Source organism: Pan paniscus, chromosome 13, assembly GCF_029289425.2.
Source record: "Pan paniscus chromosome 13, NHGRI_mPanPan1-v2.0_pri, whole genome shotgun sequence".
In the NCBI taxonomy this organism is placed as follows: Eukaryota; Metazoa; Chordata; class Mammalia; order Primates; family Hominidae; genus Pan; species Pan paniscus.
In genome coordinates, this window is record NC_073262.2 from 91486171 (window position 1) to 91558259 (window position 72089).

The window sequence follows — 72089 nt, forward strand, 5'->3', positions numbered from 1 at the left end:
CTTGTAAAATTATCATCAGAGATGTAAATACCACCTCTACAATAGGTAGACCAAAATTAGTAAAGATATAAAATAATTTAACAACACAATAAACTTGAACTAATTAAAATACAAAGAACTATAAAATAAATATCCTTTTGAAGTAGAAAAAAATTCACTAAAAATATATATTTCAAGCCATAAGACAAGTCTGAATAAATTTCAACAACATAAATCATTCATGGTACAATCCCTGACTACAAAGGAAGAAAGTTAGAAATCTCCCAATTATTTGTAAACAATGCACTCCTAATCAACCCAAGAGTCAAAGAAGAAATCAGAATTTGCAGAAAACAGCTGAAAGAATTCTATCACTTATCTACTGATGTGTAGTGATCCACCCCAAAATTTAGTTGTTTAAAATAAAAACCATATTCTTTGCTCATAATTCTATGGCTCCACAGTTGGAGTTGGGGAAAAGGGAGTGTTGTCTGAGCAATTCACCTGTTGGTCTCACATGTAGGAAGTTTATACAGAATGTGGATGACTGATTTCTTCTCCACATGGTCTTATTTACTAGTTAGCTGGTTCAGGTGTCTTTACTTAGCAGTTGTGCATGCCATTTAAAGTGGAATTATTTTAGTTTAATATGACCAATTATTTGGTGCTTGTATATGGAAATAAAATTCAATTTAATACCATAGTATCCTGAAAACTTGTCAAATTCACTTATTAGTTAGGTAGGTTTTTTTCTTGGTAGATATCTCAGGAAACAGGTCAATTATCAGTAAATAAAATTTGGCTCCATGATTTTCAATATTTACACATTTTATTTTTTTTGTCTTGCTTCATTACACTGTGTAGGACCTCTATTACAAAGTTAAATAGTAGTGGCATGTGCCAGGTTATTGATTTATTGCCTCTCAGCTCCAAATCCACACTTCTTTGTCCTATTCTGTGATACTGTAGCTGGACCATAAAAACCTTTCTCCTTTGGCAGCTGACAGAATGGTTTACAACCTACTTCCGAAGTTTTAAATATTCAGAGAGATCCCTTGGCTGGGAGCAGTGGCTCACGCCTGTAATCCCAGCACTTTGAGAGGCCGAGGCAGGTGGATCACCTGAGGTCGGGAGTTTGAGACCAGCCTGACCAACATAGAGAAACCCCGTCTCTACTAAAAATACAAAATTAGCCAGGTATGGTGGCACATGCCTGCAATCCCAGCTACTCAGGAGGCTGAGGTAGGAGAATCGCTTGAACCCAGGAGGCGGAGGTTGCAGTGAGCTGAGATCATGCCATTGCACTCCAGCCTGAGCAACAAGAGCGAAACTCCGTCTCAAAAAAAAAAAAAAATCCAAGAGATGTTACCTATACACTAAACACTGCAAAAGTTTGCTGAGAGAAAATAAAGAAGATATAAACAGATTGAGAGGCCCACCACGGTCATGGATTTTAAAAGTTCTATATTTTTAACATGTAAAATCTCCCCAAATTGAAATATAGATTCAGTTTATGCTACCCAGAATTTCAGCAAGGCTTTTCTACTGGAAGTTGAAACTGTGATTATATTTATATGTGAAATCAAAGGAAGTGTACTAATTAAACAATCTTAAAACACAAGAATAAAGGTGTTGGTCTTACATTCTAGACTGGGGAAAAAATCCATTCAATAAATGGTGCCATAACTATTGTCTATCCATATGCAACCTCAATGAATGTCAAACCTTACCTTATAAAAATTATTCTGAATATATAGTGGAATTAAACACTGAACTGAAAACCAAAGAAGAAAACATTATAAAATCTTTTTTTTTTCTTGGATAGGTAAAGATGTATTACAAAGGATACAATAAGAATTAGCAATAAAAAAAGATTGATTAGACTTCATAAAAATTAAATGCATGTGTTAATCAAAGATACACTTAAGAAAAGGGACAAGAAGGACAGACAACAATAGAAAATAATATCTATGCATATATTGGACAATTCAAATCCAAAATGTATAAATAATTTATACAGCTCAATAATAAAATACAGACAATTAAAAAATTATAAAGCACTTGAACTGGCACATTGTAAGAGATGATAGAAGAATAGCCAGTATGTTCTTTCTGTATCCCAGCAGAAGGTTTTGAACCACCTTAGACATGTATGCCACATTCATTCAGGGATTAGTACAATTCAATTTTTCTTAATCTTATCATTTGGAAAGATACATCTGATTTTATCAGAGTAATTGTTGGGATATACATATAATTTCTATGTGTTCGTTTATTTTATGTGGAAGTTGTATTTTTATATTTTGAAAGATCCTAAATAATTATTGAAGTGGAGTATGGATAGATAGATGATAGATAGATGGATGTAGATGGAGCTAGTTCAATGACCACAAGAATTATCTTGGTTTTATAAAAGGACTAAAAACAAGTTTAATATTTCCTACCTCCTTTTAATTAAATTTATTATGTAATATAATTCAATAATATATTTTTGCATAAATTTTTCTTCTAGTTAATGTTATTGAAAGGGAATATCAGTAAATGAAAAGATATCCCTAAAAATTGAGAAGAAAAATTAATATGCTTTATCTTCCTTAGCATTCATTACAATGATTTTTATTTTTAAAATCATTTCTCAAGAAGTAAGTTGTTATATACATGTTTAGTGATAATGATCTAGGATATACCATTTAACAAATGCTTGGGCCGGGCGCAGTGGCTCATGCCTGTAATCCCAGCACTTTGGGATGCCAAGGCAGGTGGATCACGAGTCAGGAGTTCGAGACAAGACTGGCCAACATAGTGAAACCCTATCTCTACTAAAAATAAAAAAAAAAAAAATAGGCTGGCGTGGTGGCCCGTGCCAGTAGTCCTAGCTACTCGGGAGGCTGAGGCTGGAGAATCGCTTGAACCCGGGAGGCGGAGGTTGCAGTGAGCTGAGTTTGCACCACTGTATTCCAGCTTGGCTGACAGAGTGAGACTCCATCTGAAAAAAACAAAACAAAACAAAAAACAAACAAAGAAACAAATGCTTGCAGCCTTGGTTCTTTGTTTTTAGGGTATTAGTAATATTTAAGTTTAGATTGCCTAAGCTTATGACAAAAGCAAAACAAAACAAAACAAAAATCTAGCATACTCATTTAATATACCTGCCATTTTTTATTTATTTATTTATTTATTTATTTATTTATTTATTTATTTTTTTTTTGAGACAGAGTTTCACTCTTGTCACCCAGGCTGGAGTGCAATGGCGCGATCTCTGCTCACTGCAATCTCCATCTCCCGGGTTCAAGCTATTCTCCTGCCTCAGCTTCCAGAGTAGCTGGGATTGCAGGTGTGTGCCACCACACCCAGCTAATTTTTCATATTTTTAGTTGAGACAGGGTTTCACCATGTTGGCCAGGCTGGTCTCAAACTCCTGACCTCAGATGATCCGCCCGCCTCAGCCTCCCAAAGTACTGGGATTACAGTCGTGACCTGCCATATTTTAAGACAAAATATTTGCACTTCCTAACCATGTTCTCTTCAGCTTTAACATTCTCATTCGTTTGTGCTCATTGAGAGTTCACTGATATTCATAACTAACTGTTATTAAAGGTGGGCAGAAAATTGGTACTGCAAAGTCAAATAGTATCCATTAGCCTACCTCTTGTTTCAACTTCCTCTACATCATTCACAGGTCAGTAAGGAAATGAAACATTATTTTTGGCTTTCTGACCTTTCTCCCCTCCTTCTATTTGTAGTTCTTGTCTGGTCCATCCACTTTGTTCATGAGTGCAGTACTTTTCATGAGGTGGTGCTTCTGAACATTTTTGAAGAAATATATTTCGCCAGGTAGTTATTGTGGCTTCAAATTCACCAAATTATGCCAGTTAATACTCCACCATTAAGAAATTTAACATACTCATATTGATGTTTTAATAAAAATTTAATATATTTTTTCTATTGATTAAAAATTAAGACTCTCATTCCATCTATTTTATAAAAAATGATATTAAAATGTCACCTTGAACATGATAATTAAAAATATATATGTTTTGGGCTTGTAAGTCATTATTGTATGCCGTTCCGTAATTCATCCATTTAACAAAAGTTTATTTAATACAAAGAAAGCAATTCATCATATGGCAGGTGCACGCTGGAAGATTTTCATTACTAGGCTGGCTAGAGAGACATTCTGTTGACATAGATTATACTCCCACAATGACTACCCAAAGATAATATCATACATCTCATTATTATAAGAACATGCTAGATTGGAAATTATTTTGTCACAAATGAAAAGTTGTACTTAGACCTATTTATTTTCATCATAGGAGTGTAAAATCTTCAACATGTAAAAATCTGCTACAGGAAAAGATGAAACCAAGCATTAAACTGTCCATATGGTTAATACATATGGATAACTGAACTCACTGTGCTCTTCTATGACGTGTGTTTCTGTAAGATGAATGAAAATGTGTGCAGTTGGGGAATTGGGAGTGATGTCAGTAAAATACAGAATTCATGTAGGTCCATATGGATTTTTTTCTAATGCATCAATCTGTGTGTCATAAAGAAATAGCAGTTGAAAGCAAAGTAGAAGAATTAAATGCATTAGGCCACAGAAGAATACAGTACTGTCCAGAAGCCCCTTCACACCTGATTTTTTATCTTGGCTCAGTTTGATCATGTGTTCATGTTTTGAAGTGCTTATTGTACAGTTTTCTCTGGTTATTTACATTGTACCTTTATCTTACATCAGAAGGCTCAAGCCTTTTTCACACCGTCTTTTATCTATCCATGACCATCTTTTTAAAAGGCAAAACTTTATATTTGCAATAACTTCTCTTTACTTATTAGAATGTAAAGTCTTTAAAGCTGTACTAATATTTTAAATAAGATAGCTATATTTTTGTTGGTGCTCTGGATTCAAACAAATTTTGTTTGCACAACTCTATTTTTTCCATAAGCCCACTTATATATACTATTCAATATTGCGTATTTCAAACTTTTTTAAATTGCATACACTGTGTTACATTTGAAATATCTCTACTGTATAACATTGGAAAAAAAGACCATTAAGTAAGTAAAATCCAAACATTTCTGAGAACAATTGGCAGTGACAGAAACGTTAGTTAAGTAATGCTGTCAGTTTAGATGCCAGGCAACTTGTGAATAAAGCAAAATTCCAATGAAAAAGTAGAGGGATTTTAAAAGACATTTACATCAAAGTGAGATAAAAATTAATGGGAAACTTTATTTCAAATGCTTCCAAATAAGTGAAAAAAATGGCTGCTAACAATACACAATCAGGAATCAAGCTGCAAGCTTTTAAAAAATAAAATACTGCATTCACAGTAGCTAGACTTGAGCACATATGGAGACTTTAGGTATCAATGTGACATATGAAAAATTATTTGAATGCAAAGGTCATGTTTAGGCAAAAGTAACATTGTGAAATACATTGGATTTGTGCCAGAGAAGACAGAGATAATAAAGAAGAGCCTTTTGATTTATTTTCTTGTTCATCTATTTATCAACTTATCTACCTATCTACTTACCTTCTCACATGTGCTCATATGCATGGCCCATAAATGTTGCCAAGCATGTTTTGATCTTATTTTATTATTTTTTTTCTCAGGCCTAAGTACCTATATTATTGCCTGGTGCAGGTAGAGGCTCAATAAATATTTGTTGAATAATTTAAAAACCAGTACATATATCAGTTGATTTCCTCTTTTGGAAAGATCTACTAGATTACAAGTCTTATGAGGACATGAGCAATGTCTGTCTTATTCACCATCCCAGCCCCAGGTGCCTAACATACAGAAGATACTCAATGAATATACAGTGAGTTAATAAATTCAGGCATTGCCTACCACATAAATCCTGAAAAAGATAGATTTTAACTTCTAAAACCAGTTTCTGTGTTGCCTTATGAGATTCCTAGACATTAGCTGAGTTCCTTGACTAATAGGACCTACATCTCTTCAGTTATATTCTGGTTCTCTATAGTAAGTTTGTCCAACAAACACTCATGAAATAGATTGTGTCTTTTGATATCTTAAGAACTCTGCTGCCATATTCCAATAATTCGTCATGGGTGTCCTTGAAGATAGCTGTAGCATAATGAATACACATTGTGGAATTTGAATATCTGAATTTGAATCCTATCTCTGTTCCTTGCTAGTTGTGCAAAATGCTCAAATTCTCTGCAACTCACTTTCCTTACCTATAAAATATGAATAAAGTCATACCCATCCCAGAGGATTTCATGAGAAAAATATGAGTTAATTAACACACAAGAACTTCTCAGTAGTAAATCTAACACATATTAAGTGATGAATAAATATGCCCTATGACTGCTACTTTTTGTGATACCATTTCCCTTTTTATTGTTATCCAAGGTAACTCCCTAGATATCTCTTCCACATCCACTTCTCAATCTCAGATACCTTAATCCCTTAAATCCTGCAAACTATTACTGGAAATAAACATATTAACTAATATAATATGTGACTAATCTTACGTTTAATTTAAAACTTAACTTTAGAAGATGTAATCCTCCAGATATTCCCATATATACTCACATTTAAAGAATAAATAAAAGAAGATAGTGGAAAGCAATCCCTGAAAAGTTGCTAATTTCCTTCAAATATTAAACTGTAGAGCACCACCAATTTTATTCGTATTCAGAAATGTTTCCTCTTCTCCCACGCATTGTATTTAAATGATGTATCTCTCTTTAATTTTATTACTTTTCATGCACGTGGTGACCCACATTTGTTACTGGCAATAAATTATTAATAAACAATGAGTCAGGATATAGCAGCTTTTTAGTAGTTGTTTCATCCATGTGTTTGCAATATGCTAGGTCACGCCATTTGCAGGATGTTTGTATATTCACTAGGGAGCCATGAACAATGGAACTGTTGGAAATATCTGGCTTCGTGGTGTACTATAGAAAATGAAAAATTCTAGAGACAGCTGTGTAACATAAGCAACAGTTGGAGAAACTGCGTCTAGAAAAATGCAAGCCTTGAGCTTCTGTGTTATAAATGAACTAGAATAAATATCATGCCCTTTCCTTGTTGACTATCTAAAGTTTATTTTTATAAGATTTGGAGTAAATGTTGCGGTACTGCAATATTTGTAAAATAATTTAGCAATGAATTCTATTTCTTAAATTATACATACATGAACACATATGTATGTATAGATACACATGCACACACATATATTTGTATGTATAGATACACACACAACACATCTCTACTTACTTTTATTATTTTTACATACCCACTATATTTACAGAAAAAAATGTAAAGGCTAATATTACAACATGCCAAAGGAAACTAACTTTTATATTGTGTTCTTTAAATACAGTTTTCTATGAAAACAAACCAGGATTCTTTGGAAAAAGTCAGATTACAAATATGCGGTAAAAAAAATGCACAAGTTTAGCCTAATATGTCTTGTTAATGGATGGAAATAAAATATCAAAAATCTATATGCTCATACATGGACATTTCTAGAGGTTGCTATGGTTGGAACTCATTGTTAGAAAGGAAAAAGCTCAAATATCTAGTCTATCCTTCCTTTGTGGTTTATATTTCAGACAAATCAAATAGTGTGAGAAAGTTTTTTTTTTCCCCCACATGGAAGAGCCTCAGTTAATGGAGTTGGAAGAAATGATAGCATTAGAAGATTATCATTTTAAAATACCAAAATAAATGATGGGCTATACTCCTAATGACTGCTAAACCACTGGGAGACAAATTCATGGCAAACTCTTCAAAAAGTCAGGCTGACTACACCTGAACCCAGATAAATCTTAGAATCACTAAAAGCGAATATTCAAACATTAAACACTTCCTAATGTGAAGCAATAAGAAATAAACAGTATCCATGTAAAGTTATTTTTGCTAAAATTGTGTACCTAAATATAAACAAGTTTTTAGCACTTTACAGTAAATACAAGGGAAAGAGGATCTAAATGACTTCATGAAGATACAATCAATGAAATTACAAATCAGAGGCACTGTTGGAAACATATCTCAGTTTCAACTCAAATGGCACAAAAAATGGAAGAAAGGATGTTACAAATTTAAAACAAGAGACATGTCAATCAAAGCACATATGTATGTCCTGTTGAGATATGCAACTAGGGAAAATATGGTGAGTTTTAGATAAATCAATAAATTATTTGTAATTCTATTGGATGTGATAATGACATTGTGGCTATATTTTATAAATTTCCAGATATATTACAAATGTATACTCAAGTATTTGCAGTTGAAATTCTATGATATCTGCAATTTGTTTTTAAATACTCTGGAAAAATATGAGGGATAGAAGAACTAAATGTGTGGAATAATGATAATTGTTGGACTGATGGGTTATTGATTTAATTATATAATGCTCTATTCTTTCTAAATGTTTGAAAAACATTATAAGATAAAGCTAAAATATACAGGAAAACAAGTAAACAGGACGCCTTTGGCTGAGTATTATAGAGTGCTTACAAATAAATATGAGTATATTTGAAAATTTTAGTGAATATTAAATATGGTAGTTGAGATATGGGTAAAGGATGCTTGTTTAGTATTAGGAACGGCATAAGGATTTTAGCACCAAAAGAAAATATTGAAGTCATTATATAAGAGGATGCACAATGTCAACACAGAAAATAATGACAGCTTTAATAATCACTTTTAAGAATTTGAGGGTTGCCGGGCACGGTGGCTCATGCCTGTAATCCCAGCACTTTGGGAGGCCAAGGCGGGCGGATCACAAGGTCAGGAGATCGAGACCATCCTGGCTAACACGGTGAGACCCCGTCTCTACTAAAAATACAAAAAATTAGCCGGGCATGGTGGCGGGCGCCTGTAGTCCCAGCTACTCGGGAGGCTGAGGCAGGAGAATGGCGTGAACCAGTGAGGCGGAGCTTGCAGTGAGCCGAGATCACACCACTGCACTCCGGCCTGGGAGATAGTGCGAGACTCCGTCTCAAAAAAAAAAAAAAAAAAAAGAATTTGAGGGTACGGTTGACTGATCAGTCTTGTAGCCACATTCTGGCATCGGTTAGGTTCCAATCAGCTGTGACATTTCACCACTTCCCTGAGGGATCTGTTAGATTTCAATGGTTGAAGTGCTTGGTGCAACCAAAGAGAAAGGCATGGACTATGTAACTTTTATTCCCCTGTCAAACCATGGAGCAATAGTAAGCCTGGAAAGTTAAAACGATTCCTTTTCAGTGTTTGTAGAAGAATCTGAATCCCTGGGAGAGATCAAGAGTGCAGTTTAGGGTGGAAAGCCAGATTGGTAGAATTCTCTCCTGGCTAGATACCTTGACAAGTGTGGGGAAAGGAGCAAAAACTTGTAATAGCAAACGACTGGACACAATCTAATTCTCTACAAATAAAAAGGGGGTGTTTGAAGATACATAGATGGATGGATGGATGGATGGATGGATGGATGGATGGATGGATAAATGGATGGATAGATGGATGGATGGAGAGAGAGTGATACATAGATAGATAGATAGATGATAGATAGATAGATTCACACACATATGCTTATATAGCTAAAAAAAGATGGATGAATGGATCAGCCAAACTAATGAAAATATTACACATGAGAGTTTGAATAAAAAAGAGATCAGAAATAAACACTACTATTCTCTGCACCTTGTTTTAAAATTTTGACTTTGGAATCATGTGTAATGTACTATATGACTATAAAACAAAATCAAATAAAAACCAAAAGTTATCTAAAACTGTTAAAACAAAAACACCCATAAATACAGAAAGAGAAAAATTATTTTAGTCACTTTAAAACACAGGAATTAGACTCTGGAATACATTCAAAGGTTTGAAAACCTGAACTGTATCTAACAAATATATTTACAGAAAAATATATAAAAATATATAACATATATTTAATATATAATATATATTATATATTTATATAAAATTTACTTATATTTATTTATATATATTTACATATTTTATAAAATATATAGTATATATAATATATAAAATATATTTCATAAAATATATAGTATATATAATATATAAAATATATTTCATAAAATATATAGTATATATAATATATAAAATATATTTCATATATTTTATATAAATATACATAATATATAAATATATTGCATTACTCTTGCAATGTAAGTGTTATGGTTAATATTGAGTGTCAACTTGATTGGATTGAGGGATACAAAGTATTAATCCTGGGTGTGTCAGTGTGGGTGTTGCCAAAAGAGATGCACATTTGAGTCAGTAGACTGGGGAAGGCAGATCCACCCTTAATCTGGTGGGCACGATCTAATCAGCTTCCAGCCAATATGAAACAGGCAGAAAAACGCAGAAAACCAAGAAGCGCCTAGCCTCCCAGCCTCCATCTTTCTCCCATGCTGGATGCTTCATGCCCTCGAACATCCAAATTCTTCATTTTGGGGACTTAGACTGGCTCTGCACACAGCTTGCACACAGCCTATTGTGGAACCTTGTGATAGTGTAAGTTAATATTTAATAATCATATATCCTATTAGTTCTGTCCCTCTAAGAGAACCCTGACTAATACAGATTTTGGTACCAGGATTGGTTCTAGAGAAACAGAATATGAAGGATGGAGTTCTTCCACTGGTCTTGGGGTTTCTGGAGTTGGCTGCCTAATATGATTAGACTCAAAAATGCTAAGGACTCTACTTCCAATAGTATGGAGAACACTGATAGTCCTTGGCATGAACTGTTTAGAAAGTTGTACAAAATAAATGCATTTGACACTCCTGATTCATCACTCATGAGAGGCAAGGAGTTTAGTGACTCTATACATAATACCTTTGACCATATGTGAAGAACCAGGGAACATAATGAAGCTCATTGCTTGCTCTTAAGTTCAGTGGACAAAAATGATGAAAGAAAATGATGAACTCAGGGATTCTGTCTCCTGGCTTCAGAAGCAGATACTGAGCCTCAAATCTGTTAAGATTGCCCTCTGTGAGAATCTTATCTCCTATAGAGAAAGAGCTGAAATTGTGGAAAAACAGACACAAGCTCTTATCATGAGAATAGCTGATTTGCAACAAAAGATGCATGCACAGCCTCACCAGGTGTTTACTGTTAAAGTGAGGGTATTGATTGGAAAAGAATGGGACAATGCAACTTGGAATAGGGACGTGTGGGAGGACCCTGATGAAGCTGGGACACAGAGTTTGTAAACTCTGATGAACATTTTTTTGCCAGAAGGAACAGCTTTCCCATCCCCAGTAGGGGCAGCATCCTCTCCCACACCCATGTTACCATCAGCCTTTCCACCTTTGTCTGAGGAGATAAACCCTGTGGTGCCTGAGGCAATAGTGATGGCCTTTCCTGAGGCAGTTGGCAGGCAAGGTAATGTCGATTCTCCTCAGGAGCCACCCCCAACACTTCTGTTTGCTTTTAGACCTATAACTAGACTAAAGTCCCAGTGGGCCCCTAGAGGTGAGGCTGAGAGTGTGACCCATGAGGTAGTGTGCTACCCTTAAAAACAACTGTTTGAATTATCTAATTTAGATAAACAGAAATCTGGAGGACAGGCATGGGAATAGATATTAAGAGTATGGGATAATGGTGGAAGGAATGTAGAGTTGGATCAGGCTAAATTTAATGATTTGGGCCTGCTAAGTAGAGACTCTGCTTTTAATGTTGCAGCTTGGGGAGTTAAAAACGTTTCTAATAGTTTGTTGGCTTGGTTAGCCGAAACATGGATTAAAAGATGGCCCACTGTGAGTAAACTGGAAATGCCTGATCTCCCTTGGATTAATGTAGAGGAAGGGATCCAAAGGCTTAAGGAGACTGGGATGGTGGAGTGGATTAGTCACTTGAGACCTACTCATCCCAGCTGGGAGGGTCCAGAAGATATACCCTTGACCAATGCCTGTGAAATAGATTTGTGAAGGCAGCATCTGCGTCTTTGAAGAGCACCTATAATTGCTCTTCTCTGTATGTCAGATTGAAGAATGGGAACCGCAGTCACTCAACTACAAATTTTAAATATGATGGGAATAATTGCATCCCGAGGTGGTAGGGGCCAAGTGATAGCACTCAACTGTCAAAGGCAAGGTGGGTATAGCTACTGTAATTAACAGCAGAGGCAAAACAACAATCAGAATTGTCTGACTCATGTACAACTCTGGCATTGACTAATTAATTATGGTGTTCCTAGAAGTTAAATTGATAGGAAGCCTATGCCACTTGAACATTTTGGACTTGGGGCTCCTCCTACATTTAAGTCAACAGGCTAAGAAGGGACTTACAGTGTTGGCTGGGGTGATTGACCCAGACTATCAAGATGAAATCAGTCTGCTACTCCACAATGGACGTAAGCATCGAATATAGGACATCCATTAGGGCATCTCTCAGTATTAGCATGCCTTGTAATTAAGGTCAATGGAAAACTACAATAGCCCAATCCAGGCAGGACTACAAATGGCCCAGACCCTTCAGGAATGAAGGTTTGGGTCACTTCACCAGGAAAAAACTATGACCTGCTGAGGTGCTTACTGAAGGCAAAGGGAATACAGAATAAGTAGAAGAAGAAAGTAGTCATCAATACCTGCTACGACTATATGACCAGCTGCAGATATGAGGACTGTAATTGTCATTAGTATTTCCTCCTTTGTTTGTTAAAAACATATTTGTACATGTATACCCTTGTACTAAGAAAAATCTTCATTTTATTTCCTTTTCCTTTATTATGTGGCATAAAATTTATTGACTTCATATCAACATTTAAGTATTGTTAACTTTATGTAATAGTATTTGGTTTGGGGATTGGTGCATTTCCAGTTGTAGGAAGGATAGTTGTATTATGTTAGCTATAATTATGACCTTATTACTGTCTTTATTTGAAGATTATGTATGATCTCAGGAGATGTGTATGGGTTCAAGTTGACAAGAGGTGGAGTTGTGATGGTTAATACTGTCAACTTGATTGAATTGAGGGATACAAAGTATTGATCCTGGATGTGTCTGTGAGGATGTTGCCAAAAGAGATTAACATTTGAGTCAGTGGGCTGGGGAAGGCAGATCCACCCTTAATCTAGGGGGCACAATCTAATCATCTTCCATCAAATATAAAGCAGGCAGAAAAACATGAAAAAGTGAGATGGGTCTAGCCTCCCAGCCTCCATCTTTCTCCTTTGCTGGATGCTTCCTGCCCTCAAACATTGGATTCCATGTTCTTCAGTTTGGGGACTCGGACTGGCAGTCCTTGCTCTTCAGCTGGCAGAAAGCCTCCTGTGGGACCTTCTGATCATGTGGGTTAATGTTTAATAAACTCATATATATATATCCTATTAGTTCTGTCCCTGTAAGAGAACCCTAATACAGTATTATATTAAACAGAATATTTTAAACTTCATATGCATGTATGTTTGTATACATATGTACACATATGTACCTATATGTATATAATAGAAAATTAGTAAATTATAATAAAATATTTAGGAATTAAGATTTTCAAAGTAAGAATAAAAAGATCACAATATGAAACTTAAAAAGTTAAGTAAATATAGTAAATAAACTTATGATGTATTTTTCCCTTTTAAAGAAATGTACTTTTTAGCTCATGCCACTGAAAAGGCCTAAAAGCAATGTCTAAATCAGAAGCAGTGATTACCACAAGTCCCCAGGTATGAATCCTCGTGATGGATAAAACCTAAAGTGACCCCCAATGAATCATGCCCTTATATAATCCCCTCCCCCTTGAGTGTGTGCAGAACTTGCCTCTAGCTAACAGAATGAACAAAGATGATGAGGTGCCACTTTCATGATTAACTACAAACTCTCTATGAGCAGGTTTTAGTGAGAAAGATTTTCCTGCTGGCCTTGAAGATGCAAACTGCTGTGACGTGAACTACCTAGGAGAGAGGGTCGTGTGGCAGGAAATTGCATGTGACATCCAAGACTGGACAGTGGCCTCCAGCTGACAGTTGATAATAAGCTGTGCCTTTAGTCTCACAGCCACAAGAGAATGAATTCTGACACCCACCTAACTGAATTTGGAAGCAGATTCTTCTCTAGTCAAGCGTGCAGATAAAAATTCAGTACAGCTAACTGCTTGAGTTCAGCCTTGTGATACCCCGAGAAAAAGACTGAGATAAGTCATGCCTAAATTTCTGACCCACAGAAATTATGGACACGTGTGTGTGTGTGTGTGTGTGTGTGTGTGTGTGTGTGTTTTAAGAGACTAGTTTGTGGAAATTTGTCACACAAAAATAGGAAACTATTATAGACTCGAAATACTTTTTATCACTAAGAGGAACCAAGAACCCTTTAATAATTGACTGGTTTCAGATCTGCATATAGAAATATACTAGAAATATACTAGATAATGCTAAACATGTTTTCATACCAGAAAGCAAATAATCTAAAAAACTATGGTGGTTTTGTTAAAACAGCACATAGGAATCAACTTGAAGGCCGTCTATAGGTTAGATATGAGAAAATTTGATATCAAGAAAAATAGTGAACAGCAAAACACTGAAATGTATTAGATAGGTTACATTCTAGGTATACCAGTGAAACCCCCTTGGTTAATTTTGAAACTTGGTGTGGCATCATATTATTTCACTGGCACCATCTCATTTTCTCAAACTATTATAGAAAAGGAAAGATGGCATCTATGTTATCTTTAATAAATGAACACTATAAGCTAATGTAAATAGTGGATATATAAAAATTATTTGTAGGAGAATCCTAGCTTAGAAATGCAGAAAGTGATAAAATTAGAATATAATTGTTCTCCAATCCCTAATAAACTGATGCACCTAGGCAATTATCAATAGCTACTTTAAACTATTAGGTAAAAAAGCTGATGGCATCTTTACAAGAGGATAAGCCTAACCACCTAACCCTACCTATCAACCTTAACTTCACTTTAAAAGAGGGACAACTAGACATAATGGTTTTTCCTGATGTGATGCAGTAGGAAGCTCAATGAACTTCCTATGAAATGACCTTGCCAAATTGTTGAACATGAATCTCATAAAGTACCAGATGTCATGTTTTTAAACTTTTATTTTGACATAACAGGCTTTCAGAAAAGTTGCAAGAGTAGTACAAATAATTTCCATACACTTTTCATCCAGCTCACCCAAATATTAACATTTTGCCATATTTATCTTTCTTCTTCCTGTTCTTCCTCCTCTTCTTCATTCTTTCTCTTTCTCTCTTTAAGTATGAATACATGCAGTAATGCATAGCTTAATGACAAGGCTATGTTCTGAGAAATGTGTCTTCAAGTAATTTCATCATTGTGTGAACATCATAGAGTGTATTTACACAAACCTAGATAGTACCACCTACTACATACTTTGGCTATATGGTAAAGCTTATTGCTCCTAGGCTACATACCCGTACCTTGTGTTATTGTTTTGAACACTGTAAACAATTGTACCACAACAGTAAGTATTTTTGTGTCTAAACATATCTAAACATAAAAAGGTAATATATTGCTCTATGATGTTATGAAGGCTATGATGTCAATAAGCAATGGGAATTTTTCAGCCCCATTATAATCTTATGGGACCACCATTGCATATCATCATTCACTAAAACATTATTACGTGGTATGTGACTGTGTGTCTATATACACATATAAGTATATATTTATATACGTTCACACATATATGCATTTTTTATAAACCAGTTAATAAGTTATAGATATGACACTTTCCCCCTAAATATTTCAGTGTGTTTTTCTAAAAATAAGGACATTCTGTTACTAAGCCACAGTACAATGATAAAAACCAAGAGGAGATAGTCATATAATAGAATGAACTGTTTACAGACTTTATCAAATTTTGTCATTTGTCTCAATAATGTCCGTTATAGCAAAATGAAATCTCTCATTATGCATTGCTTTTAGTTTTCATGTCTCTTTAGCATCTTTTAATCTGTAACAGTTCCTCAGTCTTCTTTTGTCTTTTTTATGACAGCAACATTTTTTTTAAAGTGCAGTAGAGTTGTGTTTTTTTCTTCTATTGAATATCGTTGTATTTGAGTACCTTCCATTATATGGGAAATACAGGAGAATGAGGAATATATTAAAAAACATTGTAGGCAGCCAGCCATGATGGTTTATGCCTGTGATCTCAGCATTTTGGAGGGCCAAAGCAGAATTATTGCTTGAGGTCAGGAGTTTGAGACCAGCCTGAGCAACATAGTGAGAAAAAAATAAAAATAATAAAAAAATAGCCAGCCATGGGGGGTGCTCCCCTGTAGCCCCAGCTACTTTGGAGGCTGAGAGTGGAGGCTACAATAAGCCTTAGTCATGCCACAGCACTCCAGCCTGGGCAAGAATGTGACCCTGTCTCAAACAAATGGGAAACACTGCAAGGGCAAACAGACAAATCCAGAATATGAGAACTTCCACAGGACAAAAGTCTTGGTTTCTTCAACAAATTAAAGACTATAGAAAAGAAAGTGATTACTATGGATTGAAAATCACAGGGAATATATTCAAATGTACTATGCAGAACTGATTAAGATTCTGATTTTAATGAGCCAACTTTAAAATGTACATGTTTAGCAGTAAGATAAATTTGAAATTTGCTAGATATAAAGAATTATTGTGAATTATTAGATACAATAATGCTATCATTATATAATTTTCAAAAATATTTCTTGTCTTCTAGAGATATATGCTGAATTACTTATGGTTAAACTGATAACATCTAGTTGGTGGTGAAGCGGATAGGCATAGATAAACAAGAATGCTTATATATTAATTAATGAATATCTTGGGACATAGGTACATGAGGAGTTGTTATATCATTCTCTTCCTTTTGTATATAATAGAAAGTGTCATAGTTAAACATTCTAAACAAAGATCTGTGGAGGGGTGAATAGGCAGAGCACACAAGATTTTTAAGGCAGTGAGAAGACTATATGCTATTTTAACGGTGGATACATGCCTTTATACATCTGTCCAAACCCATGCAATGTACAATACTGAATGAACTTTAAGGTAAACGATGAACTGTGGATGATTATAAGTGAGAGCTGAACAATGAGAACACATGGACACAGGGAGGAGAATAACACTTACAGAGGCCTGTTAGGGGAGGGTTGGGGGTAAGAGCATTAGGGAAAAGAGCTAATGCGTGCTGGGCTTAATACTTGGGTGATGGGTTTATAGGTGCAGCAAACCACCATGGCACATTTACCTATGTGACAAACCTGGACATCCTGCACATGTACCCTGGAACTTAAAAAAAAATTAAAAAATAAAGTCTTTGTTTAGGCAGTCAAAAAAATTAACAAATGTAGGTTTATTAATTGTAATAAATGTGTCACTCTGGTGGAGGACGTTGATAATGGATGAGGCTGTGCATAAGGCAGTATACATATGGGAAATGTCTGTACTGTAACTTCCACTCAATTTTGCTGTGAACCTAAAACTGCTCTAACAAAATAAAGTCTATTTTAAAAATCAAACTAACTGAAGGACTGAATGCCTAACCATGAGACTATTAGATGGTCAAACTCCCTTTGCTCATGAAGTATGGGTTATCTGATGCATCTACCCACAAGGCCTGGTATGAACATTAGTGGAAGTCTAATAGATGAAATTTGCTCCAAGACAGTTCTGGAAGCATATATAATTTGCACGAGCTGGTGACTCACATTCCCAATGGGCCAATTCTTATTCCAGTTCTACCATTCTCTCAACTTATTATCACAAATGACCTCCTAGGGAATTTCTTACCATCAGTTGACTAAAGAGAAAAATATTTTAATCTGTTTTAGGGCTCCATGCCATATGCATATAGCAGCTGGAAGTTTAATTCTGTAGTAAAAAACTGTACTTAGATGGGTTCTAAAGGATAATGGAACTAGAAAACATTTGCTTTGGCAAAATTTTGAGTGGCATATCTCAATCTTAGGATCAAACACCTTGCAAAATACTTTTACATTTTGCCTGAGATGAGTTGAGGTTAAGATTTGTATTCATTGACAATTTAGGAATTGTCAATTTATGAATTGTAGCCTTTCAAAGTAGGTTCAGAATATGCAAATATCCATTGTGAAGGATGTTCTTAATATCTAAATGGAAATGAAGAACTGTTATAAGCATGTTGACCAGCCCTCTTTCCCTCACTTCAGTCCTAAATCTATGTGCTCATGGTAGTAAGAGATTTCATTCATGGTTTCAACCATACTGATCTTCCATAGCAAGGCTGACTTGGCTAGCAACTTTCTATAAGAAATGAACAATTCTTAGCCTCTGTGTTGGTACCACCACCTGAAGGTCTATCAGCCTCTTGGTAGATTATATAGAATTTCATTATCATGGAGGAGGTTGTGATTTGTTATCACTAAAATAGATTCTTATACTATATATGGCTGCTTTTTATTTTTCTTTCCCTATTTGCAGATTTCTTCTAGTACCTCCATCAATGTGCTTACTGGTTGTGTTATTCAACTTGGTGGTATTCCACAGAACATATCTGGCTAATAACCAAGGATTTTACTTACCATGCACACTATTACCAAGAAACAGCTAGTCTCGAGGGACAAGGAAATAACAAAAAAAGACTCAATTACTGTGCCACCTGGGAGACAAAACTTGAGGAGATAGAGGTAGAATTTTATGTGGTGTGATATAAATCCTGAACTAAAAATAAATATTGTTGTTTCTCCACTAATCAAAATTCTGGGATGGTTCTGGGTTGAATATGAGGATATCTCTAACTATTACAGCTGCTCTCATAGTATTTTACTTCCTACTCTCATCACTGTATGTTCTAACAGTTTGGAGATATTAAGAACAAGGATATTGTAATTCCATTGGAAACTTCAATTTCAGCCTGCGTCTGCCTCCAACTGACACTGGTTAAAAGAAAAAGATGGGGAGGCCGAGGCGGGCAGATCACGAGGTCAAGAGATCGAGACCATTCTGGCCAACATGGTGAAATCCTGTCTCTACTAAAAGTACAAAAATTAGTTGGGTGTGGTGCACACGCCTGTAGTCCCAGCTACTCGGGGGGCTGAGGCAGGAGAATCACTTGAACCCAGGAGGTGGAGGTTGCAGTGAGCTGAGATCACGCCACTGCACTCCAGCCTGGAGACAGAGTGAGACACTGTCTCAAAGAAAAGAAAAGAAAAGAAAAGAAAAAGAAGAAAGAAAGAAAAGAAAAAGAGGATGTAATTTTGCAAGGTGTTAGATCTTAAAAGATTATTGAACAGATTTCTGTTAATACAATAGGAACAGGAAGAAGAATGACTAAAACTTAGGGTGTTCCCTGGAATACATCCTAGAACTGCCATATGTCACGATAAAAACTGTAGAAAGATTAGAGTAATGCTATACAGATAAGACTGCCAAGTATTTTGTCACCCCCTTAGTAAAATCTCCCAACCAGCTATGATGCTGGTTGACAACAAAAGAATCATGAAATGGAGTGGAAGAGGAAAGTCATAAATACCAACTACAACCTCATAACTTTTTGATGAAACAAGGTCTCTAAAGTCTTTCTTCCTGTGACATATAAACACTTATGTATTCTAATTAAGTTTCATACTCTCCTTTTCTCTCTTTTTTTCTCTGCCATTACATGACCATATGGTAGTAGTAGCTAATTTTACAGTTTATGTATCAGTTAAGACATATCTGAATCATTACCAAACTAGATTAAACATTTTATTTTTGCTTAGCAATCTTGGACCTGTATTTGAAAGCGCTAACTCTGAAGTCTTTGTCTTGTCTGTCATATATGATATAGGCAAAAAATACTTTATGTTGTACCTGAGAAAGGATACATGTTGATGTTTATTAGCCAAATATATGAACTTTAATAGACATTTGCCATTCTTTATTTGAAAAAAATATTGCTATATGTCCTAACTCTCCGTCATGTTTTGGGGGAACTCCTCATTTTATGAGTACTGTTGGCAAGTAGAGTGCTCCTTTTTTCTTTATGAAACCTAAAGATGCCTGCTTGCTTTCCCAGTCTCACTTGGAGCTAAGGTGCAAACCCATGATCTAGGTCCACTAATAAAATGTACACACCTCAGACTTTGAATCAAGAGCTAGCTGTGCTAAGACTGGAACATACATATAATTCTGCAAGAGGCCATGGTGATAACACCAAAATGATGCTCTTCAGTCAGCAGTGGTATTAAGTCTGAAAGAAGCATCCAGACAGCAACATATTCAGAGTGGGTTGGTATGAAAATTAAATGAGATTTTATGAGTCATGGTGTTACACAATGTTCTGATGGTTGTGTTCTTAACAGCTAATTCCAGCCACTGAGATATGGAGGCCACGTTTATAATTGTGGCTCCTTTTCAGGCCACTCAAATCCTGTTCTACTTCATTTGTCTCATACTCAGTTTCTCCAGTTCTGCCTTTTTCTGATGGCTGAGTTGGTTGGAAAAAATGTCTGGACTTGATTTTGCCCCTGAATCACCTTTAATTCCATTCTTTTCACATAAGTAAATGTCTTTCTTGTTCCCTTATTTAGTCAAGCTCTGTAAAAATATTAATTCAGCCCAGGTACACAGTCTGGATTCCCATATATCTACAAAAGGGAAGCTAATATTAAAAGCAAGGTACTATGAAAACCATGCAATAAACTCATTTTCTCCATTAACTTTCTTGTAATTACATTTCATCTTTTCCCATGTTTTTAAAAGCAAAATCTCAAAGACAGTTAAAGTTTGTCTTAGATAACTTTCTGTTATAATGCAACTTCAATAATTTTAAAAGGTATGTTCTAATTATAGAAAAAGTATTAAATAATGTGCTACCAAAGGAGGAAAGTAACAGCAGATACAAAGATAAGTTTTAGAATAACAGAAGTTGAAAATTATTATTTAGGGAATATTTGAAGACCAGAAAATATCAATTGGATCAATGATTAATGTGATAAAGAAAGTAAATCACCCTCCCTCGCTCCCTATTTTAAATTTTCCCTATTCATATTGATGTACAATAAACCAGCAAATCAATAATTATTTCAAACAACTGGTCAGAGATCCACTGCTATTTAGATTGGGGCTGCAGGCTAGAAAACAGGGAAAGTGTAAACACTTTGATGGGAAAGAAGGGCCATTACCAAGGATGAAAATAGTATACTAACAAAAGACAAATGATGCCATCATGAACTGAAGACCATCTTTATAACTGCTTATCTTCCATGCTATTTACCCTTACCTCGTCACAAAGAGCAGCACACAGAGACTAGTCAGTATTGTGTGGCCTTGTACTTCAGCAGCTTGGCAGAAAGTTCTTATTGAGCTGTGTAAGGTAGGTCAAGATGTACTACGGGTTTATAAACTTGGCAACTTCATTCAATAAAATAAAGCAAAACAAAAGTGAGTAAAGTCTTTATATTCACAGAATTTAATTGAAATATTACCGCATTCTTTGCTTTCCAAGTTACTAAAATCCACATATGTTGAAAAAGTTAGTAACATAGTTCTTTTATAATGGCCACGATATCCCCCATGATGCTTAAGGAATTCCTTGGCAGCCTTTACACTGAGGCTATAAGAACCAGCCACATGAGAGAGGCAGTGCTAAACCAAGGTAAGGTTGAACTTTTCAGATGCACCATACTCTAATGGAAGCATCATGAAGACCTACTGAATAGAGAGTATTTAGTGATCCAATAGTGCTGCTGTTGAGGACCTTTCACTGTGGAAAAAGGGCGCCTCTGTTACCTTGTTTATAAATCAAATGTACTGCAATTATCTCAATATTTATTTCTTGCTGAGCACGGGAGATTATTGGGAGCAAGTGCAGATGAAGTACAATATTATTTTTCTCTTTTTGCTTTACAGTAGAAAATTAAATTAAAATGATGTTAAATTGCTGCTTAATAAAAAATGATTGGTATGTTTTTTTTAAGGCATTTTTCATAAGACAGTGCAGAATTCTCATTTGTGCTTTGATGGATTTCTCTGGTACTAGATGATATAGCTCTATGAATGAAGTAAGTTTTTAAAATAGTCTCATGTCGGGTTTAATGAAAAAAATTGAAAACCATATGTATAAAAAATATAGCTGTTACTAGACAATTTTAAACCACATTGATATGTCATAGGCAGAAAAATATTTTGATGACTAACTGTGGTTATCTTAACTAAGGTCTTCTTATTTATTCATTTTCTAACTCATTTCTTCAAAGACATTAAGTTGACTTTGGGATCCTTCCTACCATGGTAAGTAAGTAACCATCGTGTGCTTTTCCAAAACTCTGGGGGGAATCGTAATTTTCTGTGAAGGATTTTCCTAAATGTTGAAATGTCCTTCCTGATTCCCAATGACTAAATTCCTATTTGGCTTGAATTTTTATAACAAGACTTTGGAAACCATTTTTTCCCAGAGAAACATTTCACATTTAACTAATGTTTCTGCAAAACTAGGTAAAACATAGATTGTGTGAAACTGAATGCTCCCTGCATTTAGACCATGTGTCTATGTGGTTCAGGCCCAGGTGACAGAGCACTTATTTCTCACTCTCAGCAGTAAATTTTAGATTGGTTGAACAACCCAGACACCTTCAGCATTTCTAAGTCACAGAATCAGTCTAGGAATGTGTCGGTGAGATGAGGCTTAGTACTGGCCAAAGTCTGGAAATAGTCAGTGTAATACTGTGAGCTTCTGGGGCTGGGCCCAACGTTGACTTAAGACAGGAAATGTGTGCTCCGTGGCTCTCTGTCAGACCTACTTGGGCCTAGGTAAGACGTGCAGAAATCACAAAACGTACTTGGGGTTTTATAGCTCCAACTGGTAAATTCAACATTAAGCCTCCCTTTCCTGCTTTCTGACCTAATAGGAGTTCTCTTCTTAGTTGTGTTTAAATACTACCTAGTGTATTTTGGCTTTTGGTAAGTAGAAAAGCAGAAGTCTACAACATGTGCTATGTCTCTCAATTTCAGACTGCAGTGATATCATAAGTAAAAGGAGCACCATTCATCACATGGGGCAGGCTAGAAAAATTAGGGAAAAAAGAGTTATTTTTCTATAATAAAATCCAGACTGAAATTGAAATGGTGAAGAAAAAATACAGAAAAAAAAGGAGATGACCCTGACTCGTATATTTTAAGACTGGAAAATTATTAAACTGAGCTATTTTAAATTTATTTATGTAATATAAATAATATATATAATTGATACATTGTTTTATTATAATTTAGTACTTAGTATATAGATTAAAACAAAAATATAAACAAATCATTAAGTGTAGGGAAATATATTTTGCTTTGACTTTAAGCAATGCTTATTTTAACAATCCATTTGCCATCAGAGGTACCATTTATAACGTAGGCAACCCTCCCCACTTTAGTTCTTGCTGAGCTTCAGGTTGAAACAGAGACCATATCAAGTAAATTATACAGAAGCCATAATATTGATAAAATTTGGAAGGAAAACTGCTTTGATGGTAAACTTTTCTTTCTTTGAAAGAAAACCTAATGTAAATCATGAAGGTTTATTCTTCCCGTAATCTAAGAGAATGACTTAAGAAGGAAGTAATAAAGTAGAAAAGTTTACTCATGTTTATGAACATATGTTTAACTAAAAATTAAACACTATGTTTTGTGAATGAGATTAGTAAGCCAGACACACATTTTATTTTATTTTATTTTATTTATTCATTTTTAAATTTAGAGACAGGCTCTCACTCTGTCACCCAGGCTGGAGTGCAGTGGTTCAATCAAGGCTCACTTTAGCCTCTACCTCTCCCGGGCTCAAGTGATTCTCTAACAGCTTTCTCAGTAGCTGAGAAATAGGCCCATGCCACCATTTCAAGATAATTTTTTAAAATTGTTTCGTAGAGCTGGGGTTTTGCTATGTTGCTCAGGCTCGTCTCAAACTCCTGGCCACAAGCAATCGTCCCAACTTGGCCTCTCTAAGTGTTGGGATTACAGGTGTCAGCCACCATGCCTGTACAACATATTATAAGAAGTAAACTGTAATTATATAATTATTAAAACCTTTCGATGTTAACAAGGTCTATAACTTTAAGTCAGAAGAGTGAATCGGGCTGAAAATGTAAAGCTAAGAGATTACCATTTAGTTCTTCCACTTAAAAGGAGTAATGCATTACAATATGAAGTATTTGTTGTGTTTTCCATACTACTTTGTTTTCAGAAAGATAATATCTCAGGCTTTCCTTAATGTTCATATCCTAGAATGGTTTAAGCATTATTACTTTTATGAGCATTTAAAATTTCTTACAGAGACCATCATTATTCCATGGTTATTAATTAGACCTCACACTGATAAAATTGATACAGTATTTTCAATTGTTTCCACAAATTCAGTGAAGTCAACTCCAGAATATAGTAAAAACAGTGTCTGACATGCTATATTTCAATTTTTCTATTACATAAGTTCATTAAAAAAGAGGGGTACATGCTTTTTATATCTCATTTAGATGAAGCTTAGCTAGTATTGTTGCAAATGGCCATAAAATACAGTGCCTTTTATTACATTTAAAATGCATTTATCCATATATTCATTTATTTGGCAAAGCATTGTACTAGGAGTTTGTGAGTAATCTGGCTAAAATAAACAAGACTATGTCTCATAAAATCAGAGATGTTGTGTCTTGATAGGCTAAAATAAATTTGAAAGATATCTTGACAAATGAAATAAATTATTAATATTTTGCCTTTATTCATTTCTTTAGATAAAATAACATGTGTCATGGGGATAGAGATGGGATGGTAGAAGGTAAAATGGTGAAGTAGGTGGGATGAAGGGAATCAAAACAGAGGGACTCAGAGATAGAAGGCAACATCACTGCATTTGTCCACTTATGACTTGTCCAGCGTGACAAACCTTTGCTTTAGTATTTCTTTAAATATCTTGTTTTTCATTTTAGATCTGTAAAAACTCATTTAAAAGTTTGTATTTCATTTACCATAAAGGTAGTTATTCTATAAATATCCCCCCAGATTGAAAACTGGTACTCAAATACATGTGCACACATATTCATAGTAACAATATTTCCAATAGCCAAGAGATGAAAACAGTCTAATGTCCACCAACGGATACATGGACAAACAAACGGTGGTACCTTGATACTATGGAATATTGTCTATCCATAAAATGTAATAAAGTACTGTCACATGCTACAATTTGGATAAACCTCAAAAATACTATGCTAAGTGAAAAAAAAACAGACATAAAAGTATGATTTCATTTATTTGAAATATCCAAAATAGGTAAATTCATAGAGAGAGAATGCAGATTGGTGGTTGCCAGGGACTGGGAGGATGTGGAAATTGTGAACAACTGCTAAATGGTATGGATTTTTCCTTTGGAGGTGGTAAAAATGTTTTGGAACTAGCTAGAGGTGGCGGTCGAACAGCATTGTGAAGGCACTGAATGTCATTAGATTGTTTACTTTAAAATGGTTAGTTTTACATTATTTAAATTGTACCACAATTTTAAAAAGTTAATATTTTAATGAGTCCTTCTATTCAGTCAGATGCAAAGTAAATTGGCTATTCAAAATGAAAAGAAACATTATCACTCAAAGAAAATAATTCTAATAAAATATAAAAAATTTATAGAGCACTTTATCCATGTGTTCATCTGAGCGTACTGATTTTCTTACCTCCAGAATTTATATCTTCAAGTAAGTTATGGATTTTTAATAGATTCTGGGAATTTAGAGCCACTAATCCATATTTCATATTTTTAATAATTAAACACCATTCTAATATAAGCATATTGTAATGTAACTTTTTCATATTTATACCTATAACTTTGTCAAATTATTTAATCTCTCTAATAGTCAATGTATCTGACTCTAAAAGGAAGAAATTGCCTTGTCAATGGTGTGAACCAGGAGCATACAACAGGAATACACATGTATATTTCTATCTCAAACCTTATGAATCAAACATGAAGGGACAGTGTCCTAGTGGGCATGTTTTGAAAAATCTTCATCTTCTCATATTCTAATTAATAACTATGAGATCAAATGATCTCTACTTTCCCTTACTTTTCATAAATTATATGAGAGTAACATAATTATGGCCAAATTATGAACCAAACCATTAGTGGACTTTCATACATTAAATATATAATCACAAATATTCACTGAATAATATTTCAGATTATTTCGTTTTGCATAGTTAACAATGGAAACTATTTCCAAATTTTAATTCTGCATGTGTATACAAATTCTAGTTTTTAACTTTTGGATTTTCATTTACTATTTTAAAACATAAAGATATATATATATATGTATATATATATGGAAGTAAAGTACATATTAATTTTTTATATATAAATATAACTTTTACATGTAATATATAAATAATAAAATTTTCAGACATTTGGAAAGTTTTTGAAGAATATTGCTTGCAAGTTATTGTGAAATTTGTATTTTCCCATAGATTATTTACTGAAATATGTGATGACTATTCATAAAATGACACGATGCCATATTTTTGTGGGTAGCCACAAAAGTAGGCAATCAGACAGCCATTTATTGCAACAAACAATTCTTAATGACTTGCACCCTGAAAACTATAGAAACCAACTACAGGAACTCAAAAATTATTCCAAACACTAATATTCAACCCTTATGACATATAACATCTCTCCAATTTAACTGTGTGTGTCTATTTGTCTGGCTGAGTTATCCCTCTGGATGTAAACTGTCAGTTGATTCTGATTTTAGTAGCCATATGATTCTCGATTTATTCACTTTCTAATTGTAGTAATTTCTAGATCACAAGGTAGGAAAAAACCGTTGTCAAAACTCTAGAGGAGTAGCATTTAATGGTTTTTACATGTCAAATTTTGCTAACAAGTTCACTTCAGAAAACTTAAGACAGTGCCAAGAATACAATACGATACATGGTCATTTGCTTTCCAGTCCTTATAGGACACAGGTGTTATGACTTTGATTTTAGTAGCAGAAGCTTTTAATTTGTGCTACAAGTGGGTAATTTGGTGTAGATAGAGCAGCTTAATTTTCTTTTCGGCTGCAATTAACTTTAGATGAAATCGTCAGATTAACTCAAGATATAGGTATCATAAAATTATTTCATTAAAGAAATGTTTATCAAATATCAGGTGCATGATAGGCTGTCTTTTTGATACTGAAATTAAAATGAGACCCCGTCCCAGACTTAAATATATGTACCATTTACTTTCAGAATCTAGAAAAGTAATAATGACCGTAGTAGAATAACATCTATTTATTAAGCCTTAGCTGTATTTCCAGCCCAGGGCTAAGCACCAGGGTTGGATATTAAGAACAATAGCCTTTGTTCCAGAAATTTATTATCTACTTGGAGTGAAAGCCACCAGGTTTGTAACACAATAATGAAGAGAAGCACAGGGTGCTTTGGGAGCTCAGGAGGGACAGCTGACATAACTTGGACTGGGGGTAGAAGGAGGCCAGGAAAGAACATTGAGAAAGATCTCAGGAGGAAGTCATCTCAGGAGGAAGTCATGCTTTCAAAATTAAATCTTAGAGGGTTTGGAACTAGTCAGACAAAAATTATGTTAAGAAATATATGGTGATAATATATGCACAAAGTGCTACAAAATTACCAATTATAGCTTTAAATTATAGTTCATGGGAGATTCAGGAAATATTTATGGGGAAAATGTTATTAAGCCTTGATTTTGAAGAATGAATGGTATCGACCAGGTTGAGATGAGAAGAAAGAGAATTTCAACAAAAGTTAAAAAACACGCGCAAAGAATCCAAGTATGAAAGTAGGTATTTGTTTGATCTTACTATGAACATTCTGTTAGATGCACACACCCTTCCTGAGGGGCCTCCCAGGGATGTGCTTTGTTGTGAAAGTGTTATGTCTTCATCTTACAGAATAGCAGACAATAGATAATGTCTAATCTTCAAAATTATCTTCTGGAGTAGAAAGATAACAGATAATATCTAAAACTTAAAAATCAAAGGACAAGTAGCAAATTTTGCTCCTCCTCCCACTACCCCCCCCCCCCAAAAAAGCAAATAATCAACAAGGAGAGAAAACAACTCACAGAATTCAAACATGAAAATATTGGGTATTTCTGAGCCAAGGAATTTTCTCATATTCCTAAAAGCTTGTTCAGGAGCTATTTAATTCATTATGGGATATGGTGGTTCAGTTTTCTCCTGCTTCCTGTTGTCTTATGAGGGGAAGACTTTTCCTAACTCATGTCTACCTAATTAGAAGAAACTGAGGCAAAAATAAAACAAATAAAGAGCTTATTTAGGCCAAGCTTGAGGATAGCAACCCGGGAGCATAGATTTAAGTTGCTCTGAATATACACTCTGATTAGCAGCAATTACAAGGGGATTTTTAAAGGCAAAAAAAGGGGGAAAGGGAGTGAGCTGATAACAAAGTTTTTTTGTCAGGAATTCTCATTGGCTTGCAGAAATAACATTGATTGGTGGTTAGCTATACACTGTTAAGTTATCCAGCGTGGTTTATCGTGTCCGGTGTGGCATTATTAGGTTAATTTATGGCTACTTGTGGCAACAGAATGTAGTTTTAAGAGATGAGTACACAGCTCAAAGCAGGCAGGAAGGAGGGGTGTCTCTCTGGGCTTGATAATTAAAAGAACTTGCATTCCTCAGATAAAAGTTACTTTCTCTTCTCACTTGAAAAAAGCCTTATCTGTTCTGTCATCTTTTACGCAGTTTCTGGGAAAGATAGTGTTACAGGCAGAAAGGTTGCATGCTTTGTTTCTCAATTGTTCTTGCTGGATTATCATTTTTTCTTTTTTCTTTCTCTGTATAGAAACATCACAAAGGCATATCTCCACTTGTCCTTGTAATATGAATCTTTTCCAGCAATAATTCCTAAAAACTGTAACCTATAAGTCTCCACTTACTTTTAAGCCCCTTCCACACACTATCAAGTCCCAACCTGTGCCCAGTATGTTAAAATTTAGTGTTGGACTTTTCCTTTCTGAGAATTATTTTGTTTGTCTTTCACCTAAGTCCTCTGCACCCTTGGACTCTTTTTTAATGAGTTTCATAAGCCTTGACTTCTCTTATTTCCACATTCATAGGTTTGAGCAGTAGGTGCTGGAAATTATGGTGGAATTTGACTTAACACTTAGAGGCAATAAATTTGTGGAATGAGCTTTGTGTGTTGTTATAAAAGGCACATGGGTAATTCAAATTAGGGGGGAAAAAACTCAGGAAGGAGTGGATCCTTGGATCCAGTACTGAAGGCAGTTGGTTGAGTAGACCCCAGATCATTATGCCAACTCTGTATCTAAGAATAATTTCTACCTCCAACCCCCAACACACACACAGTTAAAGGCAATGCCTGAATATCACTGTGTTAATATCATGGCAACAATATTCCTAACTTTCTTCTAAATAAGGAAGGATATGAAATCAGACACTTCCGGCCCAGCACTCATTCAGACTAAGTTAAGTGGAAACATTGAAGCATACATAATTTGACAGATGCTCAATTATAACCCAATGAGAATATAAATAACTTTTATTTCATACTTCAAGGACAAATGATAAAAATTTTATTTTACTTTTTCTGTATTGCCTAAAATATTTAATATTGACCTTAAGTTTCATTCATCTGCCACGAAATAACTTGGTAAATACTTAGGGATTTCCAACATTTCTAGTTCACCATGCTCTTGAGAAAATATTCGCTTAAAATATATTAATGAGTGAAAAGGTTTTCATCATTACTATTATAAAGGACACTTTATAACATATTTGCCATCTTTTCAATAAATTGCTAGACCTTTTTTTCCAACATGGTAATACTACTTAAAAAACTGTATTTTTTTAAGATTTCAGGGTTACTTTATCTTATTGTACTTTATCTTATTGAGTGTATATCTTATTGTGGTTTTCTTTTGCATTTTCCTGATGACCTGCAAAGTATTGGTTCAAATAGTTTACTCATTTTTACCATTTTTTTCTTTGAATTATTGAATTATAGGTGTCCTTTATTTATACAAAAAGCCAATTCTTTTAAAATATATGCGTGAATGTGTGCGTGTGCATGTATTCACTATATATAAAATACTCACAATATATTCTATATACACTACTTGTATATGTATCTCCATAATACATATACATAAAACTCAAATTATATCTATATATAATGAAAAGGAGAGGGAGAAAGAATATTTTCTCCCAGTCTGTAACTTGCTTATTCATTTTCTTAATGGTATTTTTTGATGAGCAGAAATTTTAATTTTGATGTAGTTAAATTTATCAATTTTACTTCTGTTTACTGCTTTGTAGTTTAATGCTTTTAGAGGCTATAAAAATATAAACTTTTTTTTTTTTTTGAGGTGGAGTCTCGCTCCGTCGCCCAGCTTGGAGTGCGGTGGCGCCAACTCGGCCCACTGCAAGCTCCGCCTACCAGGTTCACGCCATTCTCCTGCCTCAGCCTTCCGAGTAGCTGGGACTACAGGCGCCCGCCACCACGCCTGGCTAATTTTTTTTGTATTTTTAGTAGAGACGGGGTTTCACCATGTTAGCCAGGATGGTCTCGATCTCCTGACCTCGTGATCCACCCGTCTCGGCCTTCCAAAGAAATATAAAGTATTTTTATATTTTCTTCTATGAGCCTTAGAGTTTTAGTTTTTGTATTTAGGTCTCTGATTCATCTTACTTGGAATTTTTTGAGGTAGTGATAGAATTTCTTTATTTTTAAGGTATTTACTTGCCCTAGTACCACTGTTTGAAACTCCTTTAGTTTTTGCACATATTAAAGTATATAGATACATGTATTTTAAAATATTGCTGTTGTGTTTTTCAAAAAATTAGATAATTATATAAGACATGTAAGTCACATAAATGACTGGACATTATATTCTGGAATCTGGGCTCTGTATTGTCTTTCCTCGATCTATTTATTTATTTTTTGTCTTTATACTTGTTCCACACTATAATTATTGAAGCCAATTAAATTCCTCCAACTTTTTTCTTTTTTCAGATTACTTGAGTATTCTAGGTTCTTTGTATTTCTACATAAATTTTAGAGTCAGTTTACCAATTTTTATTTAAAATACCATTAGTGTTATTATGATCATATTCAATCAATAAATCATTTTAAAGATAACTAACATATTAACAAAATTCAGTCTTCCAACCCATGAACCCTGCCACTCTGCTAAATTTATTTATTGTTCTAATAGTTGTTTTATAAATTCCTTAGTATTTTCCATGTAAATGATTACACCACCTTCTAATAGAGATACTTTTAAAAATATATGCATTTTACTTCTACTTTCTTGCCTTCTTGCATTGGCAAGTGCCTCTAATGTAACACTAAATAAAAATGATATAAATCTCCTTGCCTTGTTGCTGATCTTAGAAGAAAAGAGTTCAGTCTTTCATAATTAAATGATGTGTTAGCTCTAGGTTTTCCATAAGTGTTCTTTTTCTTAAATTGAGTAAATGCCCACCTATTTCTAATTTACTGACATTTTAAAAATAATAAATTAGTGTTGATATTTGTCAAATCATTTTGCTGTCTCTATTGAAATCAGTATATCTTTTTTCTTTATTCTGTTATTAAGATAAATGTGAATTATTTTCAGTGTACTCACCAATTCAGTGAGGTACATAGGGTATTATTCCCATTTCCAATATGAGAAAATTGTAAAATTTTCATTTTATGAATGAGAGGAGGTTGAAAGATATGGAACAGAAAGTTCAATGGAATAACAGATTGATAAGCCAGGGTAATTGGAATGAGAGGGAATACCAGATAGGATATTTGAAATGGAAATGAGATTTTTATATAAGATTTGAGTTGATTTTAAATTTTCAAAGCAAAGTGGTTCCAAGGAATGAGAAAATCCAATATAGGGGTATGGAAACAGGTCATTCAAGTGGAGAAGAGTGTTTATGTTGGAAAGGTACCCAAACTAAAATATTAGATGCGTAGATGTTGAAGTCCCACAAGATGATGGAGATACTTGAAGAGAAAAAGGAGAATAAGTTCATTGCCAAAATCATCAGTAATGGTTGGGAGTGCCCAGGTGGTCATACAATGGCACATACAAGGAAAGCAAATGTGTGGTATTTCTAGATTTACTGGATCTCCAAACAGAGATTTTTTCACAAGAGTAGATTAATAATGATCTAGGAGCAGAATTGGTATCACAGTGTATAGTGGGATTTCTGTGTAAGATTTTCTTCCATATTGAATCATTTACCAAAAGAGTTGCCTATAATAACTCATTACAATTTTGGAATAAAGAAGTGGACATATACCCCTTTTTTCCATTCCAATTAAGAATATTGGCCATATATTTACATTAACAAAATGTGTGAATGGACACAAGTCAGTCTTAGTTTATATAACAAACTCCAATAAAATAAAAGTTTATCATGTTCCTGTATCTGGGTGCCTGAATTTATTTTTCTCTTCCCATTACATAATTTGACATCGTTAGACACAATTCAGCTTGAGAAAGTACAGAAAATGTGGCATAGCTGTTATAATTAATAAATGTTCAGGTTTATTATAAATCATATGTATATACATATTATATCTATATATATACACATATTCTCTCTCTATGTATATATAATACTGTTTCTCTAAAAACTCTTTCACAATATAAACCATTAACAAGATGAACCTGGCTTCATTTGTTATTTTTTCTCTAAAGATCAATTGGCAGAACGAGCTTTGTGATAAAAGCTACAAAGAAAGTAAGAAAGAGACAACTCACCTGCTGATTCCTTGAACAAAGTGTTTATAGGTCTCACATTTATATTAGCAAGACAATTAAAACATATTTTTATGCCTAGAAGCATTTCTGCTTTCTCCAGCTGCTTGATTTAAGTCATTATCTCCAGGACAATACATCTGTTGGCTATGGAGAGATTGGCTGTTTGGTATGTGTTTTGTAGGAAAGCCAACGTATATTTTCCTTCTCAAAGTAGCAGTCAGGATATCAATTTCTGCTATATTTTTACCAGAGAACATATTTTCAGTATGTCTAGCCTTAGTAGACCAAATCGGCCTCTAGGATATTATTTGCTTTCCTGAGAAATCAATAAAGTCAGGTAGTGATATAAATCCCATCTGTACAAATCTTTCAGCAGAAGTAACAAAATAACATTAAAAGTAAAGAGTGACCTAATTTCAGCTCTGAATGTTTTAAAGTAACAGGTATTTGGGTATAACAAATGAAGATCTTGGATAACTAAACTTTTGGATAATCATGGTTAGAGCTTATTCAATCATTGAGTGGTAATATCTGGAAACTTATTTTATAAAACTGTAGATAATTGGAATTGAGCATAAGAAAATCTGTGATAATTCAAATTTTAGATTCTCTTAGGATAAAAAAAAGACCCCTCTAGAAAACACAAATCCGAACCTCATCAATAATTTAGAAAGGGGAAAAACATATTTTTAATGAACTGACTAGTGTTTATGGAATTATTAATAACAGTCATGTAATAAAATCTTATTCAGAGAATACCTTGATTTTAATCAGAATATAAGCAAGAATGTATTATTATGAAGCATTTCATAGCATTTAACAGCACAAATATATGTAATATATGTGTTATATCAACCACAGAATAGGTTTTAGAAGTATAATCATTCTTTTTCTTTTTTTTTAACAATTTAATCTTTTATTTTTATTTACATTTTATGTAGAATGCTTATAACTAGAAAGAAAGGTTTCTTTTTTTATATACTTTAAGTTTTAGGGTACATGTGCACATTGTGCAAGTTAGTTACATATGTATACATGTGCCATGCTGGTGCGCTGCACCCACTAACTTGTCATCTAGCATTAGGTATATCTCCCGATGCTGTCCCTCCCCCCTCCCCCCACCCCACAACAGTCCCCAGAGTGTGATATTCCCCTTCCTGTGTCCATGTGATCTCATTGTTCAATTTCCACCTATGAGTGAGAATATGGGGTGTTTGGTTTTTTGTTCTTGCGATAGTTTACTGAGAATGATGATTTCCAATTTAATCCATGTCCCTACAAAGGACATGAACTCATCATTTTTTATGGCTGCATAGTATTCCATGGTGTATATGTGCCACATTTTCTTAATCCAGTCTATCATTGTTGGACATTTGGGTTGGTTCCAAGTCTTTGCTATTGTGAATAATGCCGCAATAAACATATGTGTGCATGTGTCTTTATAGCAGCATGATTTATAGTCCTTTGGGTATATACCCAGTAATGGGATGGCTGGGTCAAATGGTATTTCCAGTTCTAGATCCCTGAGGAATCACCACACTGACTTCCACAATGGTTGAACTAGTTTACAGTCCCACCAACAGTGTAAAAGTGTTCCTATTTCTCCACATCCTCTCCAGCACCTGTTGTTTCCTGACTGTTTAATGATTGCCATTCTAACTGGTGTGAGATGGTATCTCATTGTGGTTTTGATTTGCATTTATCTGATGGCCAGTGATGATGAGCATTTTTTCATGTGTTTTTTGGCTGCGTAAATGTCTTCTTTTGAGAAGTGTCTGTTCATTTCCTTCGCCCACTTTTTGATGGGGTTGTTTGTTTTTTTCTTGTAAATTTGTTTGAGTTCATTGTAGATTCTGGATATTAGCCCTTTGTCAGATGAGTAGGTTGCTCAAAGGGAAGCCCATCAGACTAACAGCGGATCTCTTGGCAGAAACCCTACAAGCCAGAAGAGAGTGGGGACCAATATTCAACATTCTTAAAGAAAAGAATTTTCAACCCAGAATTTCGTATCCAGCCAAACTAAGCTTCATAAGTGAAGGAGAAATAAAATACTTTACAGACAAGCAAATGCTGAGAGATTTTGTCACCACCAGGCCTGCCTTACAAGAGCTCCTGAAGGAAGCACTAAACATGGACAGGAACAACCAGTACCAGCCACTGCAAAATCATGCCAAAATGTAAAGACCATCGAGACTAGGAAGAAACTGCAGCAACTAACAAGCAAAATCACCAGCTAACATCATAATGACAGGATCAAATTCACACATAACAATATTAACTTTAAATGTAAATGGACTAAATGCTCCAGTTAAAAGACACAGACTGGCAAATTGGATAAAGAGTCAAGACCCATCAGTGTGCTGTATTCAGGAAACCCATCTCACGTGCAGAGACACACATAGGCTCAAAATAAAAGGATGGAGGAAGATCTACCAAGCCAATGGAAAACAAAAAAAGGCAGGGGTTGCAATCCTAGTCTCTGATAAAACAGACTTTAAACCAACAAAGATCAAAAGAGACAAAGAAGACCATTACATAATGGTAAAGGGACCAATTCAACAAGAAGAGCTAACTATCCTAAATATATATGCACCCATACAGGAGCACCAAGATTCATAAAGCAAGTCCTGAGTAACCTACAAAGAGACTTAGACTCCCACATATTAATAATGGGAGACTTTAACACCCCACTGTCAACATTAGACAGATCAACGAGACAGAAAGTCAACAAGGATACCCAGGGATTGAACTCAGCTCTGCACCAAGCGGACCTAATAGACATCTACAGAACTCTCCACCCCAAATCAACAGAATATACATTTTTTTCAGCACCACACCACACCTATTCCAAAATTGACCACATACTGGGAAGTAAAGCTCTCCTCAGCAAATGTAAAAGAACAGAAATTATAATAAACTATCTCTCAGACCACAGTGCAATCAAACTAGAACTCAGGATTAAGAATCTCACTCAAAACCACTCAACTACATGGAAACTGAACAACCTGCTCCTGAATGACTACTGGGTACATAACGAAATGAAGGCAGAAATAAAGATGTTCTTTGAAACCAACGAGAACAAAGACACAACATACCAGAATCTCTGGGACGCATTCAAAGCAGTGTGTAGAGGGAAATTTATAGCACTAAATGCCCACAAGAGAAAGCAGGAAAGATCTAAAATTGACACCCTAACATCACAATTAAAAGAACTAGAAAAGCAAGAGCAAACACATTCAAAAGCTAGCAGAAGGCAAGAAATAACTAAAATCAGAGCAGAACTGAAGGAAATAGAGACACAAAAGACCCTTCAAAAAATTAATGAATCCAGGAGCTGGTTTTTTGAAAGGATCAACAAAATTGATAGACCGCTATCAAGACTAATAAAGAAAAAAGAGAGATGAATCAAATAGACACAATAAAAAATGATAAAGGGGATATCACCACCGATCCCACAGAAATACAAACTACCATCAGAGAATACTACAAACACCTCTACGCAAATAAACTAGAAAATCTAGGAGAAATGGATAAATTCCTGGACACATACACTCTCCCAAGACTAAACCAGGAAGAAGTTGAATCTCTGAATAGACCAACAACAGGAGCTGAAATTGTGGCAATAATCAATAGCTTACCAACCAAAAAGAGTCCAGGACCAGATGGATTCACAGCCGAATTCTACCAGAGGTACAAGGAGGAACTGGTACCATTCCTTCTGAAACTATTCCAATCAATAGAAAAAGAGGGAATCCTCCCTAACTCATTTTATGAGGCCAGCATCATTCTGATACCAAAGCCTGGCAGAGACACAACCAAAAAAGAGAATTTTAGACCAATATCCTTGATGAACATTGATGCAAAAATCCTCAATAAAATACTGGCAAACCGAATCCAGCAGCACATCAAAAAGCTTATCCACCATGATCAAGTGGGAATCATTCTTAAAAAATTAAAAATGCTCAACGTTTCCCTTCAGCCACAATTATTAGCTGTTTTAGCTATTATAAGTCTAAAATTATCATTTCACTTACAAGATTGTGTCTGAAATTCCCATCATTAGACTTACTTTTTGAGTTAAGATGTAGTCTAAAAGTGGTAAGTCTGAAAATACAAGATTTCAGGAAAGAAGAGGGGTAATGCTCTGGTTCATTTCCTATTTGTTTCTGACATACTAATGTGAATCAATATGTCAATGTTCGTGAAAATGTTGGTTTATATACAAATTATAACAATATTTAATAGATTTGACTTAATAAAAATATACAAATCTGTATCCAAAAATTGCAAAATAAACATTCTCTTTTAAATACATATAAAACATCTGTCAAAATGACTTTTATCTTTTCTAGAAAGCAAGCCTCAACAAATTTTAAAGGCCTCATATCACATAAGAGTATGTCCTCTGACCATTGTTGGATTAATCTAGAAATCAATATTAGAAAAAATCTAGAAGATACACAAATAGTTAAATTAAACAATACAGTTCTAAATAACAAACCAAATCACAACCAAAATTGGAAATATTTAGAACTAAATGCTTATGAAAAAATACAGTATGTTATAACTTGTGGAATATGGCTGTTTTTAGAGGAAAAAGGGTAGCTTCAAATCCATATATTAGAAAATAACAAACACTGAAAAATAATGATCTAATTGCTGATCCTAAAGAAGTTAGGAAGCAAACACTAATGAAACCCAAGAGAAATAGAGAGATCAATAATTATAAAGATAAGTTAATAGGATTAAGGAAAACAAACATACATGAGATCCAAAAAAAAAAGCTGAGAGTTGATTCTTAGAATATACAGCAACCCTGACACAAGTGATAATGAGTAAATTAGTAATATCAGTAGTATATAAGATATATCATCATAGATGCCATTGACTTTTTAGAAGACGATATCTCACTTATCTATTTTAAAGTCAGTGATATCTATAATGACGTATCTTGCATTCCGCAGAAATTTCCTAACAAGGTTCAGCAATAGAAATTTGAAAATACAAAAGAAAAATTGTTCTCCAAAGTAGTTTTCAATTAAACTGATTCATATCACCAAAAAAGATGAAGGTATTATTTCTTAAATGTCATTGAATTTGAACAGTTAAATCAGTAGTAACCAATGGAAACTTCCACAGTGAAGAAATATAATTTACACCGTTCAATATGGTAGCCACTCCCCACCTGTAGCTAGCTAATGAGCACTTGAAATGTGACTAACATGACTAAAAAACACAATTTCTAAATTATTAAATAATTTATATTTAAATAGCTAATACTTTCATATTGGACAGTGAAGATTTTCATGAAATGTATACATTTCCAGAATGAAAAAAAAAATAGCACACACGATGGAATAAAAAATTTGAATAGCCTTGTAAGTATTTAAATTGGTACCATTAAAATGGCACTGCTGAAAAGATACCCAAAAATGTGGAAGCAACTTTGGAACTGGGTAACAGGCAGAGGTTGGAACGGTTTGGAGAGCTCAGAAGACAACAGGAAAATGTGGGAAAGTTTGGAACTTCCTAGAGACTTGCTGAATGGCTTTGACCAAAATGCTTATAATGATGTGGACAATGAAATCCAATCTGAGGTGGTCTCAGATAGAGATGAGGAACTTATTGGGAGCTGGAGCAAAGGTGACTCTTGTTATGTTTTAGCAAAGAGATTGGCAGCACTTTTTTCCCCTGCCCTAGAGATTTGTGGAACTTTGAACTTGAGAGAGATTATTTAGAGTATCTGGCAGAAGAAATTTCTAAGAAGCAAAGCATTCAGGAGGTGACTTGGGTGCTGTTAAAGCATTCAGTTTTAAAAGGGAAACACCACATAAAAGTTTGGAAAATTTGCAGCCTGACCATGCAATAGAAAAGAAAATCTCATTTTCTGAGGGGAAATACAAGCAGACTCCAGAAATTTGCATAAGTAACAAGGAGCTGAATGTTAATCACCAAGACAATGAGGAAAATATCTCCAGGGCATGTCAGAGGTTTTCACAGCAGTTTCTCCCATTACAGGCCTGGAGGCCTAGGAGGAAAAAGTGGTTTTGCAGGCCAGGCCCAGAGTCCCTAGGCTGCATGTAGGTGGGGAGTGGCTACCATATTGAATGGTGCAGCCTAGGGACTTGGTGCCCTGCATCCTCACCACTCCTGCTGTGGCTGAAAGGAACCAACAGAGAACTCGGGCCACGGCCTTAAAGGATGCAAACCTCAAGCCTTGGCATCTTCCACATGGTGTTGAGCCTGCGAGTGCACAGAAGTCAAGAACTGGGATTTGGGAACCTCTGCCTAGATTTCAAAGGATGTACGGAAACACCTGGATGTCCAGGTAGATGTTTGCTACAGGGGCAGGGCCCTCATGGAGAACCTCTGCTATAGCAGTGCAGAAGGGAAATGTAGTCTCAGAGCCCCGACATAGAGTCCCTACTGGGGCACCACCTAGTGGAGCTGTGAGAAGAGGGCTACCATCCTCCAGACCCCAGAATGGTAGATCCACTAACAGCTTGCACCTGGAAAAGCCACAGACACTGAACACCAGACCATGAAAGCAGCCAGGAGGGGGGTTATACCCTGCAAAGCCACAGGTATGAGCTTCCGCAGGCTGTGGGAGCCTACCTCTTGCATCAGTGTGATCTGGATGTGACACAAGGAGTCAAAGGAGATCATTTTGGAGCTTTAACATTTGACTGTTCTGCTAAATTTTGGACTTGCATGGGGCCTGTAGCCCCTTTGTTTTGGTCAATTTCTCCCATTTGGAATGGCTATATTTATCCAATGCCTGTACCACCCCCCCATTGTATCCAGGAAGTAACTAACTTGCTTTTAATTTACAGGCTCATAGGCAGAAGGGACTTGCCTTGTCTCAGATGAGACTTTGGACTGTGTGCACTTTTGAGTTAATGTTGAAATGAGTTGGGGACTCATGTTGGGGACTGCTGAGAAGGCATGATTGATTTTGAAATGTGAGGGCATGAGATTTTGGAGGAGCCAGGGGCAGAATGATATGGTTTGACTGTGTCCCCACCCAAGTCTCATCTTGAATTGTAACTCTGACAATTCCCATGTTTCATGGGAGGAACCCAGTGGGAGGTAATTGAATCATGGGGGTGCTGTTCTGTTCTCATGATAGTGAATAAGTCTCATGAAATGTGATGGTTTTAAAAATGGGGGTTTCCCTGCACAAGCTCTTTGCCTGCTGCCATCCATGTAAGATGAGACTTGCTCCTCCTTGCTTTCTGCCATGATTGTGAGGTGTCCTCAGTCATGTGGAACTGTAAGTCCATTAAGCCCTTTTTCCTGTATAAATTGCCCAGTCTTGGGTGTGTCTTTATCAGTAGCATGAAAATATACCAATATGATATTAAGGAAATTAATTCTATAATTAAATTAATTAATTAATTAATTAATTAAATTAATTCTATAATTAAAAAATCTTCCTCAAAGAAATTTCCAAACACCATTGGTAACCCGTTTCTTAAATCAGTCATTATAGTCTGATATATTAAGAGAAAAATTATAGTAATCTCAACAGATATAGAAAATTATTTGTACCTATTCAAATCTGTAGCAAAAAATCCAATAAAAGATATGCAAAATATCTAGACAGAAAAACCATAAAATAGTATATGGCAAATTTAAATTTAAAAATATGTAAATAAATGGAGATATTCCATACTCATGGATTGGAATATTCAACCCTCTCCTTCATATTTTTTAAATGGCTTCATTAAAATCCCATTTAAAATAGCAAGAGATTTGAAAAAGGTCTAGACCAGGGTTATGCAGACCACAGTCTGTGGGCCAAATTTGGACCTGCTGTTTATTTTGTAAATCTATCACACCCATCTTTTGCATATTGTCTATGGCTGCTTTTGAGCTACAATGGCAGAGTTGAATAACTATGACAGCATAACTATACTGTGTGCCCCACAATATCACCTTTATTTATTATTTGTCCCTTTACAGAAAAGCTTTGGCAACTCTGGACCTAGACAATCTTAAAGGAGAACAAAATTAGGGGACACATATACTACTGAATATCAAGACACTATAAAGTAGCTAAGCAGTTAACTATCTTTATTATAAGAGTAGTTAAAATAACATGCTAGACAAACACAGATAGTCAAATCAATATCACAGATTATAGAGTTCAGAAAGACACTCTCACTTATATGGACAATTAAGTTAAGACCAGACCAACGGGGACAGCACTGTGCTTTCAATGAAGGTGCCAAGTCAACTACATAACCTATGGAAAAATTAATAGTCTTGACCCTATCTCATGCCATATACTAATATCAATTTTGGGGGCATTGTAAATTTAAATATGAAATGCTAAACCATAAAGCTTGTAGATGAGATCATAGAATATCTTCATAATATTTAGCCATATTAGAAAGGGCACAAGCTGGGTGCAGTGGCTCACGTCTGTAATCCTAGAACTTTGAGAGGCCAAGGCAGGTGGATCACCTGAGGTCAGGAGTTCGAGACCAGCCTAACCAACATGGAGAAGCCCCATCTCTACTAAAAACACAAAATTAGCCTGGTATGGTGGTGCATGTCTGTAATCTCAGCTACTTGGAAGGCTGAGTTAGGAGAATCCCTTGAACCTGGGAGGCAGAGTTTGTGGTGAGCCGAGATTGCGCCATTGCACTCCAGCCTGGGCAACAAGAGCAAAACTCCGTTTCAAAAAAAAAAAAAAAGAAAGAAAGACAGAAAATGCACAAAATACTAATAAAGGAAAGACTAATTGTATGATATTAACATTAGACAGTTCTCTTTATTCCAAGTACATTAAAAAATAAAATGTTTAGCTATAATTAAAGAATATATCTATACATATCTAATCAACAAATGATATATATCTAATCTATATAAAAAATACACGTTAGACTTCTACTTTCAGCTCTGACATGTAAAGAGCTTATAAATTGTAACTTCCATCCTTATAAGCAAAAGCTGGACAAACTGACAATCAGTGGCTTTTCTTTGTCTCCTCAGAGATTTGGGGTTGCAAGAAAAACCACTATGCCACAATCCGAAAACACAGGCAAAGCCAGAACATCAGGACCAAGGTCTGATTACTTGGAGTAGAAGCCACAGGAGCCATAAGCTGGTTGGAACATTTCAATGGCAAATTTGGTAAATTGTTGGAGGCTGAGTGAGGAATAGCGTTAGAGTGAGAAATTTCTGCCAGTCTCCACTATTTTGTGGGCTTTACCTCCAGGAAGCCCACTTTTGTGAACATTGTGAACACCAGAGAAAGATCCTCTCTGGGCTCTGGAAGGAGAAGAAGAAGAGTAATAATTATGAAATGCACTGAGCCTTCTCTACAACAAAGGCCTATTTTATAGAGAAAAGTACTTTGCCAGAGTCTTATGCTAACTGAGGGAAGAAAATTCCTTCTGCACTATCTCCCTCTAGCATTTTTGCCTCTCTAGGCAGGTGGGGGGAGGGTTGGGGTGGTGGTGATGGTGACACAAACATAGTCACAGTCACAGGTGTTAGTGGTTTGAGTAAAGAGGTCAAGAATGCTGCAGCTAAGGGAGGGAGTTAAAAAAGAAGATAAAATAGAAAGGAAAAGGTATGTCATTGTAGAAACAATTTATGAAAGTCATGTGCCTATCTTGATTGAAATTTAATTGGAAGATTATAGAATGTTTTCTTCACCCTTACCTTACCACTGTGCCAACAGGGCTCTAGCATAATCACAGTGATTAGTATTGTAAAAGCTGCAAAACGCAGACTTTCTGAGGGGAAGTACTTAAGGAAGCCTAAAGTCAAGAAATAAGGCAAAAACTAAGATACTACTGTAACTGAAGCAAACATTAAACACTGTCAAATTACCAGCTAGATTAATATAAATTGTCACTATAAAGATCTATTTATTCAGTTTCTGTTACCTGATAAACATGTGAGAGGTTCAACAAAATTTGCAAGTCATTCCTAAAGGAAAGAAGAAAACACACTCTGAAGAGACAAAGCAATTATCCAAACAGACTCCAATATGACACAGCTGTTAGAATTATGAGACAGGAAATTTTAAAGAATTATAATTAGGATGTGATATAGTTTGGATATTTGCCCCCCCAATTTCATGTTGAATTGTCATCTCCAATGTTGGAGGTGAGGTCCAGTGGAAGGTGATATGATAATGGGGATGGAATTCATATGAATGGCTTGGCAGCATCCCCTTGGTGCTGTCCTCATGATAGTTTGTTCTCATGATATCTGGTTGTTTAAAAGTATGTAATACCTTCCCCCTTGCTCTCTCTTGCTTCTGGCTTCACCATGTGTTGTGCCTGTTCCTGCTTCACCTTCTGCCAAGAGAAAAGATCTCTGAGGCCTCACCAGAAACCAAGCAGATACCCGTGCCATGCTTGTACAGCCTGCAGGACTGTCAACCAATTAAATCTCTTTTCTTTGAGGGTTACTAATCCTAGGGTATTTCTTTATAGCAATGCAAGAATGGCCCGACACAGGATGTTAAAAGTTCTAATGTCCTTTGGATTGGAAAAAGTAGACAATATGCCAGAATAGATGGATAATGTAGGCAGAGAGTTGGAATAGCTAAGAAAAAAAAAAAAAAGAAAACACCAGAAATCAAAACCATAAATGAATAATGACTTTGATGCACTCCTCAATAGATTTGACAAAACTAAGTAAACAAATCAGTGATCTTGAAGATAAGGTCAATAAAAACGTGTATACATCTAAAAACAGACCCAAATATATGAGGCAAAACATGATAGAGCTGAAAAGAGAAACAGACAAATGTACTATTATAGATGGAGACTTCTGCATTCCTCTATCAGTAATTGATAGACCAGCAGGCAGAAAATTAGTAAGATGTAGGTGACCTGAATAGCACCATTAATCAACTTGATGTACTTGACATTCACAGAATGCTTTATTCAACAATAGCAGGATACATATTCTTCATCAAGCTCACATAGAACTTCCTTGCACATAGACAATAAAACACATCTGAACAAAAAAAGAATTGAAATCATACAAATTATTTTCTCTGACCACAATGGAATTAAACTAGAAATCAGTAACAGAAAAGTAACTGGAAAAATCCTAAATGCTTGGAAGTCAAACAACATACTTGTAAATAACCCATGGGTCAAAGAAATCTCCATAGAAATTTAAAAAGGCCCATAGGAGTGACAATAGCCAGATGGCTGACTAGAACTTTTTAGTACTCTTTCTCCCCATGAAAAAACCCAAATAACAAATAAACTGCATTTTACCAAAAGAACTAAAGGAGAACACCAGAGAATAGCAAAGAAGCAGCAGAAATCCTGTAGAGCACAGAAACCCACAGTAGTTCCGCAGAGAAGAAATGAAACACCTTGCCTACACCACCTCATTCTCCCAGTTGGAATTAGTTCAGAACAAGGAGGGACTTTCTGGTAAGCAAGAAGACCCAATCACCACCATGGACACTTACAGTCTTTGCTACTGGAGACACCTGCAGTCCTCACAGGTTCTGAGGCCCACTTGAGGGAGATCTCCAGAGTCTACATTCTGAGTTAGCCGCAGAGAAGGAGATGATACTGTGACTTGCCTCACTACCCCCACCCTCACACCCTGCTGTGGCCCGTGTTGCTACTGTTCTGCACCATTTTGGAACTGGAGCCACTGTTAGAATGCGTCCTGCTCCAGGTCAAGTAGGCTTGCACCACTCCATCCCTGAGGCTCAGCGCCACTGCACCACATGCACCTGGTAGCCTGCTATCCCTAAGCGTAGCTGCTACTATCACCTACATCCTAGGGCCAAGATACTGCAGAGCCAGTCCATCCTTCCAGGCACTGGTACATCCTCCCCCTAGGTTAAAACAGATGCAGTGCCCCACTCCTGAAAGACCTCAGGCCTCTGGCACACCAGAGTAGTCACACCTTCCCACACCATAGGTGGGGCAGCACCTCCCCGTCAGGAGCTCTGAGCCTCTGGCACACTGAAGCACTTTCACCTCCCAGCACCACAGCTGCCCCACTTCCAGGGATCCAGAAGCTCTGCTGACTCATGTAGATGTGCTTTCTGGTGACTGAGAAGACATTGTGCTTTATGCCTCAGAGAATCAGAGCCTAGGCTGAGCTATGACACTCAGCTCAGGCTGAATAGCCACAGTGCCCCGGCTACCTAAAACTAGACTAGTACCTCACAGGCTAAGCTACTGAAGCACTGTGCCTTTTTAGGGAGTGGAGCCATTGCTGTGCTGCTCCCCACACTCCCAGAGCATAAGCCACAGTAGCATTTTGTCATTCCTGGGTCCTTGCTACTCCTGAACCTGGTCCCACCAGTAGCATGTCTACTGTCATGTCCCACCATCTCAGGATCCAAAGTCACCACTCATCCCCCAGAGCCTGAGCTGCCACTATGTTCTGATGGCTCTGGGTCCCAAATTGCAGTTGTACCCTGCTCCCAGGGACCTAGCCTCCAGTGTACTCCTTCTTCCCCAGAACTGTGCAGTGCTGTGCCTCCCACTGCAGGTCAGAACCAAAGCTACATTCCAGCCCCCCTGGGCCTGAGCTGCTGAAGTGGGCCTCAGAACAATAGACCCCTAGCTTAGTGGAAGAACTGCATCCCCTCATACCTTAAAGAGTACATATGTGCCTCAAGTCACAGGTGCTATAGTAATTTTCAAGACACTGAGCCTAGGAACCCACTCCACAGCTGCTTTGAGCACCTGTGCCTGGGATCCCAGTGCCATTATGGCTGCCTATAGGCTGTGTCAGATCCAGTACCAAGAAAGACTCCTTCAGCTAAGAAGCCACACTGTTAGGATGACAAGAACAGGAGTATCCCTAAAGCCCCTGACCTTATAACCTATCCAGCCACTGCCACTGCCACAAACTCCTGAAGCCTAGGTCACTGAAGCACTTGTGTGCATTGTTAACATTGATCCTAATGGAAGAAACTACACAGAGACATACTACTGTGTCCACATGGAACCAGAGCAACCATACCTTGCCCAACTGGCACCTTCAGGGCCAACTACAGGTGAAAGTCTTCTCCAATGAAAGCCACTCTGTAAAGGAGGTGGTGACTGCACCATCAGGTGTGCAAACATCAACAAAAGGATGTAAGAAATATAAAAAGGAAAGAAACCTGACACCACCAAAGAAACACATACCTCTTTAGTAATATACTTCCCAAAAATAGAAATTTATGAATTGCCTGAAAAAAAGTTCAAATTAATAATCATAAGGAAACTCAGTGAGATATAAAAGGATACAAATAGATAATGCATTAAAATCAGGAAAATAACTCATCATCTGAATAAGAAACTCAACAAAGAGGTACATACCATAAAAAAAGCAGAAATCTTGGAGCTAAATAATTTAATTAATAAAACAAATATACTGTTGAGAGCTTCAAGAGCAGACTAGATCAAGCAAGGAAAAGTTGTGAACTTGAAGGTAGGTCTTTTGAAATGACTTGGTCAGAGGGATAAAAAGAAAAAAGAATGATAAAGAGTGAAGAAATCCTAGAGGACTTATGAGACACCATTGAGCAAACAGATATTCATTCACATTATGAAAATTATGGAAGGAGAAGAGACAGATAAATGTTCAGAAAGCTTATTTAACATAAAAAAGATGAAAACTTTCCAAGTCTTGAAAGATAAATGAATATTTAGGTCCATGAAGCTCAAAAGTTTCTAAATAGATTCATCCTAAAGATGCAATTTCCAAGGCCCATTTTTTTCAAATTTTCAAAAGTCAAAGACAAAGACAGAGCTTTAAACATAGCAAGGGAAAATAATTAAGTAATAATGCTTTTCCTTTCCACATATAAGGAAATTTCAATTGGACTATCAACAGATTTCTCAACAGAAACCTTACAGGTCAAGAGAGAATGAGATAAATATTCAAAGTGCTGTTAGAAAAAATTATCAGACAAGAATACCATGCCCAGCAAAATTATCCAAAATGAAGGAGAAATAAAGCTTTTCACAGACAAGCAAAAACTGAGGAAATTCATTACCACTAGACTTACCTTACAAGAAGTGCTTAAGGGGGTTCTTCAAGTAGAAATAAAAGGATAATAATCACAAATACATATAAATACATGTGAATTATACATAATTAAATCTTAAATACATGTTTGAGTTTATCACAAAGTATGAAACTAACTAATACCAGTAAACATGTGATCAAATCCAGAATATTTAAATATTGTAATGTTGGTGAATAGATCATATATATCTCTAGTATGAAGATATGTTTTGACTCTTAGTAGAGTCGAAATGGCCAAAAATAACTAAAGCTACAATTACTTGTTAAGGAATACATAATATAAAAAGATGTAAATTGTGGCATCAAATCATACATTGTGGAAGGGTAGGGTAAAAGCCTAGAGATTTTGTATGTGACAGATGTTAAGTTGCTATCAGCTTAAAATAGTAGATTATAATCATGAGGCATTATAGAAGTTTCATGCTAATCACAAAACAACAACAAAAACCTACAAAAGCTAGTAATAAAGAGGAGGGAATAAGAGGTTAGCACTACAGAAAATTATCACATCACAAACATAACATACACAACAAGTGAGAAAGAAAGGAAAAAGGATCTACAAAACAACTGGAAAACCAATAATAAAATGGCACTAGTAAGTCCTCACCTATCAAAGGTAACCTTGAGTTGAAATGAATTAAATTCCCCAATCAAAAGACAGAATGGTTGAGTGAATTAAAAAAAAAAATCTAACGATATGCTGTCTACAAGAGACCAACTTAAGCTTTAAAGGTACACATGAGCTGAATGGAAAAGGATGAAAGAAGATATTCCATGTAAATGGTAACTGAAAGAGAACAGGGGTGACTATACTTATATCTGATAAAAAGACTTCAAGTCAAAAATTGCAAGAGACAAATGGTCATTATTTAATGATAAAGGGGTCAATTTGTCAATAGGAAATAACCATTATAAATATCTATGCACCCAGCAGAGAAGCACCTAAATACATAAAACAAATATTAATGGAAGGGAGAAATAGAAATAAAATAATAGTAGTAGGTTTCAGTACCCCACTTTTAAAAATAAATAAATCAACAAGACAAAAAAAAATAAGAAAATTCTAATTTTGAATTGCCCTTTTGACCAAATGGACCTAACAGAATGTCCTAGTCCATTTTTTTGCTCCTATAACTGAATACCTGAGACTGGGTAACTTAGAAAGAACAGAGATCTATTTCTTACAGTTCTAGAGGCTGGAAAGTACAAGGCTGATGGGCGTGCATCTGATGAGAGGCTTCTTGCTACATCATTCCATGGCAGAAGGCAGAAGGCAAGAGAACATGTGCATACATTACAGAGGAAAGGGGCTGAACTCATTCTTTCATCAGGAGCCCAATCCCACAATAAGACTCTGACTCCCCTGATTACAACTTAACCCATTCATGAGGGGAAAGCCTTTGTGACTTAATCATCACTTAAAGGTCCCACCTCTCAACACTGTTACATTGGGAATTAGATTTTCAACACAAAATCTTAAAAACTTTGGCAGAACATATTTAATCCATAGCACAGACATACACATAACTTTTCACCCAACAGCAGCAGAATGCACATTTTTCTCTAGCACATGTGAAATATTCTCCAGTATAGACCATATGTTAGACCATGAATATTTAAGAAGATTAAAATAATGTCTAGTATCATTTCAGAACACAATAGTATAAAACTGGAAATCAATATCAGTAGGAATCTTAGAAAATTACAAATATTTGAAAATTAAACAACATGCTCCTAAACAACCAATGGCTCAAAGAGGAAATTGAGCCAAATGTCATGAGACAAATGGCAATGGAAACACAACATTCCAAAACCCATCATGTGCTTCAAAAACAGACCTAAAAAGAAAGTTTATAACAACAGGCTGAGCGCAGTGGCTCATGCCTATAATCCCAGCACTTTGGGAGGCTGAGGAGAGTGGATAATCTAAGATCAGGAGTTCAAGATCAGCCTGATCAACATGGGGAAATGCCATCTGTACTAAAAATACAAAAAATTAGCTGGGCATCATGGTGGGTGCCAGTAATCCCAGCTACTTAGGAGGCTAAGGCACAAGAATTGCTTGAACCTTGGAGGCAGAGTTTGAAGTGAGCTGAGATCTCGCCACTGCACTCCAGCTTGGGCAACAGAGTGAGACTCCATCTCAAAAAAAAAAAAAAGAAAAAAAAAAGAAAGAAAGAAAGTTTATAACAACAAATGCCTACATTAAAAATGTAGAGGAAGGTGGTAGGCAAAATGGCCAAATAGGAACAGCTCTGGTCTGCAGCTCCCAGCGAGATTAAGGCAGAAGGGGGTTAATTTCTGCATTTCCAACTGAGGTACCTGGCTCATCTCACTGGGAATGGTTAGACAGTGGGTGTAGCCCACAGAGGGTGAGCTGAAGTAGGATGGGGTGTCACCTCACCTGGGAAGCGCAAGAGGTCGGGGAACTCCATCATCTAGCCAAAGGAAGCCTTGAGGGACTGTGCCATGTGAAATGGTGCATTCCAGCCCAGATACTATACTTTTCCCATGGTCTTTGCTACCCACAGGCCTGGAGATTGCCTCAGGTGCTTACACCACCAGGGCCCTGGATTTCAAGCACAAAAGTTGGCAGCCATTTGGGCAGACACCGAGCTAGCAGCAGGAGTTTTTTTTCATACCACAATGATGCCTGGAACATTAGTGAGACAGAACCATTCACTCCCCTAGAAAGGGAGCTGAAGCCAGGGAGCCAAGTGGCCTAGCTCAGCAGATCCCACTCCCATGGAGCCCAGCAAGCTAAGATCCACTGGTTTGAAATTCTCACTGCCAGTACAGCAGTCTGAAGTCAACCTGGGACACTCAAGCTTGGTGGTGGGAGGGGCATTTACCATTACTGAGGCTTAAGTAAGCTGTTTTCCCCTCACAGTGTAAACAAACCCACCAGGAAGTTTGAATTGGGTGGAGCCCACTGCAGCTCAGCAAAGCTGCTATAGCCAGACTGCCTCTCTAAATTCCTCCCTCTGGGCAGGGCATCTCTGAAAGAAAAGCAGCAGACCCAGTCAGGGGCTTATAGATAAAATTCCCATCTTCCTGAGACAGAGCACCTGGGGGAAGGGATGGGATGGCTGTGGGCACAGCTTCAGCAGACTTAAATGTTCCTGCCTGCCAGCTCTGAAGAGAGCAGCAGATCTCCCAAAGCAGTGCTCAAGCTCTGCAAAGGGACAGACTCCCTCCTCAAGTGGGTCCCTTAACCCTGGGCCACCTGACTGGGAGACACCTCCCAGCAGGGGTCGACAGACACCTCATACAGGAGAGCTCCGGCTGGCATCTTGTGGGTGCCCCACTGGGATGAAGCTTCCAGAGGAAGGAACAGGTAAAATTCTTTCCTGTTCTGCAGCTTCCACTGGTGATACCCAGGCAAACACCGTCTGGAGTGGACTCGCAGCAAACTCCAGCAGAACTGCAGCAGAGGGGCCTGACTGTTAGAAGGGAAACTAACAAACAGAAAGGAATCACATCAACATCAACAAAAAGGACGTCCACTCAAAAACCTCATCTGAAGGTCACCAACATCAAAGACCGAAGGTAGATAAATCCATCAAGATGAGGAAAAAACAGCATAAAAAGGCTGAAAATTCTAAAAATGGAAATGCCTCTTCTCCTCCAAAGGATCACGACTCCTTGCCAGCAAGGGAACAAAACTGGATGGAGAATGAGCTTGACGAATTGACAGAAGTAGGATTATAAATTATTCTATTATAAAGACACGTGCACAGGTATATTTATTGCAGCACTATTCAAAATAGCAAAGAGTTAGAACCAATCCAAATGCCCATCAATGATAGACTGGATAAAGAAAATGTGGCACATATACACCATGGAATACTGTGCAGCCATAAAAAAGGATGCATTCATGTCCTTTGCAGGGACATGGATGAAGCTGGAAACCATCATTCGCAGCACACTAACACAGGAATAGAAAACTAAACACCACGTTATCACTCGTAAGTAGGAGTTGAACAGTGAGAACACATGGACACAAGGAAGGGAACATCACATACTGGGGCCTGTTGGCGGGTAGAGGTCTAGGGGAGGGATAGCATTAGGAGAAATGCCTAATGCAGATGATGGTTTAATGGGTGCAGCAAACCATTATGGCACATGTATACCTATGTAACAAACCTGCATTTTCTGCACATGTATCCCAGAACTTAAAGTATAATTAAAAAAAGAAAGAAAAAACAGAAGTGAATATTGACAAATATCCATTTTTGTCATAGAAAAAAGTTATATAATAACTTCAACATGTGTTTCTCCACTAATAATTAGGGTGTGTCTTCACATTTACAAGAGTCATTTGTAGTTCCTTATCTGTGACCTATCTATTCATATTCTTTGCTCATTTTTCTAAATAGCCGTTGTTCTTTTTCTCATTGATTTGGAAAAGCTCTATATGTATTAAGAAAATTATCAGCCAGGCACAGTGGCTCACATCTGTAATTCCAGCACTTTGGAGGCCGAGTTGGGGGGATCACTTGAGGTCAGGAGTTTGAGACCAGCCTGGCCAACATGAAGAAACCCTGTCTCTACTAAAAATACAAAAATTAGCTGGTCGTGGTGGTACGTGTCTGTAATCCCAGCTACTCAGGAGGCTGGGTCAGAGGAATCACTTGAACCAGGAGGCAAAGACTGCAGTGAGCCGAGATTGTGCCACTATACTCTAGCCTGGGTGACAGAGCAAGACTCTGTCTCAAAAAAAAAAAAAAAAAAAAGGAAAAAAGAAAATTATCCCTTTGCTTATGATTTGAGTTGAAACTATGTTTTCTCTATTTAGCAGACCAATTTAGAGTGGTAAATAGCTAAAAACCAAACTATACCAAGAAAACCACCCATAAGTGAAAAGATACATTTGTAATCTGTAACTTGAAGCAGTGAAAACAACAACAACAACAACAAAAAAAAAAATGAAGAGAGATCCCAGTTAAATAGTCTAACATTAAACCTCTAGGAACTACAATAAGAAGAATAAACTAAGCCCAAAATCAGAAAAAGAAAATAAATGATAAAAATAAGGAGATAATTATGTCAAATAAAGAACAGAAAAACCATAGAAAGAATCGATAAAACTAATAGTTTTTAAAAAATTGACAAACTCTTAACTAGCCTAAGAAACAAGACATAGACTTAAGTAAATAAAATAAATGAAAGTAAAGACATTGCAATAGATGTCTCAGAAATAAAAAGAATCATTAGAAACTATTATGAACAATTGTATGCCAACAAATTGAAAAATGTAGAGGAAAGAGAGAAATTCCTAGAAAAATACAACCTACCAAGATCAAGTTAAGAATAAATAGAAAGTCTAAATAGACCAATAACAAATATTAATAAATAGACTGAACAACTAGTCAAAAACCTCCTAAGAAAAGACCAGAACCGATAGCTTTATAGCTTTACAGCTGAATTCCACCAAGCATTCAGAAAAAATAATATCAATGCATCTAAAACTATTTCAAGAAATAGAGATAGAAGGAATACTTCCAAACACATTTTATAAGTCTAATATTGCTTTGATACCTAAGCCAAAAACGTCATAAGAAACAAACAAAATATAGGCCAATTTTTCTGATGAAAATTTATGTAGAAATCCCCAATAAAATATCAGCAAATCAAATCCAACAACACGTCAGAAAAGATTATACATCACGGTCATGTGTGATTTCTTTTTGGCATTAAAGACTGGTTTAATCATCCAAATCAATCAATGTGATTCATCACATTAACAGAATGAAAGGTAAAAATTACATGCTCATCTTAATTGACACAGAAAAAACATGTTACAAAGTTCAGCATTGTTTCTTGTTACAAACCGTCAGTAGTCAGGTATGGAAGAAAATTTCCTCAAAGTAATAAAGACCACTTGTGAAAAGTTCACAGATATCATTTCCCATTAAAATCAATGGGAAAAAACTGAAAGCTTTTCCACTAAGATTCAGTACAAGGCAAGGATGCCCACTCTCACCACTTCTATTTAACATAGTACTGGAAGTACTAGCAAGAACACTCAGACAAGAAATGAAAGGCATCCAAATCAGAAAGGAAGAAACATATGTCTATTTGCATATAGCATTGTGCCATATTTAAAACACACACGCACACACACACACACACACAAATTCCACAAAAACTCTTAGAATTAATAAATGAATTCAGTAAAGTTGCAGAATACAAAATCAACATACAAAAATAAGTAGTGTTTCTATATACAAACAATAATCTAGCTGAAAATGAAATCAAGAAAGCAATCCCTTTTATGATAGCTATAAAAAATACCTAGGAATAAATTTAACTAAGCCGGTGAAAGACCTCTACAAGAAAATCCACAAAACACTGATGAAAGAAACTGAAGAGGATACAAACAATTAGAAAGATATCCCATACTTTGAATGAGAAGACTTAATATTGTTAAAATGTCCATAATACCCAAAGCAATATACAGATCCAACACAATCCCCATAAAAATCCCAGTAGCATTCTTCACATAAGCAGAAAAATAATCCTAAAATACATATAGAACCATAAAGACCCCAAACAGCTAAACCAATTCTGAGAAAGAACAAACTTAGAGACATCACACTTTCTGTTTTAAAATTATTTTACAAAGCTATAGTAATGAAAACAGTGTGATACTGATATAAATACAGATATACAGACCAGTGGAACAGAATAGACAGCCCAGAAATAAATGCAAGCATTTACAGTCAACTAATTTTTGAGAAGGGAGTCAAGAGGACACAAGGGGAAAGAACAGCATCTTCACTAAATGGTTCCAGGAAAATTGGATTTCCACATGCAAAGGAATGAAATTGGGCCCTTAGCTTACATTAAAAAATCAAATAAAAATGGTTAAAAGCCCTAAATATAAGACCAAAAACTAAAAAATCTCCTAGAAAGCAACATATTAAAAGCTCCTAGACATTGGCCTTGGCAATGATTTTTTTGAATATCACATCAGAAGTTCAGGCCACAAAAGAAAAAATGAATAAGCAGGACTATATCAAACCAAAAACATTTTTCACAGCAAAGGAAACAATCAACAAAATGAAATGGTAGCTTACATAATATGATAAAAACATAGTCACAAATCACATAACTGATAAAGGGTTAATATTCAGTATTTGTGAAGAACTCTTACCACTCAATAGTGGAAAAACAAGTAACCTCATTAAAAAAAAAATGGTCAGAAGGCCTCAATACACATTTCTCCCAAGAAGAGACAGAAAAAACAAATGCTGGCAAGAATGTGGAGAAAGGAGAACTCTTATACACTGTTGGTAGACATGTAAATTTGTATAGCTATTATGGAAAACAGTATACAATGTGTATAGCCAAAGGAAATGAAATCACTATGTCAAAAAGATATCTACACCCCCTATGTTTTTTATAGAATTATTCAGAATAGCCAAGACATGAAATCCACCCATGTGTCCATCAATGGAAGAACAGATAAAGAAATTATGGGGCATATACACAATGAAATATTATTCAGCCATAAAAAGAAGAAAATTCTGTCATTGTCAACAACATGGATAAACCTGTAGGATATTATGTGAAGTGAAATAAACTAGGCACATAAAGACAAATACTAAATTATCTCACTCATATGTGGAATCTAAAATCTTTATTTCATAAAAGTAGAGTAGAATGGTGGTTACCATGGATTGGGAGCAGGAGGAGGTTGGGGAGGTGTGGGCTAAAGAATACAAAACTTTAGATAGAGAGGAGAAATAAGTTTAAGAGAGACATTGTGTAACATAGTGACTATAGTTAATAATATATTGTGTTCTTGAAACATGCTAAAAGAGTAAACATTACCACTGTCACCACAAAAATGACAACCATGTGAGTTAATGCATATATTTATTAGGTAGATTTAGTTATTCAACGATGTATATATACTTTAAGCAACATTTTGTGCACAGTAAATACACACAATTTTATGTCAATTTAAATAAATAAATAATAAAAAAGATAACTCTGAAAAAAAGAAATACCAGTTTATGGATTGTGAAAAAAATATCTGCAAGCCATTTATATGATAAGAGGTTAATACCCAAAATTTATAAAGAACTCAGACTACTCAATAGTGGAAAAACAAATAACCTGATTCAAAAATAGCCAAAAGACTTGGATAGAAATTTTTCCAAAGAAGATATAAAAATGGCCATCTGGTATGTGAAAAGGTGATGAACATCCTTAATCATCAGGGAAATGAAAATCAATACCATTATGAAAGACCATCCTTACCACAACACACCTGTTGTAATGACTATTACCAAAAAGTCAAAAGATAACAAATGTTGGTGAGGGTATGAAGAAAAGGGAACTCTTATACACTGTAGGTGGGAATGTAGATTGGTATAGCCATTTTGAAAATAGTATGGCCGTTTCTAAAAAATCAAAAATAGAACTACCATATAACCCAGCAGTCCCTCTTCTAGGAATATACACAAAGGAAATAAAATCATCATCTTGTAAAGATACCTGCACTCCTATTTCTTTGCAGCATTATTCACAATAGCCAAGATATGAAAACAACCTAAATGTTTGTTGTTGGATAAATGGATAAACTGTGATACATACATACAATAGAATATTACTCAGCTGTGAAAAAGAATGAGATCTTGCCATTTGCCACAATGTGGAAAAGCCAGGAGAACATATGCTAAATGAGATAAATCAGATGCTGAAATGAAAATATTGCATGATATCAGTTATTTCATATATACAGATGGAGAGCAAAACAGTGGTTACCAGGAGTGGGGGTGGGAAGGAAGTGGGAGGTACAGTTCACAGCATTCAAAGCAGCAGATATGTAGGAATAACAAGTTTAGGATCTAATGTACAACATGAGGACTACAGGTAATATAATTGTACTGTATATAAGATTAGTGCTAAATGATTAGATTTTAGCTGCTCTTGCCTTCAAAACAAAAATATCTATATATGTAATGACAATTGTGTTAATTTTCTTCATTATTGTAACTTTTTGCTGTCTGTATGTATCCCATAATATGCTGTATATCTTGAATACACACAATACAATTTATTTATTTATTTATTTTATTTTATTTTTTGAGACAGAGTCTCGCTCTGTCACCCAGGCTGCAGTGCAGTGGTGCGATCTCGGCTCACTGCAAGCTCCGCCCCGGATTCACACCATTCTCCTGCCTCAGCCTCCCAAGTAGCTGGGACTACAGGCGCCCGCCACCATGCCCGGCTAATTTTTTGTATTTTTAGTAGAGATGGGGTTTCACCGTGTTAGCCAGGATGGTCTCAATCTCCTGACCTTGTGATCCGCCCGCCTCGGCCTCCCAAAGTGCTGGGATTACAGGTGTGAGCCACTGCGTCCGGCCAATACAATTTATTTAAAATTAAATAAGAACTATTTCTTTAAAAAAAAGAACCCCTATAAATAAATAAAATGAAAGACAAATTTAATGAAGTGGGGGAAAAGTACAGACAGTTCATGAGAAAAGATTTCCACATAGCTTGTAAATATGTAAAAAACTGCTTAACATAATTAGACGTCAGGGAAATGTAAATTAAAAAGCATGAAATTTTAAAAGTGGCAATTCTAGGTGGCAAAAAGGATGTGGGCAATTAAATTAAATAAGAGTGTAAACCGGTAAAATAACTTTGGAAAACTGACAGCGTCTGAACATCTGCATTGTCTATGACCCAAGACATTCTCTCCTAGGAATATAACGAGCCACCAAAAAAAGGTACAAGAATGTTCACAGCATTGTTCATAATGCATAAACCAAGACGTAATCTAAACACTCACCGATAGTAGAAAGCATAACTGAATTGTGGCATAATAATACAATGGACACAATTAGCGTAGAAAATGAACCGACATATTACTTGCAACAACATGACTGAATCTCACAATCAGAAACCTGCATGAAAGACCTGATCCCCAATTAATCTAAACTGTATTGTATGATTATGAGTCCGTTTCTGAAAAATTCAGAAAGAAGCAAATATAAGTATTGGTTTTAGAAGTCAGAATACTGGTTATCTGTGGGGTGGAAGAGTGGATAGTGACAGGAGTGGGTGCAAAAAGGAATTTCTGAGATGCTGGTGATGTTTTATTTCTTGACTCTCATGGTGGTTATATGATTATGTTTTTTTGGTGACAGTTCACCAACCTGTACACTGTGGTTTTATGTTCTTTTCCATAAGCAGGCTTCATTTCAATAAAAATGTTTATTTATAAAATTGAAGATAAAACACCAAATTCCATGCCATGGAATATAGTCCTTCTTGTTCCAGGGCTTATGACTTCATACCACCCATGTGCTCTTAATCTCTGCATGTAAGACATTAATACGGTCTTAAAATATTTAAACAGCTTCCAGGCACAGAGAAACAAATACTGTATGATTTTATTTATATGTGGAATCTAAAAAAGTTGCTCATACAAGTAGAGAGTAGAATGGTGGTTACCAGAGACTGGAGGTCTTACGGGAGGTGGACTGGGAAAGGGGAGACATTGGTTAGTGGGCACAAAGTTACAGTTAGATAGGAGAAATAAGTTCTGGTATTCTATGCACAGCAAGGTGAGTATAGTTAATAATAACGTATTGTATATTTCAAAATAACTAAAAGAGAGGATTTTAAATGTTCTCACCACAAAGAAAGGATAAATATTTAAGGTGATGGCTATGCTAATTACCTTGATTTGATTATTTCACAATGTTTACATGCATCAAAACATTACACTCTACCCCATAAACATGTGCAATTATTGTCAATTAAAAAGAAAACAAAAGTTGAAAAATATTTAAAGGGCTGTTTTAACAGACTCTTACTTTTTAGTAGGAAAAAATTAAGTTGTTCATTTTGAAATTTTGGCTTGCATTCCAAGGAATTATATAATTTCCTGTCTGATAGAGGAAGGTTCCTTGTTTCAATAATAAATGACCTCTCTATGTCCTCTACAGTATTAGAAAAACATCCTTCTGTAAAATTCTTTTTAGGTTTTCAGTTTCTTTTCAGGGTTATTGATGTTCCCTCCAAAGTCAGGAAAAGGAGCAATTTCTGTCCTTGGATTCATATTTGATTGTAAGCTCAAGATCATAGCCCTCAGAGTTGCTAGCTTAGCCTTTCAGTTTATGTTTCTGCCTACTGGTGTACTTCATTCTCCTTAATCCATTAATACAGCTTGACTATTTTTTAACCTTAAGATAAAGGTGTTCTTTTTTTTCCTGTCTACAAAGCAAATAAGAAAGTATAGAATTTTAAGTAAAGTTGCAATTTGATAGATGTGACTGATTTTTCATGGTAAAGCAACTAAAGAGGCGAGTTTACTAATTTATTATAATTAAAACATTTTATTTAGGTAGCCACACAACAAATTGCATTCCTGCATTAATGTGTTGTCACTTGAATCTAAGTTCAGATTTTGAATTCTAACAAGAATATTTTAAATTATTTTTGAAACAAACTGATCCATTTTTTTTAAAAAATGACCTTAATAAAAACTAAATGATCTGAAAATCACCAGTCTTATCTTGTATTTTGAAACTCAGATGAGAAGTGGAAGCTGTGTTTATGATTAGGGGATATGGAAAGATGACTATGAGAAATGTCTCATATATTTGGAGCATCAGAATATATATGGCTATTTTCAGCAAAAAAAAAAAAAGTGAATTATGGAAGTCTCTTGGGTGTAAACTATATAAAGGTATCTTTTATTCAGCATTCCCAGGGATTAGATAGTACACATATTGATAAGCCAAGCACTACTCATTATATAATGGTTTGCACTAGTTTTGCTTTTTTGAAAAATTTCTTTACAGCCATAAAGTCATTTCTCAAATATCTATCTTCTCCTCCTTTCAAATTAAAAATAAGTCTGGATGATTCCTGTAAAATGAAAAAAAGAGGCAATGTTGAGTAATGGCAAAAAGAATAACCTTGGAATCTGGTTCTTGGCTTCTAGACCTGGCATTACCCCCTCAGCATTTCTTTGGGCACATCAGTCTTTCTGAGTCTCAGTTTCCTCATTTGTAAAATGTGGATAACAACTCTTGTTCCACTTACCTCACTGGTTGTTTTGAACAAGTGTGGTAAATCAGAAAGCTCTGTAAAAACCTATTACATAAATGTCAGGTGTTACTAATACTACTACTATTTTAAAAAGAATTATTGGGACTAAATTTCTAAGATGGTACATCTCTGTTTGACTCAGTTGCTTGACTTACACTGAATTCATTTTCTATTGAACTTGGAAATGTCTAGAAGCTATCCAATTTTGTAACCTGCAGGGAATATTTAAAGCTTTAGAAACTAAAGAAAGCATCTGCCTTATGTTGTGTAAATGATGTGCAAATGCTACCAAATTATTTGTTTTAGATAGGCATAAAATTTAAGAGAAACAAACAAACAAGAAGGCAGAGGAAGCATTTCCTACAGTTGAAATTGCTTATAATCTCTATGTATTTAAATGTACTAGATTAGAGCAGAGGGGCTAGCCCTGGCAAATGTGCTACCAAGAGGCCACTCAAGGCCATTTGCGGAAAGACATTGGCTTTAGTACAGTTACCCTTAAGTAACTTCTAGTTCTTTTTCCCTATGACCGTACAATTTGGCTCCCATTGCTAGTGGGCACCACTCTTCCAGGCTCTCCCTGTTCCAGACTGTAGTGGTGTTCCCCACCCCTCTTCATTTGCCTATAACTGCCAAAGCTTTGAGGTTTCCAAAAGGCAAACACAGCCTGATCCTTCCCCCAGTGGCTGCTTCTGAATGTGTCAAACCATTTTTTCCATCTATTGGACTTGGAGACACGAGGAAAAAGAAAAGTTATGGGAAGGCTCCTAAATGTTTAAAGTGGGCTGACTCATCTGACCCAGGTCACACTGACCATTTGGACTCCTCAGAGCGTTTTCCATGTACCTTGAGAGCTCCCTGACCAGTTGCCAGCATCATTATCAAAGAAGCTGCCGTCCATAGTTCCCTACAAGTTGGTCTAGTCCACAATCCCAGGTCAGAAATAATCTGCCATCTGAATGATGGTAGAAGCATCCTGAATCACATGCGGCTTCGTGTGGCAGGACAATTGTTTGGCTCAGTTGTTCTACTTGAGGGTTTCCTATACCAGTCAGAAGGATTATATTGCAAAATGGAACACACTGGCCTCGTTAAAAAATTATTTACATAGCATGCATTTGTTATTATGGTAGATTTCACATAATTCTAAATTATATGTCCAGTGCTAATATCAGGTGATTCCTGTATTCAGAGAATTGTGGTGAAAATTGCCTGTGGAGTATTGGCAATAAAGACAAAGGAGGTATGCAGAATGATTGCCCAGAATATCACTAGTAACATATTGGGCATGATTTTCCCTTGCCTTCTCAGGAGGGTGTGATAATATACTGAGCCAACAGAGAAATAGCTTAACAGTACAACAGCCAGGGATCTCTGAGGGATGCTTCCAGTTCCCCACATTGGTCTTAGCAGCAGCCTTTCTACATTAAAATCGATTTCCATTAGTTCACTGGTGGAAAAACACAAAAATCTGTCAGGTTGCTCATTTTAATAAGCACATAGTCTTATTTGACTACTGGATATTTTGTGTAATATCCATATTTAATTTTAGAATGCCTCAAAATATTTTCAATATTTTTCTTGTTCCAATTTTAACATTTTTCTGGTTATTTCATACTATATTCCTCTGTATACATTTGTGCTACTACAGGTGGGTTTCCAAATTGTACTTTTTCTAAATAGCATTTTGGCCTTCAACATTTTTATTTAAATGAGATGATCGGAGAAAAATAACTTCCCCCACTACCAAAGTCAGTGCCTGAGCCAAACACATTCCAGCTTCCCGCTCTCATTCTCCTTGTCTTACTGATTTTTATTCATCTTTCAGACCTTAAGTGAAATAAATGTTCCTTCCTTAGGGGAATCTCCGCTAAATCCTAGAACTAGTTTAGATCCTCCAGTAATACATTCACATAGTTCCTAGCACCTTAGGTTCACATCACTTTATACCATTCTTATTACATACCAATTTGTATAACTGTTTTTTAGGTCTAATGGCTTCCCTTCTGGACTATAAGCTCCAGGAGGGAAGACACTGCTTGTCTTGAACTCTCCTGAATTTTCTTCTTCTAATAGATTAGCTGGCACCTTAGTAGTAGCTCAAAAATATTTTGTGTAAGTGAAGAATGAATAAATCAACATCTCTCTGGCACACAATTCCTCGTAAACCTAACACCTGTAATACTGATGAAACCTGGAGCAGATTCAGGAAATCTATGTCCACTAGTTGACCAGGTGTAAAAGATAAACTCTCTGATTCTTGCTTCAGTTGACAAAGTTTTCACAGTGCATTAATTCTCCCAATCTTCAAGCTATTACAGAATCAGAGGCTTTGCAGACGGGGGTCTGTATTTTGTCCCTTTGATGGACCATCTGCCAGGTGTAAGTCAAATAGCTTTAGAATCTAGCCCTAAGACATGGGTGGTATTCTCTGTGCTCATTCAGTTCAACCATTATAAAGTGAGGTAACTTCACTATTTTCTTCCAACAGATGCAAAGACAGAGATCGAGAAATACCATTCCCATTGCTCTTACAGGCTGGCAATAAATGGCTGCAAATATAAAGAATGAAGCATTTTTTTAAATTCTCATTTTACTGCTTCTAGAGAGATTACCAACACCTGTGCTTCTTTTAGGTCCCACTGTGCCTATTAAGAATTTTACATTATTTCTGATTACTCAACTCTACTAAGGCAATCAACTGAGTCCACTTGCTTGCCAAACAGGAAATGACTGAAAAAAAGGCAAATACAAGGACAGCAAATCCTTTGAGCCATCTTATTAGGCACTGAAGAGCCATTTTGATGGCAATCTTCCTTTCCTTTACTGGAAGCAGACTAAACCAAACTCTCACTTGATTTCCCAATTTAGAAGCTACTGCTTATTGTACACCTACAAAGTAGTATTCGTACACACACTTTCTGAAAAGACATGAAAGAAGAGGCTTAAAGACCCCAGTGGTTATCATGCAATCTTTCAATTCTAGATAAAGTTAAAACTTTGACCGTTAGTTTTTTCCAACAAATTAGACAGTGTGAGGTAGGTTTTTGTATTCCAACTGTCATTTGTTTTAAATATATATTTTGGAACATGAACATTGAACACAACAGGGACACAGTATTTATACTTGATTTTTAAAAGTGGGGCTTGGATGTTGATTTGAAATGTTTGGTAAGCTTTTGTTTCCCTTCACCATAGTGCTTGTGCTATCAAAGCGAACATGTGGCAGAACTTTAAGGACTGATGCCAAACATATGGTATCCACAACCAGTCAGCATAACCTTTGGAATGCTAATTGCAGAGAAGAGCCAAATGAAAATGCTTAATAGCACACATATGGCCAGTTGAGGATTTCCTAACAGAATGACTGACTACTCTAAGGCATGTAAATATCTCTGTCAAGTAGAACAGACAACTTTTAATGTTGCAAGAAATATCAGGATTAAACATAGTCTTTTACAAGTTTTATGTATTTTTAAAATATGCAATTAGAATATAATTTTCATATCTTTATTAAACCTATAAAATGCCTTTCCCCAAACTATATGCCTTCTAAAAGGGCCTGCCATTTTCCTATTAATTTTTAGCCTGAAACTATCAGAATTATAGATGCAATAATTTTTGCTGAACTAAATATATAAAAATTCCATGAAAACAACTGCCACAGCAATGTAAATTTAATATCTAGATAAAGCATTTATTTTAAGCCCTAATTGTGGATCAAAACTTTTCAGCTCAAAGGATGGGCAGTGACCACTTAATTTAAATGCACCACTTGATATAGAGGAAATTATGATTCATAGAAGTTACATGACTTGTCCAATGCACACGGCGTGGCAGTAGCTAAGCCCAATTTGAACCTGTGATTTCATTAATATATCCCAATATTATTTTCATTAACTTACTCCATCATATAAAATATATTATCCTCTAACAAGAATGTTAAGGGACCATTAAAACTCTGTTGAAATTGTTATTTGCTGAGGAACAAAATGAATATAACTTTTGCCTTTTTTGAGGGTTTTTAGGGGGACCTATTTCTAGTTCCTTCTCTCTTTAGACCCCATCTTTCCCCTTTTTATCTGAAGTTGTTCTTCCATGTAACATGCTACCTCAACATAGAAAGGAAATCGATTGAATCAGCACTAACCTCAGACTTTCCTCTCCCACCAACTCTCTCAGATCATTGTTTCTAATCTCATCACAAAGCTACAGCCTAAGTGGACTAAGATTGGCTGTACAGACTTATGACCAAATTTAAAAATTAAAATTTGTTACTCTGCCAACGATCTCATTTATGTGGTACATCCATAAAAGCTCATTGAAAAAGAATGTATTTACAAATTTCTAATTGTCTCATTTAGATGCATATTTCTAAAATACTGATCAACATAGAACATAGTAATATTTTATTTTGATTTTGTTTTATTTGTTTTTGCTAAGAATACTGAGTTCATAAACTTCTGGTAACAGTTCCCTATTGCTGCATAACACACCACTCTGAACTCTTTATACTAAAACAATGATCATTCATCTGCTTATGATAATGGGAACAGGTCAAGTTTCATTGGGTATGGTTTTTCTGTGGTCCATGTCGTGTTACTATTGGCAGCTGGTGTTGGGGTGGGAGAGGTGGGATCTATTTGGGGCTAAACATTCTAAGATGGCTTTACTCATGTGCCTGGCACCTCAGCGGAAGTGGTAGAATCACTGAGGCCTCATTGAGATGGCTGGGCCTTCCTATTCTAGTGATGGGTTCTGAGTATGGGCTCACCTATATATCTGTGTGGGATCTTGATTTTCCTCCAGGTGGCCCCACTGTTTCCATGTGAATAGTCTAGACTTCTTTTCATGGTAGTTAACTTCCAGGTGAGTGAAAGCAGGCACTGCTAGGTATACTAAGTTCTAGGCTTGGGACTGACAAGGGTTACTTCCTCTGTATTGATCAAAGCAAGTCATAAGACCATCCAGATTTGAAGATGGCATACAGACTTTATATTTTGAAGGAAGATGGGCAATATACATTTAGGTGTGGGAATAATTGTTGGTGACTAATTTGTAGACAATCACTTGTGTGAATTTATATTTAGGTTAGACAAATAAAAGTATGGTTCTATCTTGAACTACCAATCATCTTTCTCTACACCATTGATGAAACCCTCAATCAAGAACAATAAAGACTTGATTGTATTGTTCTAAGTCTTTCTTTTTTAGTCATATATTATGTGTTACCTTCTGCTCTACTTCTGCAGTTCATGTTGGTTCAGACAGCTACTTATGAAATCCTTAGATTAAGGCTAACATATTAACTATCTCCATAGGCAAAATTGCTCAAAACTTAGGCTTTAATACACAAAATATATTTTCTTTCTAACCACAGTTCAAACACTTACACTTTATTGCTCTAATATTTCTCTGCCTAACATCTCCCACACAAGACCATTAAATACAATAAATCTAGAAGACATTGCCTTCTTTCAGTGCAAACCAGGTCTATCACTTCTGTGAAAAGATGATAAATCTTGACTGCAAAATGTCTTTAAAGTTATGGCTCCCTCCTGCCAAATGACTGTAAAGTATAAGGTTTCATATACCTGTCTGACTTTAATTTGAGGGAAAAAATACAAAGAGATAGATGTTAATTTTAATCTGAAAAGCCACATCTTATTTTCAAATTTTATTTACTCTATCTTTCCTAATCTCTCATATCAGCCTTCCTCTACTTTCTCTTTATACCGTTCACACACTTCCCAAGTTGTAAGTATCTTTCCTTGCTGAAAGTTTACTTACCTGAGTGAATCTCTTTATATAACAAGTAAGTTTAATAATATAGCAATAAATATAATTTGTACACCAAGTAAAGCCTTAACTATTCTTACTAACTAAAGGATCAATATGTTTTTCCTGAAGAAACAGAAGGAGAAGGACATTTCAGGTTTAGGGAACAATGTGAACAAAATATGAGGCAGGAAAATGTAGGAAATGTCCAGGAAATGGTGAGTGATCCTTTATGACTAAAGCAGGTTTATGTACAACTTAAAGATCAGTTCTAATTTACAATATGTTTGCTAAGACTGAGTAGTGTTTTAAAATATTTGAAATCTTTGTTAATATTTAATATCTGGGAAATTTCACATCACCTTTCAGATTCTTGATTTGTCTTGAAAAACTAAGATGGAAACCATGAGCTCTTTTTTTCTGCATAGCAATATAAATCAATTGGACTAGGCTAAATTCTATAATAAGCAGCTTCAAATTTTCAGTGGCTTGACACTATATATATATGAATACAGATATATATATAAATCTATATTAGTCAGGGTCCTCTAGAGAGACAGAACTAATAGGGAGTTTATTAAGTATTAACTTACGCAATCACAGGGTCTCACAATAGACTATCTGCAAGCTGAGGAGTAAGGAGAGACAGCCCAAGTCCCAAAACTGAAGAATTTGGATGTTCGAGGACAGGAAGCATCCAGCACGAGACAAAGATGGAGGCTGGGAGGCTAGGCTCTTCTCACTTTTTCATGTTTTTTCTGCCTGCTTTATATTCACTGGCAGCTGATTAGATTGTCTGCCCACCAGATTAAGGGTGGATCTACCTTCCACAGACCACTGACTTAAATGTTCATGTCTCTTTTGGCAACACCCACACAGGCACACCCAGGATCAATACTTTGTACCCTTCCGTCCAATTAAGTTGACACTCAGTATTAACTATATATATTTATATAGCGAATACAAGTATTTAAATATATATATTTAATTTTCCAAAGCAATGGTTCTGTATTAGTTCATTCTCATGCTGCTAATAAAGACATATCCAAGACTGAGTAATTTATAAAGGAAAATGGTTTAATGGACTCACGGTTCCACATGGCTGGGGAGGCCTCACAATCATGGTGGAAGATGAAGGAAGAGCAAAGGGACGTCTTACATGGTGACAGATAAGAAAGCTTGTGCAGGGGAACTCCCATTTGTGAAACCATTAGACCTCATGACTCTTATTCACTACCATGAGAACAGTATGGGGGAAACCACCCCCATAATTCATTTTTTTTTCCCTTGGCCCTGCCCTTGACACTTGGGGATTATCACAATTCAAGGGGAGATTTGGGTGGGGACACAGCCAGACCATATCACGTTCAACCAAGGTGTTCTTCATCTGGTGCCTTTTCCATATGGGCTCTATACCAAATGATGTATGACAAGCACAAGCTCATTTTATCTTATCATTGCATCTTCCTCTGGGACTTTGGATATCTCCATTCAGCAGGGTAAAGAAGAAAGAGAACAGAGAATTATGCATGGGCAAGTTTTATGGTTCAGGCCTAGATAGGGTGTTTGTCAGTTCTATGAACCAGAAATCAATCATATGCCTCACTCAATGGTAATGAAGGCTGGGAAATATGTTGTAGCTGTTATTCGGGAAGAAAAGAACTGGCTTGTGAACAATTAGCCAATGCCTGCCACAAGACAGCAGCCTGAAGGTGAGTAGCCCCTACTCTTTTAATCAGTGTGTGTGGTGCCTCTTTCACCACAGTATGCACCCAGCCTGCTGAACTCATCTCAGTGGTCCGCCTGGGTGCTGTAGGCATTTAAGTGTGCAACCCTCAGGATAGGAAATGAAAAAAAGCGTGTCTAGAAGAAGTAAAGAAGGTTCTTTCTGTAAAGGGAAAATATTTAGTAAACCTTGCATTTAACAGAAAAGAATTTTGTTCTTTTTGTGCTTTTTGTTTGTTTTTTGGAGAGCACAATTCTCTCTTTTGGTCAATGGACCATACCGAGATGTAAGAGGACAAGCAATTATCTAGTTTTTAAGTCAATCTATGAATATTTAAATATTTCATAACTTCTAGCATTGCTTTTGCTGTACTTCTAAATAAAATTAAGTATTTGTGGTATTTTTATGGTACCAATATTTTTCTCATTGTAAGAGAACTCTGATTTATGGAATGTGATTTTGAATGATAAAGAGAGATTTAATACACAGTCTAGTTGTTTGACATTTTTCTCTGTAAACTTGTCAATTCCTTGATTGTTCAGACCAAGTTCTGACCAATGTCAGGATATAGTTAGTATTTTTTGAAAAGCCTTGTTTTTGCAGGCATAATTCTTTTAAATGTTGTATATCTCGAGCCTGGGAACTTCTTAGAAATTTCAGATGATCTTCCTTTGTGCATTTGTTAAAGTGAAATGGATATATAATAAATATTCAGATAAGTCTTAGTAATGCAAAGGAACTTGAGACCATTAAATTTAATCTCACTTTACAATGAAGTCACTGAGGCTGCAGGAGGTAAACTCCTTTGTCCAAGTACTTAGATCTATTTAAATTTCAGGGAATTTCTAGATTGCTTTGCAGCATAGTACCTTTATTTATGTCAAACCATCATTAAATTTTACTACAAACACTGAATTGATGATTTGGGAGATTTCATGGTGTTGTTATCAAAGAGAGGGGAGGCTTAAGGTAAGACACAGACAGACGTATTAGGAAATGTAGCACGGAACTAAATTAAGAGTGGATATTATAGCACAACCTTTTCCAAAATATACTAGAGGTAGATGACATTTGAAGAGGTTTTTAAGTTGTCAGAGCTTCTAAATACATGTAAAACATATCATATTGCCTTCTCCTATTGTTCCTTAATCTATCCAGCACTGAATTATCCTATTCAGCCATTTTTCTCCCCACTGTTTTCATCTAAGCTCACCCACTCTTTTCTACCACCTGGACCCAGGGCAGAGTGAATACAAATAGGGCTACTTTCAGTGCTTTTCAGAAACGAGTTCCCCTTTTGATACTTTTGATATCTTCCTATGAAAGAAAATATCTTTCCTGAATCCCAATTTCTTTTTTGTCAGTCTAAGACCCTCACTCTTTGTAGCCTGCATCGTTTTTGTTTTCCCACTTTCCTTCACTGAGATAGCAACTCTGTCCTCCTATACCTGTTCATTCTCCCTATTATATAGCCCACTGCCCAGCCCTGGTTACTCTTTGTCTTACCTGTTCTAACCATCCTGATTTCTTAATGATTGACTTCCTTTCCCATAGGCATGATCTTATTTGCTCATTATATGTCTTCAGACTGCATTAAGCAGTCTAAGCCTGCACCATAGATCTAAGATGAAAATTATTTGGCCACTAAATATGTGACTTACAGTGATCTTACATGTAAGGTTACCTGATTCTAGGAAAATGTATTGCCAATTACTATTTCACATTTTCATTTTGTTTGTATAGCAGGGATGTATGATGACTTTGATTTTTGGACAGCTAACTCTTTTATAACTCAGTTATATGAGTTCCTCCATATAACTTCTAAAGCTTTTACCATAAGTCAAGTATATTACAAACAGCAATTTGTACTGGCCTATATAATGGGTAGGGCAACATAGCAGTATATGAGATGTCTACTATTAGCCAAATTACCTCAGAGTTCCATTTAACTTCCAAAAATTCTTCAAAGTTTAATTCTCAGGATTTAGTTGCACCTGTGCTTAAAATTTTAACAAATTTATTATGACAAAAACAGAAATATATACCATCAGGGAGTTAGATAAGGTTATAAAGTTGTAGACATCTAAAATTTCATTTAAAAATGTCAGATAATCTAAGATAAGCTTTGGACAAACAAATGTACTTAGAAAATATACAAAGTCATTCTCAAAAAAATTAAAAAATAAAGTTTCACTAAGGAGACCCATCATGATTCATACTCTGAGTTTTAGCATACCATAAAAGTTATCTTCTAACCCCTAAATTTGGTTTCACTTATAAGTTCATTGTTATCTTAAAGTCTCTGACTGATATTCCAATATCTGGGCAGTCTCTGTCATCTTTCTTAACTATTTTCTTGCTTGATTCTTTTTTACCATAGATCATATTTTCTTCCACATTCACATCTCTACTGATTTTTTGTAGTGGACCAGATATTTTTATATAAAAATAAAATGTAAAATAAGAGAGTAAGTAACACTTCCAAACTCAATTTATGAGGCTAGTATTACTCTGACATCAAAACAAGACAAAAACATCATAGAAAAAGAAAACTAAAAACCAGTATCTATAATTAATAGTGATGAAGAAAAGTCCTTTACAAAATACTCTCAAACTGAATCCAGCAACATATGAAAAGAATTATACACCATAGTTAAGTGGAATCTATCCCAGGAATTCAAGGTTGGTTTAATATCCAAAAATCAATTAATATAATCCTATCTATGAAATAAAAAACAAAAATCACATGATCATCTCAACAGATGGAGAAAAAACGTTTGACAAAATACAATACCCTTTTATGATATAAACACTCAACAACATGATGATAAAAGACTGAATGCTTTCACTATAAGATCAGAAACAAGGATTTCTGTTCATATCACTTCTATTTAACATTGTACTGCAGATTCTAGAGCAATTAGGCAAGATAAAGAAACAAAAGGCATCCAGATTGCAAAAGAAGAAGCAGAACTATTTCTATTCACAGATGACATTATCTTGTATATAAAATATCCTTAGGAACCAACCAAAAAGCCATTATAACTAATAAGCACAAGTTTATGGGATATTAGACAAATATTTTTAAAATTAATTTTATTTCTAAAAATTTGTAATGAACAATTCAAAAATGAAATTAAGAAAATAATTCCATTATAATAGCTTCAAAAATAATAAAATTTTTAGGACTAAATTTTTACAAAGAAGTACCAAACTTATACTCTGAAAACTGAAACACATTATTGAAAGAAATTAAATATCTAAATTAATAGAATAAATCCCAGGTTTCTGTACTGAAGTTATTAGATTGTTAGGATGTCCAGTATTTTCCCAAACTGATATACAGATTCAATGCTATCCCTATGAGAATCCCAGCTAAATTATCTGTAGGAACTGAGAAGCTGATTTTTAAATCCATGTAGAATTGCCAGAGGCTCAGAATACTCAAAACAAACTTGATAAAGAGCAAAGAAAGAAAACTCACACTTCCTGAATTCAAAACCCAATACAAAGAAACGCTCTTCAGGACTGTGTGGTACTAGCTTAAGTATAAAGTTAATGGAACAGAATTGACAGCTCAGAAATTAATCCATATATCTATGGTCAACTAATTTATGACATGGATGCTGAGACAAACCAATGGGAAAATAAACAAAAAATTGTGCTTAGACAACTATGCAGGTAAATTCAAAAGAATGAAGTTGGAACCTTATCTCATACCACATAAAAATTAACTCATAATTGATCAAAGACCTAACTATAAAAGTTAAACTATAAAACTCATAAGATAAAATTATAGATAAATCTTCATGATCTTGGATTTAGCAAAGATTTTTTTACTATGACACCAAAGCATGAGGAACAAAGAAAAAACTGATAATTTGGACTTCAGCAAAATTAAAAACTTCTGTGCTTCAAAGGACACTATCCAGAAAGTTAAAAGACAACCCCCAAAATATGATAAAATATTTGTAAATCATACATCTGATAAGAGACTTGTGTCTGAAATAGATAAAGAAATATTTCAACTTAATAAAAAAAGACAACCCAATTTAAAGGGCAAAGGACCTCAAAATATATTTCTACAAAGAAGATATACAAATAGCCATCAAGCACATATGAAAAAAATGCTCAATAATTAGTCATCAGGAAAATGCATATCAAAACCACAGTAGATATCGCTTCATAACTACTAGAATTGCTAGAATAAGAAAGTCAGATAAGGGTGGGGCCAAGATGGTTGACTAGAAGCAGCAGTGATCAGAGGTCCCCATAGAAAAGAACCATAATAGTATGTAAATACTGCACCATCAACCAAGGTATCCAGGTTCTCTCATCAGAACTGACTAGGTGGGTGGTGTGACCCATGGAGAAGAAGGAATACCAGTGTGGTGCAGCCACCTGAGAGCCACACAGGGCAGGGAAGCCCCCACCCCCCAACCCAGGTAGATGGTGAGTGGGCGTGCTACCTAGCCAGGGAAATAGTGCTTTTACCATGGAACTGTGCAACCCAGGGATCAGAAGATTCCACTCATGAACCTATGCCACTGGGGCCTAGGGTCCCAACCCGAGATGCACAGATTCCAAACAGCCTCTCAACTAGAATCTGCTTAAGACTGCTGAGTTTCTGGGTGGGAGGAGTGACCAGCACCATAGATGTGACTGCCTGCTGTCTAAGCCCTTTGAGCTCCTCGAGGGAGGAGCAGCAGGCAGTTCTGGAACAGAGAGCTGCCTAAGACCCTAAGCGACCTGGTCCAGGAAAGGGTGGCAGCCATCTCTACAGCTCCAGGCTGTGCTTTTCCCCTGTTGAATTCAGGGAGGCTGCATGGCTTGGTCCCAAAAGGTGTCCCCCACAGCCCCACATGCTGGCTGTGGCAGACTGCAGCCAGATTGTCTCTTCAGGCCTGACCCTAACCCATTCCTCTTCACTGAGTGGGGCCTCCTTGCATGAACTCCAGCAACTGCAGCCAGTAGCTCAGGGACAGAACCCTGATCTCCCTGAGCCTGAGCCCTTAGAGGGAGGGGTGGCTGCAGTCTCTCTGGGCCAGCTGACTTAGACTTTCCTGCTGGTAGTTCTGAGGAATCCAGGCAATCCCAATGAGTGAGTTCCCCCCAGTGAAGTACACCCCCTCCACCCAGGGACAGTCAAAGTGCTTTGTTAAATGGATCCTCTTCTCTGTGCCACCCAGCTGAGTGAGACCAATGGGGTTGTCAGACACCCTATACAGGAGCAATCCTACTGGCATCAGGTTGGTGCCCCTCAAGGCCAGAGATCCCAAAAGAAGGAGCAAGCACCCATCTTTGCTGTTCTCCAGCCCCCTTGAGTGACATCTCCAGGTGTAGGTGTGAACCAGATGAACAGGGCCTGAAGCGAACCCCCAGCAAACTGCAGCAGCTCTACGGTAAAGGGACCTGACCACTGAAAGAAAAACAAACAGACAACAACAACAGCATTAACAACAACAAAAAGTCCCCACGAAAACCCGATCCAAGCATCAACAGCCTTAAAGATCAAAACTAAACAAACTCATGAAGATGAAAAAGAATCAACAAAAAATGCTGAAAACCCCAAATGGCAGAGTGCCTCTTCTCCTCCAAATGATTGCACTGCCTGGATGGAGGATGAGATGGACAAATTGACAGAAGCAGGCTTCAGAAGATGAGTAATAAAAAAACTCTGCTTAGCTAAAGGAGCATGTACTAACCCAATGCAAAGAAGCTAAGAAACTTGAAAAAAGGTTAGAGGAGCTGCTAACTAGAATAACCAGTTTAGAGAGGAATATAAAT

The 72089-nt window shown here is 35.9% G+C and overlaps 1 pseudogene; it reads right to left on the minus strand.

Annotated features, from left to right (window-relative positions):
- Positions 1 to 2521: 2521 nt before the first annotated feature.
- LOC129397293 (uncharacterized) lies at positions 2522 to 11844 on the minus strand (annotated as a pseudogene).
- Between the last annotated feature and the right edge of the window lie 60245 nt (positions 11845 to 72089).